General features: G+C 39.4%; 3 protein-coding genes across 3 annotated transcripts; all 3 read right to left on the bottom strand.

The window, feature by feature from the left end:
• Window positions 1–12,128: 12,128 nt before the first annotated feature.
• LOC145575301 (uncharacterized) lies at window positions 12,129–13,616 on the bottom strand. Its single transcript, XM_081633188.1, has one exon. The coding sequence runs from the start codon at window positions 13,614–13,616 to the stop codon at window positions 12,129–12,131; it is 1,488 nt and encodes a 495-aa protein (XP_081489314.1).
• Window positions 13,617–44,223: 30,607 nt separating this feature from the next.
• LOC145575293 (uncharacterized) lies at window positions 44,224–45,528 on the bottom strand. Its single transcript, XM_081633181.1, has 2 exons — window positions 45,026–45,528; window positions 44,224–44,938 (listed from the first exon to the last, which is right to left on the bottom strand). The coding sequence occupies exons 1-2, from the start codon at window positions 45,526–45,528 to the stop codon at window positions 44,224–44,226; spliced, it is 1,218 nt and encodes a 405-aa protein (XP_081489307.1).
• Window positions 45,529–46,707: 1,179 nt separating this feature from the next.
• LOC145575284 (uncharacterized) lies at window positions 46,708–47,142 on the bottom strand. Its single transcript, XM_081633175.1, has one exon. The coding sequence runs from the start codon at window positions 47,140–47,142 to the stop codon at window positions 46,708–46,710; it is 435 nt and encodes a 144-aa protein (XP_081489301.1).
• Window positions 47,143–72,089: the final 24,947 nt, after the last annotated feature.

Genomic DNA, 72,089 nt, shown 5'->3' with positions numbered 1-72,089 from the left:
CAACTTGAATAGTAAGTTTATGTGCCGAACATTTGCCACACACAAAATGCCATGGACCCGTTTCGTAGAGCGTAATAGCTGTTTGTCCTTCATCATCATATTCATCAGAATGATAGTAGGTATACGACCGGTCGGTTAGACCTTGGGCATAATATGATTCATACGGTACAATAACATTGTGCTCTTCGAGGTCATAGTCAAACACTGCAACGTCAAATTATATATCACATAAGTACCAAAGAATAAACCAAATTAAAAGCACCAAACTACAAAGATATACGGTACGAATGTACGATTAGTCGATTACGTTGTGCTCTTCTACATATTTATTAATGACATTAATTAAGCACCAAATAAGAAGCAAACATCTTAATTTGTGAAAGAACCAAATTAAAAGTAATAGTTATAGATCAATTAAGTGCAATAATTGAAAGTGTACGTATTTTTCATAAATTAAATCTAAATCAAACGCACCTTGATAAAATCAACTTTGAATGTTATCCCAAATTATACAAATGCAATTTATTGTACTCCCTCAGTTCCCGATTGATAGTCACTTATGTCATTTTTGGACACCTAAAATGTTAGTCACATTTGCTTTTTTCAAGTACCATTAATATTATTTTTTTACCAAAATTCTCTAACATTTGCAAAAATATTTGTGCAAATTTAACTTCTCAATGTAAAGTTTACTTTCCCATGTACTTAAATTACTTTCTCTCTTTACATTTCTGCATACCCAATGTAAATTACTTTTTCAATGTACATATTTTCTTTAATTCTCCTTAATTCCCGTGATTTTTCTTCAAAAATGACTATCAATCCGGGACGGAGGGAGTATTAAATTTGATTATGTTCTTTTCACCTTATCTAAATTTTATGACTATCAATCCGGGACGGAGGGAGTATTAAATTTGATTATGTTCTTTTCACCTTATCTAAATTTTTTCTGAACATTTTAAAACTTGTGTTTATGTTATGAGAGCAAAAAATAATTAGTTTGATCTTTTCAAATTATGTTTGATTATCTGAACTTATCTTAACTTATTGCAGACTCATTGTATATAATTAGATTCATAGCCAGTCCAATGGACATACATTACTATATTATTTTTATTAGTCTATGTCAACATGATATTGTTTAAATCATGATAAACGGCAAAATGATATTTGAGTGTTTGTTTTTAAGTAGTATAAATATTGCCAAAAGAAATAAAAAATAAATTACTGAGGGCTTGTTTGGCATCAATTTTGGTTTTCAGTTTTCTGTTTTTTTGAAAACCAAAAACACACTAGTGGAAAAAACCTCATCCGTAACGGGCAAAAAGGGGCCATCCGTAACGGGCAACGTCCGTTACGTATGCGGCCGTTACGGATGGCCATTGTTATTCGTAACGGGCACTGTCCGTTACGAATAATGAGTTATTCGTAACGGACATTTCAGATGTCCGTTACGAATAACTCATTATTCGTAACTGACATTTCAGATGTCCGTTACGAATAATGGGTTATTCGTAACGGACATTTCAGATGTTAGTTACGAATAAGGGGTTATTCGTAACGGACATCTGAAATGTCAGTTACGAATAAATTTTTTTTTGTATTAAAATAAGTCCTTATTCGTAACGAACATTTGAAACGCCCGTTACGAATAAGTGATTATTCGTAACTGACATCTTAAATGTCCGTTACGAATAGAGTTTTATTGTATATAATTTAACACTTATTTGTAACGTGCAACAAAAGTGCCCGTTACGAATAACTGGTTATTTGTAACTTACAATTTTGCTGCCCGTTACAAATAATTATTAAATTAAATTTTCATTTTATTTAATTTCGACAACATGTATTTATATATAATTAATATATATTAATTAAAACCTGTTATAATATACCTGTTCCGGTAAATAAGCAATTATACCGAACAATCTTTCGTAAAAATTAATACGACGTAATATAAAAACTGAAGTAGTAACACATTACAAATAAAAACTTGTATAAATTTATCCAGCATGTATTTATATATAATTAATATATATTAATTAAAACCGAACAATATTATGTTGTTCTACCTAAGCTAATAGTTATGCATTCAATAAATATTTACTTCTAAAGTATTGCGCCCATTGTTCTCGAACCACATTCAAGTCGTCAACATCATACGGGGCGTTCCTTGGACAAAAATCCTATTGAAAAAAAAACATATGAAAGAGGTTACAAAATAAAAACAATCCATAATAAAAACAATCATTAGAATAAATGTGATGAACCAAATTATAGAAATAAAACTCATAATATAGAAACAAAACACATAACATCCTTAATTGACTTATATTTTGATTTCTACGAGTTGAAATCAATAAAAAGTTAACATTTACTCACTTTTGGGAGCGTATAGAGCCAAAAAGGCTTCAAAATTGTGCTAAAGGACTTCTATCATTCCCATCTTTCAAGTATTGGTTCAAATTAACACAATGTAACACATAACATCCTTAATTATCTTTTTTTTTTGGTTTCTATGAATTGAAATCAATGAAAATTGACCACTATCTCACTCTTGGGAGCGTATAGAGCCAAAGACGCTTCAAAATTTCCTAAAGGCCTTCTACCTTTCCCATCTTTCAAGTATTTGTTCAAATTAACACAATATAATACTAAACATCCTTAATTACCTTATATTTTGGTTTCTATGAATTGAAATCAATGAAAAGTGACCATTTACTCACTTCTAGGAGCGTATAGAGCCAAAAAGGCTTCAAAATTGCCTAAGGGACTTCTACCTTTCCCATCTTTCATGTATTGGTTCAAATTAACACAATATAATCTAAACATCCTTAATTACCTTATATTTTGGTTTTTATGAATTGAAATCAATGAAAATTGACCATTATCTCACTCTTGGGAGCTTATAGAGCCAAAAACGCTTTAAAATTGTCTAAGGGACTTCTATCTTTCCCATCTTTCAAGTATTTGTTCAAATTAACACAATATAACACATAACATCCTTAATTACCTTATATTTTGGTTTTGATGAATTGAAATCAATGAAAATTGACCACTATCTCACTCTTGGGAGCGTATAGAGCCAAAAACGCTTCAAAATTGTCTAAGGGACTTCTACCTTTCCCATCTTTCAAGTATTTGTTCAAATTAATACAATATAATACTAAACATCCTTAATTACCTTATATTTTGGTTTCTATGAATTGAAATCAATGAAAATTGACCATTTACTCACTTTTGGGAGCGTATAGAGCCAAAAAGGCTTCAAAATTGTGCTAAAGGACTTCTATCATTCCCATCTTTCAAGTATTGGTTCAAATTAACACAATGTAACACATAACATCCTTAATTACCTTATATTTTGGTTTCTATGAATTGAAATCAATGAAAATTGACCATTATCTCACTCTTGGGAGCGTATAGAGCCAAAAACGCTTCAAAATTGTCTAAGGGACTTCTACCTTTCCCATCTTTCAAGTATTTGTTCAAATTAACACAATATAACACTAAACATCCTTAATTACCTTATATTTTGGTTTTATGAATTTAAATCAATAACAATTGACCATTATCTTACGCTTAGGAGCGTATAGAGCTAAAAAGGTTTCAAAATTTGCAAAAAAAAAAACTACTAACCTCTTCTAAGACACCTTTGCACTCCAAGTGAGAAGTAACAATCTCATACATGTATCTCATAATGTAGTAGCCACATTCAACGTCTCCTTGTTGTTGAGAACACTAGTATATATAACAAATAGTTAAAAATTTTGTTTTCAAAGTGAACAATGTATAACAATATGGGGTGAGTAGTGTATTTACCTCCATTTGTATGAATTTCAATTTTTGCCTTTGTGATTTCAATTCAATCCCTGTGAGATTCGCCCGATATACTTTATAAGCCATACAAAAATAATATATATTCTAACAATTAGAACAAAATAATCTACAACACCACATACAAAAATGATATAGAAACTAGGGCATAATTTCAAGGTTGTGGCTCACGTCATCATAATCTTGGCAATTTTCAATTTTCGTGGATTTTCTTTAGGTAGCTTCATAGAGTCAAACTCATAAGCTAAACCTAATTGTAGATCGACCACCACAAGAACCCAATGACCACTACATCATTTAAGAGAAAAACACAAGTTAGAGTATTGGAAAATTGGTGAAAAACATATCATTTATATGATTAAGTTTAGTGGCAATATAAAAAACATATTTCGAACCTTGCGACATATGGAGCCACGATGAATTTGCAATGTTTACCCGTCTTTCTTACTTCATGAAAAAATGTATTCTTCACATATGTATAAGTTTCAAGGTAATCATTCTCAATTGAAGATTCAGAAATGAGTTAAGGACAAAAGAATGTGATCTCAGTCCTGTTGAAATGGTCGATGAAGTTGTCTACTAAATACCTACATGATAAAGACATAGAAAACAAAAAATTCAGCATTATAGCATTAAAAATATTACTATAGTGAATATAAGAACCAAAGTAAAGGAAGATTAAGTAACCTACATGATATAAACATGAATCAATGAAACATTAGCCCACGATCCTCTTAGAAATTCACGTACATCGGTAGCGGTTACCCAAATCTGTTTGTCGCTATCAAAATTAAACATTGAGGCCTTTAAAAGTACCGATGTTGTATCATACTTTGCATCATCAGAATTCATTAACCAATACAACAACTCACACCCCTCGCCAAAAGTATCTACAATTTTATCTTCAAGTGGTAGGAATTTTGTGGGTTTGATGGTAGATTGCCTTGATTTCACACCACAACTATCATCCCCTTCTTTGCTTTGGCGAGATCTATGCTTCTTTTTGGGCGATGGTGAAACCTTTACAAATAGGTGAATATTAGTCTAGATAAAGTATACAAAAATGATGGGATTTAATGTTAATAGTAGGAGAATATACCTCTTCTTAAAAAAAAAACCATGTCTATAGGCCATAGTACAAAGGAAGACTTGGCTTTTCCCAACTTAGTCACACCATCGGGAGACGGTACCGGTATATCGAGGAGGACACATTCGGGATAAGGGTTGTCCACACTAACCCTGTAATGATCAGGTAACATCTTCAGGTTGTGCGTAACTTCACCGGTAACAAGATATACCGTTCCATCTGCCACAACCACTAAATTTTGATTGTACTCATCTTTCAATGCTAGGCGACATTTAGTGGCTACCTACATATTACAAAAAACTCGATCAATATTATACATGTTAACCATGTAAAGTCATATCTTTAGTATTAGTTAAAGACATATACCTCTATTACACGAGGGCTTTGTGTTGCCTCCATGTTCGTCATCACTTGCATTCCTTGAAATGCCTCCACTACAAAAATAAAAGCTTTTTAGCAACTAAGTTTGGCAACAAATTTTTAAATTGTTGCTAAATAGCAACGAATCTAAATTTTTTCATTGCCTAATTAAAAGCGACATTTTATGATTTAGTTTTTAATAAACAATGGCTACATATTTTTGATTTGTTGCTTTTTAAAACAAATTGTTTTATTAGTTGTTACTAGACGGCATCATATTTTTCTCTTGTTGCCAAATAGTAACAAACTATGACAACAAATATTTTATTTGTATTGATTTAGAAACAAACAAATACAATGAATTTTTGAATTGTTTCCATTAGAAACAAGTCTTCTAAATTATTGTTGCTAATTGATAACGCATTATTTTGTTTGTTGCCATTGGAAACGAGTTGTGTTACATATTGTTGTTAATTTATATGTAAGCAACTTTTTGCTATAATGTATAAAATTATTTGTTGCTAAAATGACATTAAATAGAGACGGATTTCAATTTCGTCTCTAATTTAGAGACGAATTTTTTATTTTGTCCCTAATTTGGAGACAAATTTTTCAATTTCGTCTCTAATATTTTGTTCACTTATTATAAATTATATGCATAGAAGTAAACAAATAGTACTTGGTATAGTTGGTAAGAGATTCACCATCTGACTTTGAGGTCGCAAGTTCGACTCCTACCAAATGCGATTCTTGAGACTGGGGATTCAAAGAGCCTTACATGCAAAGTCGAGCCGAGTTGATTTCAGATTGGTAAAGGCCGAGATCGGGTTGAACCGAATTGCTAATAGGGATTGGGTTTTTGTCTCGTAGTATTGATAGCAACAAATATTAATGATTTGTAGATATTTTTATGAACCAATTAACTTTAATAATTTGTTGCTATTTTTAGGAACCAACATTAATAATTTGTTGCTATTTTAGGAACTAACATTAATAATTTGTTGCTAATTTTAGCAACAACCAATGGTAATCTGTTGCCAAAGTTGGCAACGAATGCACCAAAAACAGCAACAATCATGGAAACTATATTTAAATTGATGCAATATTGCAACAAAATTGCTTTGCAACTGGTTTCCAAAATCCCATGGCAACAAGCCTTTTAGCAACAACAAATTTTTGTTTCCAACCCGTTGCTAAATAGAGTTGGCAACGGATTTTTGGTGAATAGCAACAAATTTTAGTTGATGCTATATTGATTTTTTTTTGTAGTGCTCCACGTCACCGGTCATCTGTGGTAGTAAATTGGCGAGATAAACTTTCACCTCCATTGCCACCCGTTGTTCCAACCTCTCTTCGATCCTCTCTTGAAGCTTCTCTTCAACCTTTTCTTCTAGCCTCGCCTCAAATTCTTGAGTTAGGGTAGCTTTCATTGATTCTAACTCTTCTAATGAGCATCCACCTTGGCCGGATGATTTACCCTTTTTGTATCCCTTCCCAAAAACTTGTGTGTGACTAACTCCAACCCCACACCTTCCTAGTGCTTTTACATGCCCGCGGTGATCCCTTTTTCCTAAAGCTTTGTCGAGGGCATCCATACCAATAACATCACTTGAATTGTTTCCTTCATCATTCTTTTGCAAGTTTTCCAACTATTAAAAAAAAACATATATAAGATATGGCAGAACAAGAACCTGAATTGAAAAAAATGATATCCATAAATAGATTTGTAGCCAACAACATATATAGCATAGAAGTGAACAGAACTGATCGGAACTGATCAGAACTGAAATTTCAGAACTGATCGGAACTGAAATTTCAGTGATCGGAACTGATCAGAACCGAAATTTAAGAACTGATCGAAAGTGATCGGAACTGAAATTTCAGAACTGATCGGAAGTGATCAGAACTGAAATTTCATAACTGATCGGAACTGAAATTTCAGAACTGATCAGGACTGAAATTTCAAAACTGATCGGAACTGAAATTTCAGAACTGATCGGAATTGATCGGAACTGAATTTCATAACTGATTGGAACTGAAATTTCAGAACTGATCGGAACTGAAATTTCAGAACTGATCGGAACTGAAATTTTAGAACTGATCGGAACTGAAATTTCAGAAGAGCTTATGACATGATTGCTGAACTTGATTATTTGCACAAAGACAGATACTTACCACTACTACGACATGGTGAGCCACATTCAGATTAGGGACAGAGGGGAACATAGGGAAAACAGAGAATATAGTAGAAGTAAATAATCAAATAAGGAGAAACAAAGAAGAAGAGTGCAAACAAGAGCCGGGACAGAAGTAGGGGATATAAATTATTATATAATAATCTCAATGTTCAGATCTCAATGTATAACACAAAATCCAATACATAAATTCAAACATGATTCATGAGCTAATGAATGCCTGTTTGTGCTGCAAATTGGATTGCAAGTAAAGTTGCCTGGTTGGCATGCCTTTATTAGAGTGTATGGCAGAGGCCTGATGTCAATATTGATCACTTATGGCATGAAACAAAGTAACTAATCTTCCAACATCAAGTGTTATCTCTAAAACATTAGCTGGGAACTACTTGAGATCTGAAAGACATTTCAAAATTTTATTGTCATTTTTAACTTTAAAGGATATGTATTTGATCTAAATCAAACTTATTCTTGTTCTATGCAGTATACTAATTACCGTCATGTATAACTAGTAAAGGAAGTTCATTTAAATCATTCTGTTGCATCAGCTGTTAATTAGTCTCATTGATGATATTTGTTGATGGTCATTAGTCTCATTACATTGCATGTTCTTAATTTTTTCTGTCACAGCTTCATGGTTATATAATGTCTCTATTCAATTCTTTTTGGCCTTGCACTTCTGAGTTACAAGACTAATTGTGCCTTCAGATACTGTATTGTGTGAATACTTCTTTCTAGATCAATTGGGTGAAACATTCTTTGTTTGAATTGTGTTTTGGAGCAAACTCATTATTCATTTTATTTGGAAGAAAGCTTGTCTGATTTGATTGTATCAACCTACTTTAGTCGATTCTTATGATTTCAATCACTATTCTAAGGCAACTTTGCGCTCAATCTTCTACTGCCAATAGCCCAGATGATAATTCATGCAAGTAAAGAAATTTAGATAATATGTACCCCCATTATGTTCAACAATTGGAAAATTGGTTGATAAGGCCTTCATCAACTAATTGAGATGGTGAAGGGGTCACAACGGTCACAACAACAACTAAGCAAGCAACAACAATCAAGGCTATCTTAATTGCATAAATTACTTAACCATGCATACAGAAAAAGGCAAGGACAAATTCTCTTAGCTATCTTTATTATTTAATATCATCAGGAGTTCAGCACAACACTTATGATGAAAAGAAAAATTTAAAACAGAGGTAAGCATCTAAATAACAGAACTAGCTCGCTCATTACCCTTACAGTCAGAAGTTCTTCATCATCACAACTCACCCTTCCAAATGACATACTAAGTATTAACACCATCACAAATCCACAGGTCCTTGCCTTTTTCTGTATGCATGGTTAACAACAACTAAGCAAGCAACAACTAATCAGAAGTGAAATTTCAGAACTGATCGGAACTGTTCAGAACTGATCATAACTGAAATTTCAGAACTGATCGGAACTGTTCAGAACTGATCATAAGTGAAATTTCAGAACTGATCAGAACAAAAATTTCAGAACTGATCGGAACTGATCAGAACAGAAATTTCAGAAATGACCGAAACTGAAATTTTAGAACTGATCGGAACTGATCAGAACTGAAATTTCAGAACTTACCGGAACGGATTAGAACTAATCGGAACTGATCAGAACTGTAATTTCAGAACTGATCGGAACTGATCAGAGCTGTAATTTCAGAACTGATCGGAACGGATCAGAACAGATCGGGACTGATTAGAACTGATCGGAAAAGGCCTCAATTTTAGCAAATCCCATTAAACAACACAGGAAGCAGGAAATGAGCAATAAATAGAAAAGGCCTCCCATTAAAAAATGCAGGAAATGAGCAATAAACAGAAAAGGCCTGATCACTGATCAACTCAAAAGTATAAACAAGTAACTAAAAAAAAAACTATACTTGGTTACTTAGACCAACACTTACAATAGCATTGGCTATTTGCTGGGTTTCGGCATTCTTTGGGTCTATAGCCCACGATCCATCTGCATTACGAGTTTGACGGGCCAAAATCCAATAAAGAGACCGATTTTTAAGCTTTTCACTCATTACACAGCTTGTTGTGGACTCTGTGGTGCTTGAGGTTGAAGATTCTGCTGGAATTCTATTGATCTTACTCCAATCAACTCGAGCCCTCTCATAACTCTTGGAGCCTAGATGGTGGCGATGCTTATTATTCTTTGCATTTTCCTTGCTTTTTTCACTCAGAGCCTATTACAAAATGGAAAGCTATTGTAAGTAGTATTGTAGTTGAAATAAAGTATATATGTGAAAAATACTTTTATAATATCTTACACACCTTAAATTCATCTGTATTGCAATATGTCTCAAACTCTTTCCATTGCTCTTCTGTGATGTAACCTTCATAAAGCTCCCAGGGCTTAATGTTTGCACTTGGTGAGTCAGGCGGAGGTGCAGTTTCCTTAGTAATGAATCGTGAAACTAACCAAGACTTGTGCTTCCTAAATCTAGCACCAACAGCTTCGTGGAACTTCTTCTCTTTACTATCCTTGGGATCATCAATGTGGAAATTCCGCTACAAAATTAGAGAATGTTAATATTCATAATTTATTATAAGTATCGTTAAATTTAGAGAAATAAACCATATTTATATCGTAATTACCTTACTCTCCTCCCACAAGTTTTGCTTTTGAACTTTATCATACTTCGGATATCCCTTCACATTAATGTTAACTCTTTGAGCACAATTACCAATTTGCTTCCCATAAGCAGATTCCCACTTTCCAATAGGCATGTCAAACTCATTAAATTTGAGGAACATGGGTGTAGTTGTTTGGACTGATCTGGACGGGCCTCGTCCCTTTTTTGTAGAAGATTTTACAAGGGAAGTGGAGGCATCCATGTCACCAGATTGTTCCTGTCCTCACGATCATACTCTACATCATCAACAATATCTTCCCCTTCTTGTAGAGGTTGCACTCCCATTGTTATATGCGGGATGTCATCGAATTGGTTATACTCTTCTTCATCCACAACATCTTCCACACCCACAATTTTTCTCTTGCCTTCAACTACAACACGCCATTGCGGATCTATATTATTCTTGATGTAGAATACTTGTTTCTATTGTGAGGCTAATACAAAAGGCTCTTCACCATCAGTATAACGACTAGAGTCAACCAAGGTGAATCCAAATAACTCATCGGTTTTCATACCACGACGGTTATCAGCCCATGTGCAACGAAATAAAGGAATTGTGAAATCAACATAATCCAACTCCCAGATTTCTTGAATGACACCGTAATATGCCTGTGTAGTTTCAACTGGCCTTGTATCCCTAGAACTTGAGTATTCAGTAGAAGATGCAACCACGACAACACCACTATTTTGTTGCACACTTTTTTCATCTTGACGACAAGTGGCAAAAGTAAATCCATTGATATCGTAACCCTCATAAGTATACACAAGTGGTTGTGGACCTCGTGAAAGCCACTTGATCGTTTCAGAAACATTCTCATCTCTACTCAATTCAAGCTTCACTTGTCCTTCAAACCACTCAACAAAGTGGCGATTATGCTCCTGCATCAACGCATAGAAGCTGATCCTGGGATTGTGAATTTTCAACTCATGAAGATGTTTTTCAGTATATGGATGAACTGCAGATAGGTTTTGTAGCACAAATCGGTGGGCTTTCTTATATCGATCAAGTGGAGGTTTAACCAATTTTCGACCTACTGTACCCTTTCCTTGAAGTCTTCCCTCGTGACGAGAAGTCGGAATCCCAATTTCTTTAGCCTTAGCTAAAAACACTGAACAATAGTTCCCTGCTTCCTCTGCTATGAACCCTTTCACGATGCTCCCTTCAGGATTTGCTCCGTTCTTTGCCTTATCTGCCAAAGTACCCATTTGCCTCTCATAAGGGTACATCCAACGCATAAATACAGGACCGCACTCCTTTACCTCACGAGGCAAGTGCATAACAAGGTGAGTCATTATGTCAAAAAAGGAAGGAGGAAAATACATCTCGAATTTGCATAATGTTTCAACAATATCATATTCCATATCGTCAAGTGTTTTTGGATCTATCACCTTACTGCAAATTGCATTGAAAAACAAGCAAAGCTTCACAATAGCATGCCTAACATGTTTTGGCAAAAGGCCTCGGAGTGCAATTGGCATGAACACTTGCATCATCACATGACAATCATGGGACTTCATACCAACAACTTTCTTATCAGTAGTAGAAACAAAACGCCTTATGTTCGACGAATACCCTGTCGGCACCTTGATTCCTTTCAAACACTCACAAAAGATCCTTTTTTCTTCTCTAGACAATGTATAACACGCATGGGGCAAAAATGCTTTTTTCGTTGCTTCATTTTCCTCAGCCCATAACTTAGGTCGAATTTTGGCTTCCTTCATGTCTCTATGCACATTAACACCATCCTTTGTCTTTCCTTTGATATTCAACAAAGTCCCAATTAGTGCCTCACAAACATTTTTTTCAATGTGCATAACATCAAGACAATGTCGAACCGACAAGTGCTTCCAATAAGGCAGATCCCACAACTTAGACACTTTTTTCCACAACACACCTTTCTTCGATATCTCTCTGTGCATCTTACCGAAGATTGTCTTAACATTTTTTATTTTCTCATACACTTCAATTCCTGTCAATGGCTCACGACTCACTCATTATCTCTCTGTCGAATTGTTGTCTCATCTTCCTGTATGGGTGATTTCGACGAAGTGATCGTCTGGTATGCATGTACACATTCTTCCCCCAATGCTTCAAGCGTGTAATTTGCATGTCATCCTCACAAATAGGGCATGGTTTTTGTCCTCTGACTTTGTACCCTGACAAATTTCCATATGCAGGAAAGTAGTTAATAGTATAAAACACCATGACTCTTAATCTGAAATTTGTACCCGAAAGAGCATCAAATGTCACAACACCTTCATCCCACAACAGTTTCAAATCATCAATAAGGGGCTCCAAATAAACATTTATCTCATGGCCAGGTTTTTTAGGACCTGGGATTAGAAGTGATAACATGATGTACTTGCGCTTCATGCACAACCAAGGAGGTAGGTTGTATATTGACAGAAGAACAAGCCATGTACTATGTTGACTACTAAGAGTGCTAAATGGATTCATCCCATCCGTACTTAATGCCAGTCTTATGTTCCTCGGCTCCTTCCCGAATTCTGGAAATGTCTTGTCAATGTGTTTCCATTGCAACGAAACAGCTAGGTGTCTGATCAACCCATCCTTCTTCCTCTCATTTTCATGCCAAACCAACTTCTTTGCTTCATCCTTAATTGAGAACAGGCGCTTCAACCTTGGTATTATAGGAAGATACCATACTACCTTAGCTGGTGGCCACTTCAAGGGATCCTTATTTAAGCCCTCTCGCTTGTATCGTGACACACCACACTTTGGGCAAGCATCTAATTTTGCATTCTCCTTTCGATATAGCACACAATCATTAGGACATGCATGGATCTTGGTGTACTCTAAACCCAATGGACACATCAACTTCTTCGCATAGTAAGTCGACTTAGGAATGTCATTTCCTTCTGGAAACATATCAGAGAGGGTTTCCAACAACAAAGTGAAACTAGTGTTGGTCCACCCGCTCTTCGCTTTCAAGTTATATAAAGTTAAAATCCCAGAAAGCTTGGAATACTTAGAACAACCAGGATACAACGGTGTCTCAACTTCTTTCGACACATTCTCATATATATGAGAATCTTCATTAACATGATCGCCTAACCCGTCTATCATCTCTTCTATCCTGTCTTCCTCAACATCATCATTAAAACCCACTTCATTATCATCAAAACCATTTGGCTCTCTCTCATCAGCTTCACTGTCGTTAATAGAAGAATTATCCGCGGGAGGAAATTTTTCACCATGCCAATACCAAATACTGTAGTCTGGCATAAACCCACGAATAATCAAATGGTCCTCTATTTTCTTAATGTCTTCCCACCTCTTCACATTGTTACAATCACGACAAGGGAAGAAAATAGGTCTTGCTTTGGTTAGCCTTTGTTCAACGAGTGTACTCCATTGGTGTTGCACTGCGATTCTACAAAACTCGTTGACCCCGGCTAAGTATTTAGGTGTGGTTCGAGAACCACTATACATCCAACGACGGTCCATTTCTAAAAATGATTGATTAAAACCCAAGAAACAAATTATATTCAACATCACATATCAACACATTCCAAATGCATGATTCCAAAGGTCCTTATCGCTCCAACCTAACCCATCCTTGGAAGTGTATTCTCACTAGCAAATGGTTGACCATTTTTCGGCCCTAAGGAAATTTCGGCAGCATTTCCCTATGGTTCTCAAAGTACACGATGTAATTAATTTCTTAATTACATATGTACCCCGAGAACACATTAGGGAATGCTAACACAAAATTACCTTTACTTCCAAAAAACAAGCAACCATTTACATCCTAAGTAAGAATACAATTCCAAGAATAGTCCCAAACGGGGACTATTCAAGATTTACTCCTAATGAGTAAATCTTGAACGGGTATCTAGGCATATGAAAATATAATGCATAATAAATATTAACACATTTGAATTGGCAGAAAATTGGAAGAAAATTAAACAAAAATCATAAGAAAGAAACTCTCAATGCAATGTACTAATTAAACAAAAAAAAAACAAGCTACAAAACAATTAATTACTCATACCAAATTGTCAGATTTAAGCCGCATCAAATCACCATCTTGAAATGAGGACGGAGCTGCTTTAATGGAGTTGAGGGAGCTAAGGACCGAGCTGCTCCTGAAACATCAGATTCAAGTCACTCCCATTTCCTAGCAAAATCAAAAAATTAAATTAAATAGAAGTAAGTTTCCATTTCTAAACAAATGGCCAGGAATATCACTGTAGTAAGACTAATACTGAATTTGGCTCCCTTTGTTTCTCTTCTTCTTAATAAATTGACCTGGAATATCTATTAAACCATCAGTCCCTTAAAAATTCCAAAAGAATTTCAACCAACAAAAAGCAAAGTACTATCCGATTAGGCATCAAGTTATTGACCCATTGATAAATTCTGCAAAATCATAAGGAAAGGTGGGGGAGAGAAAATATTACATTGTATTTAACAAAATAATGAGCATGGTGAATTTCTCATGACAGAATGTATAACAAATAAATTAACAAAATTAGTGATCTTTTACTCCATATAACAAGTACAAGTTCTAATCTTATTGAAGCAAACCTATTAGAACTATAGAGAGTTACAGAAGAACAGGCCACTCTGGTCTGTTTGTAGCTCACCAGTAACTAAAATTCATAGTTGCACGAAAAAAAATACCAGTACATTTCAACCTCACTTTAGACAATCCACCAAACAGTAAAAAATAATGCACGTAGAAGTTCCTAGTGCAGGGAGAAGTATTGCAGGTTAAGATTAAGGGGTGAAGATGAGTTGATGTAATTTGATTATACCGTAAATGCAGCATTTACAAAACGGAGTTTCTGAACTTCTCCACTAGCTGATTGATTTCTGAGTTCAGTGCCAAGTTTTCAGCATTGAGATATTCTACTATTCTGGGAAGTTCTACAGCCTGTTTCCTTATTAACTCAAAATCAAAATATAGTCCAGATTTCCTCTAATGGAAATTCATACTTAGCTCAAATTTCAAAGGCTTTTAAACTAAAACATAATAAAACCCAAAACAAATGGAAACATAGTAAAATCAATCAATTAATTTGGGGAAAAAAAATAAAACCTATAATTAAGTAATTGCAATTAAGCAAACTGAAACAAGGGTTACGAAATTGGGGGAGGAGAGAGAAAGTGTACGCTTTAATGGAGAACTAAGAGTGCGCTTCAATGGAGAACTCAGATAGCGCTTCAATGGAGAACTCAAAAAGCCCTTCAATGGAGAACTCAGAGTGCGCTTCAATAATGGAGAACTCAAAGTGCGCTTCAATGGAGGAGTAGAGTGAGAATGAGAGGAGCAAAAGATTTAACTGAGCTTGGAGCTCCTTCAATAGAGTTGAGGGAGGTGAGGACGACGACCTTGCGCGCAGGAGCTGCTTCAATATTGGAGAGAGAAAGAGGAAATTTTTTGACAGAGGGAGTGAGAAAGGGGAAAGTAAAAATTTAGGGCTTACTTTAAAATCTTATTCGTAACGGACACCCCATGTTAGTTACAAATAACAAGGTCAAAATTCTGTTGACTTTTCTATTTGTAACGGGCAATATTTGTTGGTTACGATTAGTTGGTTAATCGTAACGGGCAGAATAATGCCTGTTACAAATAACAACTTATTCGTAACGGGCACCAATCTGTCCGTTACGAATAACAACTTATTCGTAACGGGCACCAATCTGTCCGTTACGAATAACCCTTTTCCTGCCCAAGTCACAACTTTTTTGTAACGGACATTGAATTTGCCCGTTACGAATGACTTAATTGTAATGGAAAATCATATGTCCGTTACGAATAGCTTGTTACAAATAAGATTTTTTCCGCTAGTGACAGGAAACAAGAAAAAGGTGTTTCCACTTTTTTGTTGTCAGTTTTCAAAATTATCATAATTTTAATAAGTTTATATAATTTTTGATTCATTATGGGACACATATCATATACTTTTAGAAAATAAAAAACCAAAAAACAGAAAACCACAGCAATGCCAAACGAACCCTGAATTGTATGTGTAGCCTTTACCATCAATCAACACAAACAAACATCAACCAACAAACTAGCAGTACTTATTTCAAAAAAAAAATAAAAAAAAAAGCGGGAGAGAATGAGAATGGGAACGAACCAATTGTGTCACCGACGTAGAATTTGTGGGAAGAAGCCCACAAAGAGAGATTGGAAGTGAGATTCCATCCAATATTTGAATCTCCTACAAAATGAATCGTTGGAGACTCAGACCTCATTTTCTTCTCTTCTCTCATGTAAAGTACTCCTTCGATATATGTGAAGTATATCCTTCAAAATAAACAGTCAATGACAATATCCGATTAATGACTGGATTGCATAATTACCCTTTAAATTAACTCGGTGAGTAAGGATAAAAAAGGGGAAAAAAGACCCCTCTGTTCCCAAAATTTGACTTTTTTGGTCTAATTTTAATTCATTCTAAAATGATCGACTCATTTGCATTTAAATACCTTCCAATTTATAAAAATATTTGTGCAAAATTAGTTTTCTCATATAAAATTTTGTTTTTTTCATGTATTTTTAATATTTATCACTCCACTTTTTTACAAACCCCTAAATTTATCTTTCCAATATGTTTTTATTTCTTTTTATTTAAGTTTCTTAATAACCGTGAAATGAACCCAAAAGGTTCGAAATTTTAGGGACGTAAGGTGTATAATATATTTGGACTATACTTGACATACACGAAACTGCAATGCATACGCTTAATTCGGCCAAGGATTGTTTGTCGCCAAGGTGCAAGTTATATACCTATTTGTCGCGGTTGCTAACTTTTAGACCCAAATGGACAGAGGGTGTTAAGTTCTATAACTATTTGTTATTTGGCCAACCATATAGGTCTAGGATATGATATTCTCAAATCATGGGAAGAACGGAGTAGAATTTAATTTTAATTTGTAAAGGTATGACAGGGGAAGTTGGTTAATTATTGAAGAAGATCAAATAAAATTTAAGGAAAATTAAAGAAGATCAAAGAGTCGCGTATAACTTACAACAGCTCGTCTTGTGTGCTGCCGGCCACACCGTGTGACCACTTAAAGTACCCCTATAACTTTGATTAAGTAACCCTTGTAATACCAATCAAGTAACCTCTATAACATTGACCGAGTAACTCTATAACAATGATTAAGTAACTCCTTTAACACTGATCAAGTGACCCCCATTACACTAGCAAAGTAACCCCTATAGTGTCTGGCCAACCACATATAAGACTTTGTGAACTTCCAATATTTGTCAAGGCTCTTGATAAGATTAGCTAATTCTTTTGCTTAATTGGGTTTGTTTGATTTCTATGACTTGGTATCTTCATGAATTTCTAGTTTATAAAAGATATTGCAGATGAAGAAAAGCAGTTTTTGAATTCCCTCAAAGGCTCATCAATGCAATTGTCCATATTATTTATGGTATTTCACAAAGTACAGTTGATGGTATGTGTCCTACTGCATGTTATTTTATGCAACCAAACAAAACCTAATATTAAAATTCAAATGATTTTTTATTTCTCCCTATTGATTTGTGAAAACACCTTAGAAAAAGATTGATCACGTTACATTGTGTTTCTTTATAAGTAATTCTAACTCTTTCCTTCATTATTTTATTAATGGATTTTTTACCATATACCATTGAGTTTTAATTTAATTCACCATATATCACCAAAAACTTTCTAATTCACCATATACCATTAAGTTCGTATACAATACCACAAAATACCTTTTTTAGTAACTGTCGTTAGCCTGTCATTAGCCTGCCGTTAGCCTATCATTAGCCTGCCGTTTGGGATATTTTACTAATTCACCATATACCCATGTTTATAAAGTTATTTCACCATATACCATTAAATTAAAAGATATTTCACTATATATATAGAAATCTCTTCTCTCTGTTTTTGAAAACTTTATTTTAAGAAAACAGCAAATCCAGTTTGTTTGGTCCATGATATGGGTCCAATAGTAGTATAGTTGGATGGGGCTTGCAAAGACCTTTCCAACGATATATTATAAGCCCAATTCCGATGAATATTGAGGAAATTATGGCCAATTTACTAAACTGGGCCCGGTTTGAGCTTTATGTACGGCCCAATGATCTAGGGGAGGGCCTAATATGATTTATCATTCCTAATGCAATTAGGAATGGTTTTAGTCTTCTAGATTCTTCTAGAAGGTTCTTTTCATTCCTAATTCAATTAGCATTGATAAATTGACTTTGTTGACTTTTCAGAGTTTTAATCAAAATCAAATAGCATTTTCGAAGAAATTATATTATTTTATCTTCCAGTACGGTAAATCTATCAGATTTTCGAAAACGCGTTGAAATCCAGTTTGGCGTCCAACCCCAGGCATTGGCGCCTGGAACCAGGCTTGGCGCCAGACGCTAGCCATTGGCGCCTGGAGCTAGCCACTGGTGCCTGGCGCCAGCTAGCCAGGGTTGGCGCCAACCTTGTTTTGCGTGCGTCAGACTCTGTTTTGTTAAATTATCTTTTTTGGCTGATTTTCTCTATAAATATCGTATCAAAAACTCCGTTTTCATTCACCAATTCATCATCTACATTCCCCTACAACCAATTCTCCTCATTCACAAGTTTTCTTTAGCATTCTTTCTGAACTTTGCTTTTTCATACAAAATTCCGCATTCGAAAGATCTAGAAACACCTAGCCATATAAAAAGTTGCCTTCGCCCTAGACGTGAAAGGTTTTAATTTCTGAGGGTTTGGTCCCAAATCTCTCTTTCAATTATTTAATTTAATTGTTATTATTATTTTTTCTTGAAGTTACTAACGTGTGTATTTTGTTATTAGAAAGAGGTACGAGGCATCAAAGTAAGTACTTTATTGATTTATTGATATTATGATGTAGAAATCATGCTTATATTATTATGATGTTCCTAGTATCATGTCTAGGGAAGTTTTAATATTAGATATGATTGTTATGTTGCTTCCTATGCTCTTCCTAATATTTATGATTGTTAGTATCATGTTAGGGCTAAAGATTTGATTTTTATTGCTTAGTGACATGCTAGGGTTTGTTATTAATCTTGTTAGTATCATGTCTAGGATCTTGCTATTATTATACTTTAATATTAACATGAACATGATTATAATTGTTATTATTATTATTATTTTAATGATGATTATTTTATTTATGATTATTATTATTATTATGATTATTATTGTTGCTTGACGCTTATTTATTATTATTGCTTGATCACCTTTTATTGCATGCTTAAAGGGAATTGGTACTTGTAATCACGCTTAATAAGATACTTAATAATCTTGTTAGGTTTAATTGTGATTATAACTCAAGTGATCGCCAATAATAGTTTATTTGTGCATTAATATTCAACCAACATAGATAAACAGGTTTAGGGTTAATCCTATTGATTGCATGTTAATCAGAAAGCGCACATGAATACGATCAGAATAAAGTAGAGGCCTATTATTAGGGCAGGTTCAATCTCTTTTAGGTTGGATTTGTACCTTCATCCCCGAACCCTTATTTGGTTCTAGACCTTATGGAGTTGACGATCTCTTGGATCGTTAAGGGGTGTAACCTTCATTCTATGAACGGTTTACAAGTTCCTAAAACTTGTTGGCGACTCTTTTGCTCTATCTTCTTCCCTTTTGGACGCCATCGTACTTTAGTGCATGATCACAGTGGGGTTCAAGCTAGTGGGATTTTAAAGGCTTGAAATTATTCCTTACAGTTTTTGGCGACTCCACTGGGGAGGATTTCTATTTTAATTCCTGAATTTGTTTCGGCAATGATTTAGAATGAGTGGATGAGACTCGAAAAGTTCTAAGTATTTCATGTGCGTAATTTTGATTAACATTATTGTCATATGCATAAAAAGGTTCTCATTGGAAAGACCATCCGTAATGAGTAAAAACATAGGATTTTACACGTAGGAAATTTGAGAAATGTCTTTCACAACTAGGACTGAAATAACACCACGCGAAACTGGAAGATTTTATCGAGCACAGAAAGCTGCTGAAGCATGTGGGAAGTAGCGTCAAGGGCCAGAGCTTGGCACCACACTTTTAGCCGTAGCGCCAGACGCCAATATTGGCGCCAGGCGCTACAGGTAAAAGTTGGCGCCAGTCTCTGTTTGCTGGCGCTAATTTCCCCCAATACCGAGCCAGAAATATGCGTTCTAATTTCGACCGGTTTTTCGTATTGTTTGCTCGATCTTACTTCTTGATTGAATTTTTTCTCACCTTTGAAACCCATATGTGTTCTACATATGGACATAACCCTCTGGGAATTCATGCTCCATCTACCCGATTGAACGCTCCGTGCAACAAAGGGTACATCCGAGATGTTGAATTCACCAAACCATGGAAGCGAGTTTTTTCTAAAACTCGCGGTGTCCCATCCACTCGCGCCAACCCTTCACGGTTAGGCTTCCGCGCGGTGCATCCGGACAGTTAACCATAGACCCTCTATTGACTAAACCATATCCCGAACTTTAGAGAACAAGAGCCATGGTTAGGTTGCGAACGCATTGCATCATATTGTGCCTACTTGACTAATTGTGCATTATTTGTTGTGCATATATATTTTAAGTTTCTCTTAACCGTTTGTTGATTTGTGTTGAGAGAAAATAAATTAATGAATTAAGGAACTTTGCCTAATTAATTAATTAATTAATTTGAGTCAATAAAGTCTAATTTTTTTTCAATCGGAATTGACCTAGTACGACTTTAGGCTAACCCCAGTTGGCTAATAATGATGAAAACAGTCCCAGACCGAAGCTCCACTATTGGCGCCAAAGTCTGAGCTGTAGCGCCACACTATGGTGTGTAGCGCTAGACGTTAACTAAATTGTCTGGCGCCAACCACCACAGTGTGACGCCAGTCCTGTCGCTTGGCCGACAGTTCGGATTATTTGTCGAGTCATCATCTAAAGTCTAATTAATCAGTCTTCTGTTTAATTCGGTTAATTTTGCTGACAATAATGCTTAATTGAATCAATGATCGAGTTTAGGCACTAAGTCCCATGGTCTTACACAAGAGTCCAAACATGTCACTTACACTCAATGCACACACCAATACACATGTTTCGATCATGATTAAGAGAGTCTTGTGTGCGCGTTTTTCCGTCTTTTTTTTAGGGGGGTAAGTCGGATATTAATTCTCCATTATAAATAATAATACTTAGTTCCCTAAAAATATGTACATTATTGTTGCCAAAAATATGCATCCTTTTTTTTTCAAAAAATAAACCATAAAGTCAAGTTGATTCGAGTCAAGTAATTAAAACGCAAAATGGTTTAATTTACAGCGCGTGGTCAAGAAAGGAAGGGCGATTAATCAAAGATAACCTCTTCGTACAAGTCCAACTTTTCGACAAACCTATAGCCCGCAAGAGGAAAGCAAGAGTTATAATGGCAACTCAAGAAGAAGTCAATGATCTTAAGAACCAACTGGCTACTGTGACTGAGACACTGAAGCTTCTCGCACTTAGGATCGATGATCCCGTGAAACAACAACAAATGGACCTCATGCAAGAGAGCCTAAGCAAGTTGTCCAGCGACTACAAGTTTCAAGAACTCACATCCCAAGGGGTCTCGGTGGATAAAGATCTTCTTCCGCAGAAGTTCAACGCCAACGACATCCCAAAATTCAGAGCAATTGACAACCCTTACTTCCACTTAAGAGCATTTGAAACAATAATGAGTATCAAGGGTATTGATAAGAAGGTCTTCCCTTCTCTGTTCTCACTATCTCTCGAGACCGTTTGCCAACAATGGTTCTTTTCTCTCGAGAAAGAAAAAACCTCTACCTGGGAGTCTATAGCAAACGCTTTCGTTGATAGGTACAAATGCAACATTCAAGTCGAAACTGACCATAGAGAACTTGAAATCCTCAAACAGAGAGAGAATGAAGGCTTCACTTCTTTCTTTAACAAGTGGAGAGAAAGCTCAGCTAAAATGATCGAGGTACCAAGTGAAAAAGAGTCCATGAGACTGTTCATCAAAAATCTCCAAGAAAATTATTCCAAACATCTTAAATATCAAAATAACCTCCATACCTTTAAGGCTGTTTATGATATTGGGATCAATATTGAAGATGACTTGGTTAAGTCTAAAGCTGCTAACAATAACTCCAACAGTGGCTGGAAAGGAAAGAAGAACGAAAATCCTTCTTCTTCCAAAACCGCCCACTCAAATAACGTTAGCACCTTTAATCTAGGAGAAGTCCTCGCTATGAACAACCAAGGACAAAGGAAACCATTTAGGAGGAACTTCACTCCTATTGGCATGAGTTATGACACCGCATATGATCGATTAAATGCAAAAGGTCTTATAACTCACATCGGACCATTTGGGGATCCACCAGTTGAGAAGAGGTCGGTTAACTAGAACCCCAACGCACATTGCAAATATCACCAAGGTAGGGGCCATTCTACTGAAAGCTGTTGGAAGCTTAAGGAAGCTATCCAAGACCTGATTGACAATAACAAACTGCCGTTGCCCCCTGCCAGTAAGAAGCCAAGCATTGACAATGCACCTCTAGCTCATACCTTGGCTATCTCCGATGAAGAAAACGAGGCTGACCCCTCATCTCTCATTAAGCCTGTCAAAGAAATCGATGTCGAAGAAAAAGGAGAAGAGATCTTTTTCGATGTCAGAGATAACCTTCCAGAACCAGCAAATAAGGAAGACATACAATTGCTCACACTGTCCATGAAGGAGGCATCGCAACTATTACGTGAAGCTCTCAAAGTTATGAACGAACTTCACAAGAAATATGATGAGCTTCCATGTCCAAAGGAGGAACCTAAAAGAGAATTCACACCAGTGAGAACGACTTATGAGGCAAAGTATTTTCCCTTACAAGTCACCGAAAAACCCAAGAGGAGCAATAAAGTTTACACTCCAATTGGGATCCCATATGCACAAATGTTCGAAATGCTCTCCGAGAGTGGCAAGGTCAAATCTCTCGAACCGAGACCATTTGAGTCATTAAAAAGGACATATAGATATTACTGTCAGTACCATCAATCAGGGGGGCACACCATAGAAAACTGTTTCAAATTCAAGGATTTGGTGCAGAAAATGATTGATGAAAAGGAAATAATCCAAGTTCAACAAGAAGAGGACATAACCGTTAATGGAGTGTGGGACAGTGACGAAGAAGATGTCTACCTAAAGGACATAGTAGGACCTTCACCTTCTGCATCATACACCACTGACGACATTTGGGCTGAAAAAGATTCATCAATAGACGTCCTCACAAGATCCGGGAGGATGCAACCTCCCGTTTCAACACAACCTATGCCTACCGTATAACAAGTTCCCATACCTATCATCGAAGACAACGACATCGTTAAACAGTTTAAGAAGACAAAAGTTGAGATGAATGTGTGGAAGCTCCTGGCAACATCTCGAGAACATAGGTTGGCTGTAATGAATGCCTTGGATAAAATCGGGGTAGATTCTGACACCACTCCTGAGGGACTATCTAACTTCCTCACAAGTGACCTTCCTAGTCCGATTAATCTAATCACCTTCTCTGACAATGATTTACCCCCAGAAGATGACAAACACTATAAGGCATTAAACCTCACGGTAGTCTACAAAAGGATGAACCATGACTCTTGTAGACAATGGATCGGCTATCAATGTCTGTCCACTTAGAACTGCGAGGATGCTCGGCATAAGGGATGAGGATTTAACTCCGTCCACACAAGGAATAAGAGCTTACGATAATACTCGCCGTCAAGCTCTTGGCAAAATAACCCTAAATGTGACGGCAGGAGAAATAGAACATGCTACTACTTTTCAAGTAGTAGATATCAAAGCCTCATTCAATTTGTTTTTAGGACGCCCTTGGCTCCATGATCTAAAGGCCGTCCCTTCATCTCTCCACCAACAAGTGAAAGCCATAGTTGGAGGAATTCCAATCACTATTGAAGCTTTGCCGATGAGAATCAAATCCATAGAAAATCCAATCATCAATGTGGAGCACGACGAAGATGATGAAGACCTATGGGGCTTTAACGAAGAAGTCTCCTTAATCCAAGAGGATGAAAGGACATCTCTTTTCCACGACCCCCATTCCAACATGATTGTCAACACCATGCTGAAGAAACAAGGACACTTCCCTGGGATGACCCTAGGAAAGAAGAAGGGGATAGCAAAATCGGTGGAGTCACCTGGCCTCCCTAAGCTAGATACTTTCGGACTTGGTTTCGAACCGACTCGGAAAGATCTCAAGCGAGCCCAGGACAAGTTGAAAACACGTAGAGACGCTCGCATTCAAAAGAAAGCAATTCCAATGGATCAGTACCCTCTTACGCTTAATGGTCAGTTTATAAAAGAAGCAGAGGATTATCCATGTCACGAATTTCCCGAGCCATTTGTTGTAAATGGCATACGACAACCAGGATTCGAGTTTTTCTTGGATTGCTACTTCACTGACGAAATCCCAACTCCTATCCATAAGGAGAAAGCACCCCCATGCTTTGACTTTAACGTCATGGGATTACTGTTTGGGCGAGAAAAGAATGAGCCAGCTTATGAAGAAGATAATTCCTCACTCATTCAAACGGTCCTACAAAGCGAAAACTTCGACCCCTCGAAGCTAATTACTCCAGCCGAAGGATCAATACAAGGGTGGCGCAAGACTATCAAAGTGACTACTCCAAGTGGAAGGAAGATATCAATCACGACAGGGCAAGGGTCGATGTTCGAAGAGTCGTCGGAGTTAGAGTCCGAGTCAAAGTCTTTCCTTTTAGAGTCTTCTAAGTCTTTAGCAATAACACCTCCCCTTCCTTTTTCTTCTCCTAGGATAGTTAGTGATCCAGTCCGTGAGGACATATCACTCTTTGATGTAATGATCTCAGAGTATAATAATATTTCTCATTCTCCTTACTTCTTGTGTTCTTCCCTAACCCAAGATGACGAGCATTGCTTAGCTAACGATGAAAAAGACAAAGAAATTGTTAAAGCAACGGAAACACTCGAAAAGAAAACACCAATAATTGAAGAGACTGAAACAGTTGACATCTCGAATGATTCAACTCATAAAAGAGAAGTTAAAATCGGACTAACATTGAATAAAAAAGAAAGAACCGATTTAATTAACTTACTTAAAGAATTTATTGGCGTATTTGCTTGGTCATATGAAGATATGCCAGGCATTAACAGAGAAATAGCTCAACACACTATACCACTAATCCCAGGAATGAAACCTGTAAATCAAAAGTTGCGTCGAATGAAACCCGACGTAGCACTTAAAATAAAAGAAGAAGTTCAAAAACAAATCACTGCAGGTTTCATCAAGGTATCCAAATACCCCGAATGGGTCGCCAACGTCTTCCTAGTTCCAAAGAAAGACGGAAGGGTAAGGATGTGTGTCGACTATCGAGATCTAAATAAGGCAAGTCCAAAGGACGACTTCCCTTTGCCACACATCGATATTCTGGTAGACAACACGACAAATCACGCGCTTCTCTCATTCATGGACGGATACGCAGGGTACAATCAGATTCTCATGGCAGAAGAAGACATGGAGAAAACGACCTTCATTACACCATGGGGCACTTACTGCTACACGGTAATTCCATTTGGGTTGAAAAACGCAGGTGCTACTTACCAACGTGCAGCAACTGCCTTACTCCATGACATGATGCATAAAGAAGTCGAAGTATATGTCGACGACATGATTGTGAAATCAAAGGACCATCCAGGCTATCAAGTAACCTTAAGGAAATTTTTCGAAAATATAATATGAGGTTGAATCCATCAAAATGTGCTTTTGGAGTCACCTCGGGCAAGCTCTTGTGATACGTCATAAGCTCTAGAGGAATAGAGGTAGATCCAACCAAGATTAAAGCAATCATGTCGATGCCACCGCCCAAGACCGAGAAACAGATTCGAGGGTTTATTGGCCGGTTGCAATACATAAGTAGGTTCATATCAAAACTGACAACGATATGTGAACCAATCTTCAAAAAGCTCAAGAAGAATGTACCAGTAATATTAGATGATGAGTGTCAAAAAGCCTTTGACAAGATCAAAGCCTATCTCACAAATCCTCCCGTATTAGCGCCAGCACTTCCCGGAATACCTCTTAGGTTATACTTGACGGTTACCAAAGAGACAATGGGAGCCATGCTAGCACAAGAGGTAGAAAGCAAAGAGAATGCAATCTATTACCTAAGTAAGAAGATGCTCGAATACGAAACACGCTATACACCGCTCGAGAAATTGTGCCTCGCTTTGGTGTGGGCCACAACTAAGTTGAGACATTACATGTTGGTACATACCGTTTTCGTAGTCTCCCGATTGGATCCACTCAAGTATTTGTTCGAGAAATCAACACTCAATGGACGTATTTCAAGATGGATAGTCAACTTAGCCCAGTTTGATGTACGGTTTATGCCACAAAAAGCTATTAAAGGATTTGTGGTGTCAGATTTTCTGGCAGACTTTCCAATAGAAGACTCGACACCAATACAGGACAATGAATTTCCGGATGAAGATTTGATGGTCACCGAAGATGATACTTGGACCTTGTATTTCGACGGAGCCTCAAACCAAAAGGGATGTGGCGTCAGGGTGCTACTAGTATCACCTAAAGAAGAACACGTTCCAATCTCAATAAAGCTTGATTTCGATGTTACCAACAACGCTGCTGAATATGAAGCATGCGTGGTAGGCCTTGAAACAGCCCTTACATTGGGAGTAAAGAAGTTAAGGATATTCGGAGACTCTTTTTTGATTATCAATCAGATATCCAAAAGGTGGAAAGTAAGGAGCGAAAGCCTAGCCCCTTACCAAACTTATCTGGAAACTCTTATCGATCAGTTAGAGAAGGTAGAATACACATATCTACCTAGAGAAGAAAACCAATTTGCTGATGCCTTGGCAAGATTAGCCTCAATGGTTAGGATTCCCACGGAAATCGAGCAAATGCCTCTAACTATCAAAAAAAGGCATAAACCGGCATATATACAGGCTATAGAAGACGACGACTCAGTCCAAGACAAAGAAGAAGAATAAGAAGAAGAACCATGGTACACAGACATACTCAACTATCACTAGTAGAAAATATCAAAAAGGCACCCCCTAATTGGCACCGGTTCAGTCCAAACCGGTGCCAAAAATGGCCTACAAAATTGGTGGGAAGGTAAACCAGAGTAAAAGGCACTGGTTCACTTCAAACCGATGCCAAAATCACAAAGGCCACCGGTTTGAACCGGTGCCTTTGTGAACCGGACCTTTTATTATTTAAAAAAAAAAAACCGGCCTTATCTCTCCTTAAAACCCTAAAACTTAGCTTGCTCCTTCTCTCTTCTCTCAGTCCGCCTCTTTCATCACTCTCTCCTCTCCCTTCTCTCTCCTCTGCTCTCCCTTCTTGCTCTATCTCCTCTGCCTTCTTGCTCATCTCTTCTCTTTCTCTTCGAACCTCTTCTCTTCTCTTCGAACACCACCGCAACAACACCTACTCGATCTCTCCTCTACTCTCCCTTAAACTGCAACAACAACAACATGCAATAATAAACCGCAACAACAACAACATGCAACAACAACACCGCAAAGCCGCCGCCACCATCGTAACATCAAGTTGATTTGGGTTTGTTCGAAGTTGATTTTGGGTTTAATTGATTTGATGAGTGTCTTCGAAATTTTTTATGGGTTTCTTTAAAAAAAAAAATTGTTTAATCCACCACGAATTAAATTTGTTTTATTGATTTATTTTTTATTTTAATCGATTTAAATTTGTTTTTTTAAAATGATTTTCGATTTTCTAGTTTGGTTAATCAATTTTTTAACTTATTTTAATTCGATTTTTTTTTTAATTTCTGGGTTTTTTTGTCGAATTTTTTTTTTATTTTCTGGGTTTTAATTGATGTTCTGGGTTTTAATTGATTTTCTGGGTTGTAATTGATGTTATGCGTTTTTGAACTGATTTTGTTTATTTTTCTTTTTTTTTTTTCTGATTTTCTGGGTTTTTTTTTGGATTTTTGAATTGTTTTTTTTTTTTCGATTTTTTGGGGTTTTTTTTTTTTTTTTTTCCGATTCATTTTCTTTTTTGAACTTATTTTCATTTTCATTTTCTAGGTTATTCTTTTCTTTTTTTCGATTTTCTTTTTTTTTTTCGATTTTCTAGGTTTTTGAATTGATTCATGTTAATCGATTCATTTTGGTTGTTTTAATTGGTGCAGGTATATGGATTTAGTTCTTAAATTGAAGAATCAACATGCAAGTATATTGATCTTAAATCGAAGAATCAACTGATTTTTTTTTTGATTTATATTGTAATTTTTTTTTTATTTATATGTGTAATTTTTTTATTTTGATTTAGCTGTTGTAATTTATTTTGCCCTATACTGTAATTTTTTTTGATTATATATATATTGAACAGATTTGATTATATTAATATTTTGGCACTTTTGGTTATTATTAAGATTTGATTATACTGTAATTTTTTTTTTATTATGTATATTAATATTATAATGAACAGATTGGATAATATTAATATTAATACAGATCTAATTTTTAAGTAAAAAAAAAAAAATTATTATGTTGGCACTTTTGGCACCGGTTAACCGGTGCCAAAAAAGGAATCATAAAATTTTTTGGTACTTTTTGGCACCGGTTAACCGGTGCCAATTTCAACTTTTGGCACCGGTTTGAACCGGTGCCTTTTTAAACCCCTTTTTGGCACCCCCCACATTGGCACCGGTTCAAACCGGTGCCTTAGGCCGGGTTTGAACTGGTGCCAAATTCGTTTTTTCACGTAGTGTATGTCACCAATGGAGAATACCCTCCTCATGCTGACAAAAGAGCAAAGCGAGCATTGAGACTTTTGGCTTCTCAATATGTACTCATAGACAACGAGCTACATAAAAGGGTACCTAAAGGTCGAGCTCTCCTATGTGTAGGAAAGGTGGATGCACAAAGAATAATGAGAATAGTTCACGAAGGAATCTGTGGAACTCATGTAAATGGCAAAATGTTAGTCCAGAAAATAATGCGAGAAGGGTATTATTGGACTACAATGAATAGGGATTGCCATCAATACGTGAAAAGATGCCCTAAGTGTCAAATTTATGCCAATTTACAACATGTCCCTCCATCTTTGCTCTACACCTACACATCGCCATGACCATTCTCTACATGGGGAATTGATATAATTGGCAAAATCACTCCCCCAGGGACAGGAGGCCACGAATTTATTCTAGTAGCAATTGATTACTTTACAAAGTGGGTCGAAGCGCAATCATACGCTAATCTCACTGCAAAACATGTAGCACTCTTTATCGAGAGAAATATTATTTGTCGATATGGAGTCCCACGTGAAATGATAAGTGACAATGAAACTCACTTTCAAGCCGAATGTGAAGAATTGCTACATAAATATGGTATCCAACATCATCATTCGTCCCCTTATAGACCTCAAGAAAACGGAGCAGTCGAGGCAGCTAATAAGAATCTAAAAACTATCATCGAGAAAATGACAGAAAATTATAAGGATTGGCCTGACAAGCTCCACTTCGCACTGTGGGGTTATCGCACGTCAATCCGTACATCAACCGGAAATACACCATTTTCTTTGGTATACGGAATGGATGCTGTACAACCTGTCGAACTAGAAATACCATCTCTACGCATTGCGCTAGAGAGTAAACTTGATGAAGTTGAATGGACTAGGGCAAGATATGAAGAATTGATCCTACTCGACGAAAAACGACTAGAAGCTCTACATCACACTCAGTGTTATCAAACTCGTATGGCTAGACATTTTAATAAGAAGGTCAAGACAAGAAATATCAAAGTAGGAGATTTGGTATTAAAAGCACTAAGGAAAAATGTTTTAGACCCACGGGGAAAATTTAGACCTAACTGGTCTGACCCCTACATTGTCAAAACAATCCTGTCAGGTGGTGCAGCAAAACTAACTGATATGGATGGCAATGAATTCTCAAACATGACCAATCTTGACCAACTTAAAAAATACTACCCATAAATACTTGAGTAGGATACTCAAGAGAGCTACGTTCGGCCTGATTCCTTAGGAAAGGATACGTAGGCAACCCTTTACGGGTGCGGCCACTTTATTTTTCGACATCTTCGCGTTCCAGAATCAACTAAAAAGTCACCACAAAGTCGGCAAATTGTTGGCGTCGTAGAGCAGAGCCTGGCGCCAGTTATAAGTCATCAGCGCCAGCCGATGGAATTGGTGCCTGGCGCCAGACTTCAATGGCAAGCGCCAAATGCCAATGATTGGCGGCAATTCAGGAATAAAATCTGGGCGAATTTCGGTGTTTTTTTTTTGAAAAATTTTCGACTTCTGTACTCGAAGAATTTCTGGAAAATTAATTTTTATTTTTTTTATTTTCATTGCTTTAATAAAATAAATTTAAAGTAAATAATTTAATTGAAAGCTAAAATTTCATTAATAAAATAAAATTACATTGTTAATGGAATTTAAATAAGGCTGAAATAAATTAACTTTAAATAAAAGTAACAATCTAATAAATCTAAAGCTAAGCAATGTTTTTAATCTTTCTTTTCCTTTTTGGCTCTTTTCCAATTCTTTTTTGCTTCCTCCTCTTCATCCATAACTTTAGCTAGTAGGCATCCTTTAGAGGACCTACATTCAATTTTAGAATAGATTGTCTCCCCTTCAGCTAGCACCCCATGCTTCTTTTCCACCCAAGCCTTTTTGTCTGTGGTGTTAGCTTTCCTTTTTCCTTTGTCTCTAGTAGTATTTTTCTTCCTAGGTATTGTAGGTGTTTTAAATTCAATTCTTGCACCTAAGCGTTCTTTGGCAGGTGTCACCCTGTCACCTAGACGATTCTTCACATCGGTTCTACCCTGATCAATTGAAGATTTCTTCAGCAACCACTTCTTTACATCATTAGGTAAAGAAGGGGGAACTTTTTGGGTAATCACTTCCCATAAAGGTCTAGCGTTCCAGTAAGCGTCGAATCTGTCTACTTCTGGAGATACGGGGTACTCATAGGGAGGACGAAGATCCCCGGAAGGAATATTTTGAAGTAAGTCGTATTGCCTCTTTACCCGGCAAGGATAATAATATGTTACGCGAGACAAGCTTGGAAGACGGCAAAAAGGTTGCTTGTTAACACCAACCATCCTTTCTATTTTCCACCACGGGATTACCCACTTGATAGCAAAATCACGTGATTCAAATACTTTTCTCCACCCATGACGCCCAATCTTAGGGATGCGCTTCTTTATTCTCACAAAGCAATTGGGAGTATATTTTTCGATGTCATCCGGAGGGCTAATTAACCCTAGGCTCTCCATTAGCCACATCTGTAAAAAAAAAAAAATAAAAAAAATAAAAAATTGCAATGCAAACAAAATTATTATTACAATACAAAAATATATTTTTTGATTTCTGTAATTAAAAATGTTATTTTTCTACCTGTAATAAAATTGGAGAACCGCGAAAAGGCACCTTTGGGTCCCTTTTCAATTCATCGAGACTAATCATGGTCTCTCCAACTATTAATGACATTGGATTCCTCCCTGATTCAATTTGTTCTAGTACAGTGGTGATAATTGATTGACCCTCATTATTTTTACCACTACTAAGAAAAAATTGGTTAAGCATGCAAAATAAAAACGCCCTTCTTCTATATATATGAAAGGATTCAGAAAGAGGTTTATAAAAATAATAGCGTGCGAATTCTTTCAAATTAACTATATTTCCATCTACTATTTTTTATAAATCCCTTTCCTTTAAATTAAAGAAGCGTTCGAAATCCTTATAGTAATATGCATCTACTCTGGGGATTACTACTAGGTCTATTGCAGGGAAGCCTAAGATAGCACCAAATTCCTCTGGCAAATGGCTAATTTAATCATACCCTATTCTGAAACAATGCGTATCAATATTCCAAAATTCTAAAGCGGTATGTATGAAGTCTAGGTCTAGATCTACCCCTTTGATGCCATAAATTCCCCCCAAGTGAAATAAATCTAATTCTTTTCTTTCTCTAGCATTAAGAGATCGACACCATTCATGAGTATATTGGGTGAAGGTTTTAGTGGCTAAAGACATGATTATTATTTTTTCTGAGGAAGAGAATAAATTTTTTCGCTGGAATTATGAGAAGAATCGGCTGAGCAGGGGGCTATTTATGCACAAATTGCAAAGAATTTTAATCTGAATGAAATACGGAGTCAGCGTCAATTGGCGTCAAAGCCCCGACATTGGCGCCACCCTCTAGAGCTTGGCGCCATGCGCTAAGTGTAGCGCCGGGCGCCACGCGCCATAGTGTGACGCCAGCTGGCGCCAAGTCACCATGGCAGCCGCGCGTGCTCAGTTTGCGTTTTTGATATTAAACTTGAGTCGGTTAATGACTTTATGGCCCCGTTTAATTTTCCTAAATATCTTTTCTATCTTTTTTCTTAATTAATTAAATATAGCAATTATTTTTAATTTATTTTATTTCCTTTTTTTTTTGGATTGTATTTTAATTTTCAAAAAACCGGCATTTTTCCGTTTTCTTTTTCTTTTCCTTTTTATTTTTTCTATTTGGGGGAGAGAGTCGGATAATATCCTCCATTAATAATAAAAATGACGGAATTTTTGCGCTATTGTTAACATAATAATAAGCAATCGAATAAATTTACGATAACATAAAAATACAAATGCGTCTAAATAATAAGTCAAAGGCAAAGTTCTATAAAAGTCAAAATAAAATATATGTACAGAAACAGACTACGGCGCCGGAGGACGTAGGCCCATCATGCCAAAAAACTGCGCCGTACGAGGAGTCACCTTTCCACCAGCTCCGGCCTCAGCACCAGCTCCAGTCTCCGTAGGAGGAGGAAGACTCAAGATAGGACCGCTCTAGCCAAGATCAACCTGAGGGTGAGACTGCGGAGGCTGCTGCGATGACGAGCCAACCTCGTACATCCCACCACCTTTGTAAGCCGAGGTAGTCTCTCCTACCGGTGCAGCAGGAGCACCCTCAGAAGAAGATCCCGAGCCCTTAACAACGTCGGCTCGAGCAGCCTCAGAGCGACCGCCTCTACCTCCTGACGAAGTACGGCGACGTCTCGAGCTAGACCTCGCCGGATCTCTCCGCCCCTCAGGTCTCGTACGGGTGTGAGAAGCGATAGGTTGGCCCTGCAAAAAGAATTAAATCAGAAACAAAGTAAAACTGAAGCCATAATGCAGAAATAATGAGTAAAAAAAGGTTACTTCTCGGACAACGTCGTCCCGACGACAGGTGGCCGCGTTCCTCATCCGGACGAGCTGGCTTCGGAAGGCTTCTATGCATCGTGCCATAGCCGAAACCACCTCGCGTGAGAACTGTCAGAAAAATAAGTCAGTGAAAATACATGATAAAGGAACACAAAATTCTGAACTTAAACTAGGCTTACACTAGTCTGGTGGCGAGGAATCGACCGCTCCACGAAGCGCTCGCCCTCGGGAGCCGGAGAAATCGTCTCCTCGATCGGCCCGTATATCCCCTGGTAGTGAATGGACATACGGGGCGGCACAAACTCAGCAGGACCATCCTGATAAAACAGAAGAAATCAGTAAGGTATTACTTGGGGGCTACTTAGCGGAAAATAAAAAAAGCTAAAGATCTTACCCTCACATCCTCAGTCGGCACGGGGGCTGGAGCTAATAAAGGTAGAAGCTCCTCAGCATAACACCGCTCGAGGATCACATGGGACCGCCAGAGGGAACCAGCTCCCTCAGCCATGCTCGATAACCGTCCCTCGTCGAACATGTGACGTGGCGGAGGAGCAGGAACAACGAAGACATCAGAAGAGTGCTGTCTAGCAACTCTCTCTCCTAAATACGCGACCGCTCCGTAGATCCCCAGAAAATAGCGACGCTCAGCAGAGTACTGTGCGGCTAGTACAGGGACTGTCCAACCGCCCCACGGTCGGTATACCACCTCAGGTCCCTACAAAAAGCACCAATCAGGCAAGAATATATCTAAAGCACCGCGGAAGAGCAAGATAAACACTAAAAGTCATACCGAGATGATCTAGCTCCGGACACGTGCAGTAGACATGTCCACATGGTGGCCTCCCCAAGAGGCGCTCACCGTATATCCCCTCGGCGATGGTCTCGCCGGCGCAACATAAGGAAAGTACTCGTAGAACCAGATCTACAAAGAGTTAAAAGTGTGAGTAAATGCTAACTGATATGTAGGGCTAAACTTTATAGGGAATAATGTTTACCTCTACGACCTTCCAGAAAGCAGACAAAGCGACGTTCGTCCTAAAGAACCGGTGACGACACGAGTCCCTCAGCGCACAAACGAAATCAGCGTAGGCTAAGCTGGCCCAGTCATAAGTCCTGATCTGCTGGAGATCACGGACAGTAGGGAGGTAGTAAAGCAATTCCCTACTACCCTTGTCAGGAGAGAATGTCCCTGACAACAACATCAGCACAAAGATGCGCAACCGCTTCTCTCGGGTGGTCGCATCATCATCAAAAGCCGCTACCAGCGTCGAGCGGCGAATCCCTCTAGCACTGAACTGAGTCGTCTCGACCTCAGCTCGGGCCCGAATAGCAATCGGCCCCAACAACTCCTCGACCTCTGAAGAAAAGACGTCGATCCCACCGTCGAACGGCAGTGGCATAGAAATGAACTCCAGTCCTGTGATGAGACTGAAGTCTGTAGGGGTGACCATCATCTCGCCCCAGGGAAAATGGAAGGTGTTGGTGGTGTCCCAGAAGAACTCCACCAAAGCGCGCACTACGTGATGACCCCCGCTGGAGGCGACCATAGCCTCGGAGGTCTCGAATAGAGTAACTAGCCTGCAGGACTCCCATAGGAGTCACGTCTCGAGGTCCCTGGCGATATGCATCCTGTACAGATCGCCTAGACTGTCACAGCCAAAGCCGTGATGCCGTGTCCTCCCGGGCTCGGTTCCCCGTCTCACCCTCTCAGAAATGTAGTGGACAGGGGCAAAGAACAGAGTCTGCTCGTCCCACTCCGGCGTGGCGTCGTCCTCCACGGGCTCATGCTCCCGTCTAGTGTTTCGGGATCGTGAACCTGAGCCTCTTTGTCTAGCCATGCTACATTGTGCAGAATCATCATAAATTAAGGTTCTATAGTATCTAAGGTTCGCCTAGCCGCATGATACTATGTTCGCAAAAACAGAGTACGTAGTACTAAAATAGAGCACAAATTCAAATTGAGCATGACAACATTTTTCAAGCAATCAAACAATTTCTTGCAACACCATAGTGATTATTGTGACAAATTGAACAAGAATTGCTAGCGAAAACATTAATAACAAACCACATTGTTCTTCACGACCTTAAGAGGTCCAACAATGGCAGATTGCTCATTTCTTCACCAAATTGATTCAAATAAGTCTCAAATTACTCCCAAGGCAATATATAAACATAAAAAAGCAATTTCATGGCATAAAACTTGACAAACAAAGCAAATTGAGCATCATAGAATTCGAATTTTCATCAAATTCGTGAATATTCATACCAAGAATTCGTAAAAACCGGTGTGAGTTTGAGGAAAACTTACATAGATTGGGAAAATAGATGAGAAGAGCTTTGATTTTCAACAAATTTGAGCGAATTCGGTTGAGAAACGAGCAAGCAATAAGCAATTGAAGCTTTCGGTTTCCTCGAGCAGTTTTCACGACAAACAGAGCAGCAAATGAAGAAGAAACGGGGATTTAAAGAAAATCTCGTGCTGGCGCCAGTCCCTAGGCATTGGCGTCACCATCTGGGCTTGGCGCCTGGCGCCAACATCAGCGTATGGCGCTAACGCCAAATGGCTGGCGCTGATGGTTTTTCAGCGACGCCAAAGCACCCAGCCACTTGTTGAGGTTGTGCTAGCCTTCTGCAACATATTTTTTGGGTTCCTTGGTACGCCAGTTAGCCCCTCTAAGCAATTTGACATGATTAAGTAATCGGCTTGATTACATAAAGTGATCGACCTGATAAGAGATCGTCTCACTTAGCTTAAAGCGCCTAAGCATTGGCTCATTAGCAACAGGCACCGACATATAGGTTCAAGAGCAAAAGGCACCGACATATAGGTTAAAGAGCAAAAGGCACCGACATATAGGTTCATTAGCAAAAGGCACCGACATACAGGTTCAAAGCAAAAGAACGCCGACGTACAGGCATAGCGGAGGCAAAGTTTAGTCGAACTTTTTAAAAGATCGACAGGCGTGGATCTTCTGTAATTTCCTTTGGAAAATTATCGTATCAAATGAGGATGAATTCAAGAGAAGATATCTTCGACATCATTCCCTAGCTTGCAGAGAGTTGTCATGAACAACGGAGGATTATTTCAAGAGAAATAATTTTCGATAGTGTTCCCTAGGATGTGGAATATTATCAATGCGGATGAGGATTGTTTCAAGAGAAATAATCTTCGATAATGTTCCCTAGGATGTGGAATATTATCAATGCGGAGGAGGATAGTTTCAAGGCGAAGCAATCTTCTAATTTGGAAGCAGTTACAGGCGTAGCGGTTTTCAAGCGGGATGGCATTCTCTAACTTGCAGGAGGTCATCAAAAAACTTGGTTACTTTCAGAGACGTGTGCTCGACGGTGCAAGATACGCGTTTCTTAACTCTTCTATCTGTTTAACTAATGCTAGTTTTGCAGGTATCGGCGTTACAAGATTGGTTTAGGATCGCAGAACGTTCTGAATCATTCTCCGTCCCTATCAATACTTTGACTTTTGTTTTCGAAACTTGCGTTTCTCCAAACTCAGTCAAAGTGGGGGCTTCTGTAGACACCCATTTGTGTCTCCCCAAAACCAAACCCAGCGATGAGTACCTTTCACGTCGAATCATAATCGAATGAAACAAAAGAGTGGAAAGGTCTAGTGTTGCGGAAAGTTTTTATTTCTTTTCTCTTCTCTCTGTTTTTGAAAAATTTATTTTAAGAAAACATCCAATCCAGTTTGGTTGGTCCATGATATGGGTCCAATAGTAGTGTAGTCTGATGGGGCTTGCAAAGACCTTTCCAACGATATATTATAAGCCCAATTCCGATGAATATTGAGGAAATTATGGCCAATTTACTAAACTGGGCCCGGTTTGAGCTTTATGTACGGCCCAATGATCTAGGGGAGGGCCTAATATGATTTATCATTCCTAATGCAATTAGGAATGGTTTTAGTCTTCTAGATTCTTCTAGAAGGTTCTTTTCATTCCTAATTCAATTAGCATTGATAAGTTGACTTTGTTGACTTTTCAGAGTTTTAATCAAAATCAAATAGCATTTTCGAAGAAATTATATTATTTTATCTTCCAGTACGGTAAATCTATCATATTTTTGAAAACGCGTTGAAATCCAGTTTGGCGTCCAACCCCAGGCATTGGCGCCTGGAACCAGGCTTGGCGCCAGACGCTAGCCATTGGCGCCTGGAGCTAGCTACTGGTGCCTGGCGCCAGCTAGCCAGGGTTGGCGCCAACCTTGTTTTGCGTGCGTCAGACTCTGTTTTGTTAAATTATCTTTTTTGGCTGATTTTCTCTATAAATATCGTATCAAAAACTCCGTTTTCATTCACCAATTCATCATCTACATTCCCCTACAACCAATTCTCCTCATTCACAAGTTTTCTTTAGCATTCTTTCTGAACTTTGCTTTTTCATACAAAATTCCGCATTCGCAAGATCTAGAAACACCTAGCCATATAAAAAGTTGCCTTCGCCCTAGACGTGAAAGGTTTTAATTTCTGAGGGTTTGGTCCCAAATCTCTCTTTCAATTATTTAATTTAATTGTTATTATTATTTTTTCTTGAAGTTACTAGCGTGTGTATTTTGTTATTAGAAAGAGGTACGAGGCATCAAAGTAAGTACTTTATTGATTTATTGATATTATGATGTAGAAATCATGCTTATATTATTATGATGTTCCTAGTATCATGTCTAGGGAAGTTTTAATATTAGATATGATTGTTATGTTGCTTCCTATGCTCTTCCTAATATTTATGATTGTTAGTATCATGTTAGGGCTAAAGATTTGATTTTTATTGCTTAGTGACATGCTAGGGTTTGTTATTAATCTTGTTAGTATCATGCCTAGGATCTTGCTATTATTATACTTTAATATTAACATGAACATGATTATAATTGTTATTATTATTATTTTAATGATGATTATTTTATTTATGATTATTATTATTATTATGATTATTATTGTTGCTTGACGCTTATTTATTATTATTGCTTGATCACCTTTTATTGCATGCTTAAAGGGAATTGGTACTTGTAATCACGCTTAATAAGATACTTAATAATCTTGTTAGGTTTAATTGTGATTATAACTCAAGTGATCGCCAATAATAGTTTATTTGTGCATTAATATTCAACCAACATAGATAAACAGGTTTAGGGTTAATCCTATTGATTGCATGTTAATCAGAAAACGCACATGAATGCGATCAGAATAAAGTAGAGGCCTATTATTAGGGCAGGTTCAATCTCTTTTAGGTTGGATTTGTACCTTCATTCGCGAACCCTTATTTGGTTCTAGACCTTATGGAGTTGACGATCTCTTGGATCGTTAAGGGGTGTAACCTTCATCCTATGAACGGTTTACAAGTTCCTAAAACTTGTTGGCGACTCTTTTGCTCTATCTTCTTTCCTTTTGGACGCCACCGTACTTTAGTGTATGATCATAGTGGGGTTCAAGCTAGTGGGATTTTAAAGGCTTGAAATTATTCCCTACAGTATGCCGGAGGGGTATGTCGGCTGCCGAAAGGGTATGATTCAAAGGGGTGAGTTTTAGAGTGAGGGAGTGCCGAGAGAGGTGCCGATTGCCGAGAGAGTGTGAGAGCAGGCCGAGGGCCTTGACGCTCTAGCCGAGGAAGTTTCAGCGTGCGAGAGAGAGAATGCTGAAGGCTGAGAGGGTGCCTGATGCGCGGACTGGGTTACTCGCGCTACCTGGCAATGCCGAAGGGGTTACTCGCGCTGGCCGAGGGCCTTGGATGCTTAGGCCGTGGGCCTTTAGTTAAGCCCAAGGGGTTGTCACGCCTCGATGAGGGCTTGACCTGTCTCGCTGAAGGGATTGAGTATGATGGGATGGTGTCAGCTAAGCTAGGTGTAGGTACCTAGCTAGTCCCTTAGATATTTATATGGGGTTTTCGGGTTTGTGTTCAAAGTTTTTCTGAATTTTTTGGTTTAGTTTATTTGTATTTTGGGGAGGTAAGGGAAGTGAACTTGGGTTTTGAGAATTTTTAGCCTAGGAATATATTTGAAATTCAAGTTTTGGAGGTAGCAATGAGGGAATAACCTGAATCCCCTGAGAAAGATAAGGCAATGGCCGAGGGGGGTGAAGAGTGCCGAGATGGTTGAAGTGTTATGCCAAGGGTTTAAGATGTTACCCCTAGCTCCCGGCCTTAAACCCCTAGGGCAATTTTTCAGATTTTTATTTTATTTTATTTTATTTTATTTTTTAATCTCCACTAGGCTTGATGCTCTTGAGATTTTTCTAACTCTTGAATTTTTGTTGACATTTCAGGAGTATTTCTCTCTAGGGTGCTTGATTAGCATCAAGATAAATCTTTTTGGCCTCTTTGAGCACTTGGTGAGTCTTCTATACTTAGTTTTTTGAGCTCTAAGTATCATGTCTCCATGCTTAGTAATTGTTTGCTATTTTTCTTTGTATGCTTGATTGTTACTCGGCCGCGCTTGTGATGATGTTAGGCTAAGAGGTACACTTGTTGTATTTTTGTATGTACACTAAGAATTCTTCGGGGTAATCTTGATTTGAGCTATGCATGTATTATGAATGACCAAGAGACTCAAGATTACCTAGACTCTCTCCCCGGCCCTTCATCTTATGACTTGTCTAAGAAAATTTGATCGGGGGGAGTTCTTGTAACAAATGTAATTGGTAGTAGTGTTGATTATTCTGTTCCTTTAGGTGTGCCTTTTCCTTGTGTGCCATCCCCACCCCCCGAGCATGATTTAGGCTCTGATTATTATTTGCCTCCTTCCCCTTGGGAAGTTTCTTTTGCACGTGAACCGACTTCTAGGGGTTCTTTGAACAGATTGCTTATTGACGGAGTGGTGACAATGTCAAGTGAGGATGATACTTCTACTTCTCTTGGGGCGCCGGTGACCTTTAAACCACCTGTTAGGAGAGTTAGCCCTTCTATGTGTCACCCCACTCCAACTTGGCTTAGATCTTTATCTGAGGGTACTAGACATTTGCAGACTAAGTACCATATTAGGGAGCCTTTTCTCATTTCCCCTCATGGGGGTGATAGCACCGTAGATAACCCCCCCGGGTGTATAGTTGTATATAGGCAATGCTTGGATAATGGGTTGAGATTTCCGCTACACCCTTTTGTTGAGGAGTTGTTGATTGAGTATAACCTTAGTGTAACCCAGCTTGATCCTAACTCCTGGTTGACAATAAACGCGTACATAGCCACTTGTAGTTTACTTGGAGCCCCTTGCACCATAACTGCCTTTAGGAACACACATAGGCTCCAGGAGGTCCCAGGTAACGTAGATAGCCATGGGTGGTATGCTTTTCACGATAGGGAGTTCTATCTTACCATAAACACTAAACCCACGAGTCAGAAGGGTTTTCGCCACACCTTTTTTTTCATTTACCATGCTGGGGGTTGGAGGGTTCCTTGAGATCATAGCGGTGTGCCTAGGATTGGCTTGAACTATAATGTTCCTTCCATGGAAGCCGATGAAGCCGTGACGGCTGTTTGGTTGCAATCGTTTAAGGAAAGAGGGTCCAAGGAGAAGCTTCCTACCATGTGGATTTTGAAGGATAGGCACTTCCAGAAAGAGCGGTTTTTGAGTGTTGTGGGCCTGAGCCACACCTATGATAGTGGTAGGATTTACTTTTTGTTTAAGTTTAATGTTTTTGTGATTTCTCCTGGTCCTTCCTGTTCATTAACAAACTTGTGCAAATGATTATTTCAGGTGTTGCTTTCAAGCAGTTAACAAAGAAATTTCAAAGGAAGATGTCCGAGGTGAACTTTTGAGCTGGAAAATTCAAGGCCTCCTTGAGGAAGGGAAGCATGAGCATTCCTCCTCCTCCCCAGGTATGCCTACTTCTCTAAGGTTGGTTTTCATGAAATGTTGCTTTTTTGCTAACTTCACTTGTGATTTGTTTTTTCAGAACCCGAATAACTCAAAGTTGAGAAGGAAAACAGCCGAGAGGGGAGAAGGATCCTCCCAAGCCAAAAACATGGAGATAGACGATTCGGGGTCCCAGCTTGTCTCCCCGACCGGCTCCACCCACATCGAGCTCCTGGAGGCTGAGGGCTTCGAGGATAAAGGAAAGCAGCCTTGGGTGGAGGAGAGTGAGGAAGAAGGGGAGGAAGATTGCGAGGATATGACTCCTTAATTTCCCGACTCTCTCCTCGGCATCACAAAGAGGGGCCGAAAGAAGATGATAAAGCAAACGATGGTCCGCTTCCCTTCAGCGAAGGATGTTGAGGTGGCGAAGAAAGATCCCACCAAGGCTATTTCTTCGGCCTTCGATGGCGTCTTGAAGGTATATTTTGCTATATGACATACAATTTCTCTATCTTTAGTTTTGTTGTATTTAACCATCATCTTCGTGTCTTTTTGGAATGTAGGGTGGCATGACTCTGAGTGTGCTCGCCGAGGAGTACCAGAGGGGGGCTATGAAGGATGTTGAGGGCCTCCGTACTAAGATTTCAAAGGCTAGGACCGAGATCCACAATCTCAAGGAAGAGCTTAACTCGGCCCGAGAGACGGTTAAGACGACCAAGAAGGATCTTGCTGATGCTCAGGAGGCCGGGACATCCCGTATTCAGGCCCTTGAGATTCAACTCAAGGAGGCTAAGGAGGGGAAGGAGCTAATTGCTAACGAGCTAAAGGAGAAAAAGGACGAGCTGGCCCAGATGAAGAGTGATCTTGCTGAGGCCTAGAGGAAGGTGGAGCAAAGCCAGGAGGAGGTGATTACTGAGTGGAAGAAGTCTCCGGCTTGCGCTGATTTCCAGTCTGAGGTTGGATATGTGGCTTTTGAGGCAGGGATAGAGGATGCCCTGAATCATATGCAGGTTGCCTTCACCTTTTGGACTCCAGGATTCGTACCCCAAGGTACGAGGTAAGATTAAGGACCTTGTTCGCGAGGCCGAGGAGGAGGAGCAGAGGAAGGTGCTTGCTGAGGAGGGCGAGGCCAATGAGTAGCTTCTCCGGCCCCTTGCTTCGTCTTGATTAATCTATGTAGGATGTTTTTTCTTTGATATGAGACTTGTGATATTTTTGTTTGAACTTTGAATCTCTAACTTGGCTTGTATATTTGCACATTCGAATTTTACTTTTGTTTCTCTATTGATATGAATTTCATGTGCTCTTACTCCGTCTTGTTTTATTGTTTAACATTTGCTTATTACTTGTTCATTCACCCCTAGGGGCCAAAAAGAAGCCCCTAGTGCTTAACGAGCACCTTTAACATGATATTGTTGTTTGATGTGGGCTAAACGAGCCTTATGTTATTTGTTTGCAAGGACGTGATTTGTGTGAACATCCGGGGGCTAAACGAGCCCTAAGTCATAATTTTACCAAGTAAATAGACCAGGGGCTAAACGAGCCCCGATTTACGAGTTATATGAGAGATGGGCTATCCCGGCTTATTATTAGCAAAGTAAAACGATTTAGGGGCTAACATAAGCCCCAAGTTGTAAATATCATGAGAGTTAGGCTTTTCCCACCTTTTAAATTAGGCTGGGGGCTAAATGAGCCCCAAGTTATGAGTGATCTTTCGGCAAGGACTCTATCTCAAATGCTTGAGTATAGGCTAGCATCTTGCCTCAAACATTGGAATAAACTTTAGTGTCAGCGAACCAAAATGCCTTATGCCCGACATGTGGTGCTACTATATGGAAGTCGGCTATGCTAATAAGCGATATAAAAAATTTCAAAAAATAAACTAAGTAAAAAAAGAATAACAAGTGCAAAAATGAATGGAGCAAACATCCCATCCGGGGGTTTTTCATTATATTAACAAAAATATGAAAGTCATTACAATGATGCGCTATATTGAAGTTGATCTCCTAGTATCAGCTCTTATTGCCCCTAGGGCATCATTGTGATGAAGATGTTTTAAACATAAAACCTCCGAAGGTTGTCAGCATTCCATGACTGAGGGAGGTCCTTGCCATCAGGGGTTTGTAAGCGAAAGGTTCCCGGGCGGACTACCTCTTTAATCTTGTAAGGCCCTTCCCAATTAGGGCTTAGCTTACCCAATGCCGGGGGCTTGCCAGCAGCCTCACACTTCCGGAGCATTTAATCACCTTCTACCAGGGGCCTTGCCTTGACTTTTTTGTTGAAATAACAAGTTATCCTTTGCTTGTATGCTATAGAGCGAAGCAAAGCATCTCCCCTTATCTCTAGGAATAAGTCTAAGGCCAAGGGCTTCAGCTAATCATTTCGGTCGGGGTCATAGAAAGTAACCCTTGGGGATGGGATCCCAACTTCCACAGGGAGTACTGCATCACTCCCATACACTAAGGCAAAAGGGGTTTGCCCCGTATCCTCCTTGGTTGTGGTACGAATGGACCACAAGATCCCGGGCAAGTCATCCAGCCAAGACCCCTTCGTGCCTTCCAGCATTGTCTTCAACCCTTTCAATATTGTTTTGTTTTCCGCCTCTGCTTGGCCATTTGTTTGAGGTCGACACATAGTCGAAAACCTTGTCTTGATCCCAAAACGCCCGCAATACTCTATGGTTGGCCGACTGTTGAATTGTCGGCCATTATATGAGATTAAGATGCGGGTACCCCAAAGCGGGTGATGATATTCCTCCAGATGAACTTCTGGACTTGTTTGTCAGTTATTGTTGCCACCAGCTCAGCCTCAACCCACTTGGTGAAATAATCCACCGCTACTATCAAGAATTTCCTTTGTCCCGAGGCTACGGGGAATGGCCTTACGATTTCCATGCCCCAACGGTCCAAGGGTAGGACTGACTGAATACTTGTGAGGGCGTTGGCCAAAACATGGGGCATGTCAGCGAACCTTTGGCATTTTCACACTTCTTGACGATTTTGGCAGCATCATTCCTCAGGGTTGGCCAATAGAATCCGGCCCTCAGCGCTTTTTCAGCTATAGTCCTTCCACCCTAATGGCGACCGCATGCCCCTTCATGAATTTCTCTAAGTACGTAATTTCCCTCCTCCGGAGTAATGCACTTTAGCAATGGATGAGCAAAGGATTTTTTGTAGAGGATCCCATCATGAAGTAAAAACCACTCGCTCCGCTTTTTGATCATTTTGAAGTCGGGGGTGTCCTCGGGCATCTCCCGCTTTAAGCATTGAATGATTCGGTTCATCCAAGTTTCCCCTCTATCAATGTCCATGACAGCAGGCCTTTGGGTACTTGGTTTCTCTAACACTTCCCACATGATATTCCGGGGGGCTATTTCCTCAGCCGAGCTTGCTAATCCAGCAAGAGCATCAGCTTGTTGATTCTCCGAGCGGGGGATGTGCCTGATCTCAAAGTTGTCAAACGATCTTGTCAAGCTTTCAGCCTTTTCAAAATAGGCTTTCATGTTTTCCTCCTTCACTTCAAATTCTTTTGTCATTTGCCCCACTATGAGCTGTGAGTCTGAGCACACTTGAACGGATTTTATCTTCATGAATTGGCACAAGTTTAGCCCAAAGATAAGAGCCTCATGCTCAGCTTCATTATTTGATGCATGGAAGGCAAACTTGACTGCATATTTAAACTTCTCTCCCTCCGGGGAGATGATGACTAGCCCAGCTCCACTCCCGGCCTTACTAGACGACCCATCCACATAAAGAGCCCAAGGGGCGGAGGTGTCTATTGGAGTAGGCCTATGAGCGCATTCAGCTATAAAGTCGGCAAAGGCTTAGGCCTTGATGGCCTTTCGAGGTTCAAACTCAATTCCAAAATCTGCTAACTGATCCGACCAATTGGTCATACGGGATGAGTGATTTTTGCTCTCCAACACCTTCTTGATTGGCTGGCTGGTGAGTACCTTGATTGAATGTGCTTGAAAGTATGGCTTCAACATCCTACTTGCCATCACTAGAGCGTACACCACTTTCTCGATGAGAGTATATCGGGTTTCAGCCCCCCTTAGGGCATGACTGACAAAATAAACCGGTACTTGGCCTTCTTCTCTTTCCTCAACAAGAACCGCACTTAGGGCATAATCTGATATGGCCAAGTACACAAATAATGTTTCCCCGGGGAGGGGGCTGACAAGCTTTAGAGTGTTCATAAGATGTTTCTTCAATTGCTGGAAAGCCTTTTCAGCCTCTTCATCCCACAGGAACTTAGGCCTCTTGAGGGCTTTGAAGAGAGACAAACTCTTATCAGCTGATCGGGATAGGAACCTCCCTAATGCGGCTAGGCAGCCTGTAAGGCGTTGCACTTCCTTCACATTTCGGGGGGATTCCATGTCAAGAATAGCCTAAATTTTATCGGGGTTGGCATCAATGCCCCGTTGATCAACCATGAAACCCAGACACTTTCCACCTTGCACCCCGAAGACACACTTGCTGGGGTTAAGCTTCATTTTATATTTCCTAAGGGTGGTGAATGTTTCCCTTAGATCTTCTATGTGATCTGAGCTTTCTTTGCTTTTCACAATCATGTCATCAACATAGGCGTTAACATTCCGGCCTAGTTGCCTTTCAAAGATTTTATTCATCAGGCGCTGGTAGCTAGCCCTGGCGTTTTTCAGGCCGAAGGGCATCACATTATAGCAATATACCCCTTGGCTAGTGATAAAGGCTGTGTGGGCTTGATCCTTCTCTGACATGGGTATCTGATGATACCCCGCATTGGCATCCATGAAGCTTAGGAGGGCGTGACCAGCGGTCAAATCCACCAACCTATCAATCTTAGGCAAAGGATGATCATCCTTCGGTCATGCCTTGTTCAAATCTGTAAAATCCACACACATACGCCAAGAACCATTGGGCTTCCTAACCAGCACAACATTGGATAACCACTCGGTGTATTGGCATTCTCGAATGAAAGCCGCTTCGAGAAGCTTTTTAACCTCAGTGGCTGCGGCTTTATTTCTCTCCGGCCCAGCATGTCGGAGTTTTTTCTTGACGGGCTTGTAGTCCTCCTTGATGTTCAGCTCGTGAGTCATCACCTCAGGGTCTATGCCCGGCATTTCATCTGCTGTAAAAGCGAAGATGTCTTTGTATTCTCTAAGTACTTGAATAATTTCTTCCTTGAGCTGGGGGTCCAAGTTCTTTCCCACCCTCACAGTCCGAGCGGGGTCATCCCCTAAGGGTATGCTCTCATCCTCTTCAATAGGTCTAGGCCTACTGTGCTGCTTTGGATTCTCGGCCATGTAGATGCTCATGACCGGGTGCTGGGGTTCATCAATATCCATCGCTTTCCTCTTGGCCCCTTTGTCTTCCTGATTGACAGAGCTCTCAGGTGACTTCAAGCTATCTACATAGCATTTTCTTCCCTCGAACTGATCTCCAAATATCTTGCCCACCGATCCGTCATCGGTCTCAAATTGGAGGAGCAAGCGATAGGTTGATATGGCAGCTTTGGCCCTATTGAGAAGGGGTCGACCAAGAATCATGTTGTATGGTAGAGGGGTATTCACAACTTAGAACGTGTGAACCAAACTTCTCCCCTTCTCCTTTTCCCCCAAACGAACAGGAAGCTTGATCGTTCTTAAGGGGTACACATGATGCCCCCCAAATCCTACTAAGGGTTTCTCTAGGGGTGTAAGGTCACCTCTGCCAAAACGCATTTGCTCGATGCATTTCCATGTGATGATGTCTGCTGAACTTCCACTATCAACTAAGATCTTCTTCACCTTAGCATTGGCCACCTTCATATGAATCACCAGGGGGTCATCATGAGGCCTTTGAATCTTTTTTACTTTATCATCCCCGAATACCATGAGGGGGTCCTTTGGGGTGGATGAGGGAGTGCCGATATCATAGATGGGCTCTTCGAGCGACCGCAAGTGACTTTTGCGTGTCCTGTTAGACAAACCCCCGGAGGCAAACCCTCCGGCTATGACATTGATGCTCATATTAGTATCAGCTGAACTGTGGGCTTCTTGCACTTCCTTGGAAGATTTGCTTCTTTGCTTATCCTTCGGGGGGGGGGGACTTGAGATATCTGTTAAGCTTTCCTTCTTCAGCTAGCTTGTCAAGGGCTCTCTTAAGCTCTCTGCAGTTCCGGGTGGTATGACCACACTCCTTGTTGTATTCTCACCAAAGCTTCTTGTTCCTCTGCTCTATCGGCGTGTTCATGGGGTTAGGCTTAGGAAGAATAGCCTTGTGCTTTATGTCTAAATAGATCTCACGCTTATCAGCATTGTATTTGAGTCCTTCATCATCACTCTCAGCCCTCCTCGGCCTTTTATTCCTGTTGTCATGGTAGTTATCTTCTTGCTTCCTCTTTCCTTTGTTGTTTGCTACGGGCGCCTTGCACACCTCACTAGCTTCAATGATCCTTTCAGCTCTTTCCATGGCTTCAGAGAAGGTGCTCACCTTGTCATGGACAAGTTCAAACTTCAGCTTGTTGGACTTGAGCCCAAAGAGAAGGGTAGTGAAAGAAACATTATCTTGGAGGTCGGGGATGAGCTGAGACTCGGTGTTAAACCTCTTGATGTAGTCCTTAAGACTTTCATTCTCCCCCTGCTTCACTGTCATTAAATGAACGCTATTCTTTGTTTGCCTACTCCCAGCGATGAAGTGCTTTTTGAATTGAGTAGCTAACATGTCAAACGTTCTTATGCTCCCGGGGGTAAGGTTGTTGAACCATGTCTGAGCTATGCCTTGCTGTCCGAGACCTAGGCCTGAAAAAGAGAAAGAAGGTTAACTGCCCCGGGGGTGTGACCCAGGAAAGCCCCTCCGAGAGCTACGTGGTCGTGGGTTCGATCCCCACAGACGGTGCCACCTGTTTCTGGAAACAGAATGCTCCTAAGAGTCTTAGGGAAGTAAGGTATCAAGATGTCCTATAGCTATGTCCAATGAATGTCCGAATTTCCCTCCGCTATGCCTTTGAGAGTAGTAGGGAAGAACCTGCACCATGAGGCTTCATACCCGGTTTGGACTCCCATCTGTGCTTTGTAAGCGTTCAGATGGTCCGTTGGGTCCGTCTTCCCATCATAAGGGTCCAATGTAGGGATCTCGACCTTAGGAGGAATAGGGGTATTCATTATCTCCTAGCTGAAGGGGGTGATGTTCTTGAAAATCCCGAGCCTCCCTGGCGTAGGGGAGGAAGGACGCTCGGGGCTTTTGCTTGCTAAATGAGCGAGCTGAATGGGTCTCCTTCTTGGTCTGGAGGTAGCTGAGTGAATCATGCTATCTCGGTACCTTGTTGACCCATGCCGAGAGTGAACTCTAGTTCGATCTCTCTGGGGGGGGTTATTATCTTCCTTGGAGTTCTCCCTCCTGGAGTTGATTATCTCGCGGGCATCTAGAGTGTCATCCCTTAACCTTCGGTCATTGATGATCTCTCTAGCATCTCTTGGCCTGCTTGGTTGCCTTGTCTCCCGCTGGGGGTTAGGGGACTGATTGGGCTGAGAGCGACGAGATGTCTGATGCTGAGGCCGAGAGGAGGCTTGATGGAGATGGGACACATGAGGCGGAGGGATAGGCTGTGGAGCGCTCCCCTGCCTGCCTTGCCCCACCCTCTGGTTGACAAGTGCCCTGAGGCTTTCCTCCAAGTTTTTGTTGATCTGGGCTGCCAGCTAATCCAAGTCTCGGCGAGTGATCACCTGGGGGTTGTTCACTTCTCTCTCGAGTTCACTACGAGCCCGGGGTGTTATCTCCTCGACTATGTGAGCATTCCTAGCCGAGAGAGTTGGAGCTTGCGTAGTAGCATCTTGATGAGTGCTGCGGGGACGGCTAATGTTCACCATGACTTCTTGTTAGTAATCCCCACAGACGGCGCTACCTGTTTCTGGAAACAGAATGCTCCTGGGAGTCTTAGGGAAGTAAGGTATCAAGATGTCCTAAAGCTATGTCCAATGAATGTCCGAATTTCCCTCCGCTATGCCTTGCTGTCCTAGAGCTAGGCCTCCAAAAGAGAAAGAAGGTTAACTGCCCCAGGGGTGTGACCCGGGAAAGTCCCTCCGATGCTTAAGTCAGCGAATGTACTTTCTAGAGAGAGAAAGTAGAGAGAGAAAGAGTACTTTAGAGAGAGAAAGTAGAGAGAGAAGGTTAGAGAATTAGGAAAAAGTTACCATCATTAATGATTGGAGGGCTATTTATAGATGTACTTTCAGGTGGCAGAAGTTGTACTTAATTGGACAGATCAGAGGTAAATCTGTACTTTACTTTGACTAATGATGGGCTGGATCATGGAGGGGTATTTTCGTAATTTCAGGTCAATGGGCTTAGAACAATGGACTAGGCCCAAACAAGTTGGAGTTGGTATACATGGGAAAAGGGAAACGCCATTTAAACTCGGGTTAGAGAGCGCCTAGATCGGCTCATTGGGTCTAGCTTGCACGTGGCTGAATTCATATAAGCATGCCGTAGTTGAACACCTAGTTCGCTACAAATCAGATCACACCGCTTTCTTACTTAAACAGAACGAGGGGAACAAGAACTAAAAAAAGAAAAAGAAGTGTTTCAGGTTTTAAATAGGCTGGCTCTTAGATGATTCTTGCGAAAGTGCTTTGAAGGAGGCTTAGGAGGCATGTTTAGGAATTACTATAAAACATTAAACTATAAAACATTAAACTATAAACCATAATTTTTAATAACCATAATTAAACTATAATTTTTTTTTTTTAAGAATTACTAGAACATGTTTAACAGTAATAGAATTAATATTAAATAAAACAGTAATTCAACTAGAAACATTCTTGAAAATCTATACTTGACGGTAAATATGAATTTAGATCGAATAATTAACCTTTGTATAATCAAATTAAAATATAAAATTGATTTATGGTTTATAAACATGAAGTAATTAAAATATAATAAGCGAGACATTTAGGGATTACCGATTGCACAGCTAGGCGACTGTGGGGCACCGGTGGAGGGTGCGTGTTTTTGAGGAGAGAGATTTTTACTGTTAGAGATTTCACAAAAGAGAAAAATAGTAAGCTTAATTGAGTATTTAAAGGATTAATTAGTTAGGAAATTTTAGACTTGAAGCCTAAGAAAAAGCTTAGCATTTTACGTAAAATCTCATCCTAAATATTTTATCAAATTCTATTTTTAAAATTATACTTTGTAATCATACTATATTGTAGCTGTGCAATTATTTACTGATAAGTACTGGGGTGAGCAAACCGCGTACCCGGTCAAAATATTAGGACTCGGACTTGGAATTGGTTGGAACCGAATCCTAAAATTCGGATCCGGAATTGGAATTGGTTCAACCGGGTTCTAAAATTTAGGAATTGATATTGGAACCACCGAGTACCGGTTCCGGTTCCGGGTACCCACTTATGTATGTAATTGTTAAAATATAATACAAATTATAATTATTATTTTAGTTAGGTTCATTTTTAGCGTTTAATACTTATATTTATATATGCATTAAGCTATTTGTATTTATGTTAGGTATTAATAATACTTTTTTAAGTTACAAATCAGATACATTCAACATATTTTTATTATTTAAAATTTATTTAGTTTAACATATATTAGATAATCGGGTACCCAACCGGTTCCGTTTCCAAAAAGTTGAGAATTGGAATTGGAATTGGTTATAACCGGGTCATTAATTTATTACCCGGAATTGGAACCACCGGGTCCAATTCCGATTCTGGATCCGCCGGTTCCTAACCGGTTCCGGTTCCAATTCCGGGTACCCGGATTTTTTATAGCAACTAGATTAGTGAAATTTTTATAATAAAATAATTGTCAAACATTTAATATAATGGAAGAAATAATTCATAATATTTAGATAAAAAAACATAAGATAATAAATTGAATTAATTTAATTAATACTCCCTCCGTCCCCGATTGATAGTCACTTTTGCCATTTTTGGTGACTCAAAATGTTAGTCACATTTGCTTTTTTCAAGTACCATTAATATTATTTTTTTAATCAAAAATCTCTAACGTTTGCAAAAATATTTGTGCAAATTTAACTTTCCCATGTAAATTATACTTTTTCATGTACTTTAATTACTTTCTCTCTCTACTTTTTTGCATACCCAATGTAAATTTACATTTTTAATGTACTTTCTTTAATTCTTCTTAATTCCCGTGATTTTTCTTCAAAAGTGGCTATCAATCGGGGACGGAGAGAGTATATTATGTTCTATAGTAATATCCATACCTTAAGAAACTCTTATGAACATCGTGAAGACTATTATACCCCTAAAAGTGTTTATTTACGTATTTACCCTCAAATAAAATTTAGACACATTTGACCCTTCCTTTCTTTCTCCTCTCCGTGGCTCTGTTTGGTACTCTGATTCTTCATATTCTGCATTTTAATATCAGTTACGTTTATTTGTTTCTCTTCCCCTCTATAGTTATCTAATACCCAACTCCTCCGTGGCATATCCTCTAAATCTTTCATTATCTTCACCTAGTTATTTTCTATTCTCGGAAGATTATGTTTTTCAAAGGTTTTACTTAATTAAGGAAAATACCTTTTTCAAAGGTAATACTAAATCTTTTTTTTTCAATTGCAATTATTTCTCTAGGGTTTTGATCCATTGAGAAAATTTTATATTATGGGTGTTATTCCTTTTTATGATTATGTTTGATGGTTTTGCTCTGTTAAAACAAGGATCTTAGCTCTTTCAACAGCTACTATGAACAACATAAGGTCTGTGAAGTTGTTCATACAGACTCCTAAAAGTTATTGTTGATGTTTTATAGAGTTTTATTATCATTATACTTCTCATATTTCATATATACAAATTAATCATAATTTTAATAAATATCCTATAATTCAGTTTTCTTTCTATCATAAAACTCGTTTCAAAAAGTAAAAAATAATAGAGAATCAGTAAAAATAATTTTGGTTTGGTAAAACACTTTCATTCTAGTAAAAAGTAACAATATCTTCAAGTCAATTATGACGTAGATATTATTTACAACAAAACTACAAAAATTACACCATTCTATTAAAACAAACATTTTAAAAAATCGGATGTATAATAAAATATTGTACAACCGCTACAAAGTTATCTTAAAATGATCAAAAGTTACCTTTAAATGAAGAAAATTTACCCAATATATATAAGTTACCCTGATATAGATAAAATTTATACATGCTGTATTGATAAAGTTACCCAAAAAGTTTAAAAATTACCCTTAATTAAATAAAACTTACCTCGATGTATTACTTTTGCGGTACGTGTTATACTACTAAGCAATAAAACAGAAATTACTTATCTCTTGATGCATGAACCAAAGTGACAATAGCCGCGTCGTGGAGAACCACTAACCTAAAAGACGATTTCGCGCTACCTCCCGGTGCAGTAGACTAGAAGCGGTCGCCCTCCAGGATAAGCACGGCGCCGGAGTTTATGTGCACTCACAAACCCGACTGGAACTCAGAATACTTGCCCAGAAAACAGAACAGAAAGAACTCGTGTTTAGATAATTTTAGAGAAGAGAGATGACTGATTGAGTTGTGTTTTTTGACTGGGAAAAACAACGAATATATATAGGCAGTGGAAGGGAGACATGAAACATAAAACGAGGGATGAATCTGGCTAAGAAAACGACCAGATTCATTCAGCCAGTCAACAACGGAAGCAAGAAACAAGGAATTAATCAGTCAGCTACAATCAAGGGATTAATGACTGACTTAATTCCGTAATCCCAACAGTCAGAAAAGAATATTCCCAACAGACAAAAAAGAATATTTTGTTTAACAAAGAAAAGGAAATAAAATTTCTCCAAAAAGATAACAAGGACCTACGCCCGCGCATCGCATTCCCCAAGACCCAAGTCCCGACGCCCGAGCCCGACCCGACCCGGCTCGGTGCGCGCGTGTGTGTGGAGTAACACTTAACTCCCACTCACTCAACCAAGTAGTGTTAAAACACTACAATATAAAAACAAGGAAAAACCTTTCCCCCCAACCAATGTGGGATTTTCCCCTTTCATTTGTTTTTCTCTCTTGTTTTTTTCCCCAACTCTCTTATTTTATATCAAGAACTTCCAACAATTCCCCACAGGTTTGAAGATATGAAAAAGAAAGGAAGGAAAGACGAATTCTGGGCAAAACAAAACAATTGCATAAGTGTCAATGTCTCGCGACTTGAATTAACACATAGTGGACATCAAGCTATGATCCCTCACCTACCAAGTGACTTTCGTCTTGAACTTAATAGGGAGTTAGGGACCCGTCACTTTGAGCCACACAACTGAACATGTATAATATTCTGAAATTCCGCGAATAAAGATGACGCATTATACTGGCCATACGTCCAGCCTGGATGCTCATAGGTGCTCTAGAGTATAAGCCCACGAAATACTAATAGGAAGCGGCCACACTTCCACACCTAAGTAGGTGAACTCCATCAAGTGTGAGCTACAACACACCTCCAAAAATATGGATATGGGTTCATTAAAAGTCATATGCTCAACCTCCTTCTCATTTGTAGCTAAGCACAACAAACATCTAGAGATGGTCCAATAAAAATAAAAATGTGCTTCCGAATTATTATATAATGTTCCCCTTTGAACTCATGGTGAGTAGGAGTTCACTATTTCACAGTTCATACAACGGGCTTTAGCCCCATCTTTTCCGATGTTTCCAAAACTAGTTTTTTACATAGGCCTTTAGTTAACGGATCCGCAATGTTCTTTTCGGACTTAACATAGTCCAGTGATATCACCCCTTCAGACAACAAATTTCTGACGACTTTATGCCTTAGACGGATGTGTCTCTTCTTCCCATTATAGGCATGGTTGTGTGCAACAGCAATAGCAGCTTGCGAATCACAATGAAGTGCAACTGAAGGAGCTGGCTTCCCCCACAGTGGAATATCTGCAAGCATGTTCCTCAACCATTCTGCCTCATGACCTGCCAATTCAAGAGCAATAAACTCATATTCCATAGTAGATATAACAGTACAAGATTGCTTACAAGATTTCCAGGATACAGCTCCACCACCAAGGGTGAAGACATAGCCACTAGTGGAGTTAACTTCATCATTATCGGATACCCAGTTGGCATCACAAAAACGTTCCAAAACTCCAGGAAATTTGGAGTAGTGCAAACCCCAATCCGCAGTACCCTTAAGGTACCTAAGCAACCTCCTAAGAGCAATCCAATTATCATTGCTTGGGTTATGAGTGTACCTGCTCAACCTACTAACAGAATAAGCAATGTCAGGTCTAGTGTAGTTCATTAGAAACATAACACTACCAATAATTGTAGCATACTCAGACTGATTAACTGGATCACCATTATTTTTGTTTAGGTGAAAACTTGGGTCATATGGAGTCTTGACTAGATCGACATTAAATGAGTCAAATTTTTTAAGAAGCTTTTCAACATAGTGTGACTGATTAAGATAGATACCTTTTGGAGTCCTTTTGATTTTTACTCCCAAAATCACATCTGCCTCACCCATGTCTTTCATTTCAAAATTTGAACTCAAAAACTGTTTTGTCTCATTTACTCGATCCAAGCCAGTCCCAAAAATCAACATATCATCCACATAAAGACAAATAATTACATAACCATGACTATCATGCTTAAAATAAACACAAGAGTCACCTTCATTAACATGAAAACCATTACCAGTCATAGTCTTATCAAATTTGTCATGCCATTGCTTTGGAGCTTGCTTAAGCCCATACAATGACTTGACTAACTTACAAACCTTGTTCTCTTGACCTGGAACAACAAACCCTTCAGGTTGGACCATATAAATCTCCTCATCAAAGGCACCATTCAAAAACGCAATTTTGACATCCATTTGATGAACAACAAGATCAAAAATGCAAGCAAGAGCAATTAAAGTCCTAATGGTTGCAATTTTAGTAACAGGGGAGTAAGTATCAAAATAATCAATGCCAAACTTTTGAGTAAAACCCCTCACTACTATTCTTGCCTTATACTTGTCTATGGATCCATCGGCCTTTAAATTTTTCCGAAAGATCCATTTACAAGTAATGGGATTACAACCTCTAGGAAGTTCAACCAATTCCCAAGTGTTATTATTGAGAATTGATTGTAATTCACTATCAATTGCTTCTTTCCAAAAAACAGCGTCAACTGACCTCATTGCCTCATCATAGGTTCTTGGATCATCTTCCAAAATAAATATATGCACAAAATCATCATCAATTAAGGAAGATTCAGATAAATAGGAAGTAATAAAATCAGGACCAAAACTATTTTCCTTTCTTGCCCTCCTGCTTCTCCTTGGCTCCAAAACAGAATCACCGTTAGTAATAGGAGCATTAGCAATAGGTAAACTAACAGAACTGCTAGCATGTAATCCACTATCATTAGTGTAGACACCCATTTGTGTCTCCCCAAAACCAAACCCAGTGATGAGTACCTTTCACGTTTAATCATAATCGAATGAAACGAAAGTGTGGAAAAGTCTAGTGTTGCGGAAAGTTTTTGTTTCTTTTCTCTTCTTTCTGTTTTTGAAAACTTTATTTTAAGAAAACAGCCAATCCAGTTTGGTTGGTCCATGATATGGGTCCAATAGTGGTGTAGTTGGATGGGGTTTGCAAAGACCTTTCCAATGATATATTATAAGCCCAATTCCGATGAATATTGAGGAAGTTATGGTCAATTTACTAAACTGGGCCCGGTTTGAGCTTTATGTACAGCCCAATGATCTTGGGGAGGGCCTAATATGATTTATCATTCCTAATGCTATTAGGAATGGTTTTAGTCTTCTAGATTCTTCTAGAAGGTTCTTTTCATTCCTAATTCAATTAGCATTGATAAGTTGACTTTGTTGACTTTTCAGAGTTTTAATCAAAATCAAATAGCATTTTCGAAGAAATTATATTATTTTATCCTCCAGTACGGTAAACTTATCGGATTTTCGAAAACGCGTTAAAATCAAGACTGGCGTCCAACCCCAGGCCTTGGCACCTGGAACCAGGCTTGGCGCCATGCGCTAGCCATTGGCGCCTGGCGCTTGCCACTGGTGCCTGGCGCCAGCTAGCCAGGGTTGGCGCCAACCTTGTTTCCTGAGCGTCAGACTCTGTTTTGTTAAATTATCTTTTTTGGCTGATTTTCTCTGTAAATATCGTATCAAAAACTCCGTTTTCATTCACGAATTCTCATTAACAATTAGTTTTAATTAGCTTTCATCAACAATCATTAATTCTTTAGCATTCTTTCATTCATCTCTTTCTTACCTTGTTTTTCATACAAAATTCCGCATTCACAAGATCAAGACACACCTAGCCATATTCGAAGTTGCCTTCGCCTTAGACGTGAAAGGTTTTCATTTCTGAGGGTTTGGTCCCAAATCTCTATTTCAATTATTCAATTTAATTGTTTTGATTATTATTTTCCTTGAAGTTACTAACGTGTGTATTTTGTTATTAGAAAGAGGTACGAAGCATCAAAGTAAGTACTTTAATTGGTTTTTATTGATATTATGATGTAGAAATCATGTTTATATTGTTATTATGATATTCCTAGTATCATGTCTAGGTTAATTTTAATGTTAAATATGATCGTTACGATACTTCCTATATTCTTCCTAATATTTATGATTGTTAGTATCATGTTAGGGTTAAAAGATTTGATTTTTATTGCTTAGTGACATGCTAGGGTTTGTTATTAATCTTGTTAGTATCATGCCTAGGATCTTGCTATTTTTATTATGCTTTGATATTAACATGAACATGGTTATGATTATAATTGTTATAATTTATGATGATTATGAATATTATGGATGTTATTTTATTTATGATGACTATTTTATTATAATTATTATTCATGATATCGGTTCATTATTATGTTGCTTGATTTTATTCTTTATTGCTTGATCACCTTTATTGCATGTTTAAAGGGAATTTATACTTGTAATCACGCTTAATAAGATAATTAATAATCTTGTTAGGGTTAATATGATTATAATTCAAGTGATCGCCAATAATAGTTTGTTCGTGCATTAATATTCAACCAACATAGATAAACAGGTTTAGGGTTAAATTTATTGCTTGCATGTTAATCAGAAAGCGCACATGAATACGATCAGAATAAAGTAGAGGCCTATTATTAGGGCAGATTCAATCTCTTTTAGGTTGGATTTGTACCTTCATCCCCGAACCCTTTTTTGGTTCTATACCTTATGGAGTTGACGATCTCTTGGATCGTTAAGGGGTGTAACCTTCATCCTATGAACGGTTTACAAGTTCCTTAAAAAACTTGTTGGCGACTCTTTTGCTCTATCTTCTTCCCTTTTGGACGCCACCGTACTTTAGTGTATGATCACAGTGGGGTTCAGGCTAGTGGGATTAAGGCTTGAAATTATTCCCTACAGTTTTTGGCGACTCCACTGGGGAGGATTTCTATTTTAATTCCTGAATTTGTTTCGGCAATGATTTAGAATGAGTGGATGAGACTCGAAAAGTTCTAAGTATTTCATGTGCGTAATATTGATTAACATTATTGTCATATGCATAAAAAGGTTCTCATTGGAAAGACCATCCGTAATGAGTAAAAAACATAGGATTTTACATGTAGGAAATTTGAGAAATATCTTTCACAACTAAGACTGAAATAACACCGCGCGAAACTGGAAGATTTTATCAAGCACAGAAAGCTGCTGAGGCATGTGGGAAGTAGCGTCAGGGGCCAGAGCTTGGCGCCAGACTTTTAGCCGTAGCGCCAGACGCCAGCATTGGCGTCAGGCGCTTCAGTTAAAATCTGGCGCCAGTCTCTGTTTGCTGGCGCCAATTTCCCCCAATACCGAGCCAGAAATATGCGTTCTAATTTCGACTGGTTTTTCGTATTGTTTGCTCGATCCTACTTCCTGATTGAATTTTTTCTTACTTTTCTGAAACCCATATGTGTTCTACATATGGACATAACCCTCTGGGAATTCATGCTCCATCTACCCGATTGAACGCTCCGTGCAACAAAGGGTACATCCGAGATGTTGAATTCACCAAACCATGGAAGCGAGTTTTCCTAAAACTCGCGGTGTCCCATCCACTCGCGCCAACCCTTCACGGTTAGGCTTCCGCGCGGTGCATCCGGAGAATTAACCATGGACCCTCTTTGACTAAACCATATCCCGAACTTTAGAGAACTAGAGCCATGGTTAGGTTGCAAACTCATTGCATCATATTGTGCCTACTTGACTAATTGTGTATTATTTGTTGTGCATATATATTCTATGTTTCTCTTAACCGTTTGATGATTTGTGTTGAGAATAAATAAATTAATGACTTAAAGAACTTTGCCTAATTAATTAATTAATTGATTAATTTGAGTCAATAAAGTCTAATTTTTCAATCGGAATTGACCTAGTACGACTTTAGGCAAACCCCAGTTGACTAATAATACCGAAAACAGTCCCAGACCGAAGCTCCACTATTGGCGCCAAAGTCTGAGCTGTAGCGCCACACTATGGTGTGTAGCGCCAAACGACAACTAAATTGTCTGGCGCCAACCACCACATTGTGAGGCCAGTCCTGTCGCTTGGCCGATAGTTCGAATTATTTGTCGAGTCGTCACCTAAAGTCTAATTAATCAGTCTTCTGTTTAATTCGGTTAATTTTGCTGACAATAATGCTTAATTGAATCAATGATCGAGTTTAGGCACTAAGTCCCATGGTCTTACACAAGAGTCCAAGCATGTCACTTACACTCAATGCACACACCAATACACATGCTTTGACCATGATTAAGAGAGTCTTGTGTGCGCGTTTTTTTCCGTCATTTTTTTTAGGGGGTAAGTCGGATATTAATCCTCCAATATAAATAATAATACTTAATTATCTAAAAATATGTACATCAATGTTGCCAAAAATATGCACCCTTTTTAAAATAAACCATAAAGTCAAGTTGACTCGAGTCAAGTAATTAAAACGCAAAATGGTTTAATTTACAGCGCGTGGTCAAGAAAGGAAGGACAATTAATCAAATATAACCTCTTCGTACAAGTCCAACTTTTCGACAAACCTATAGCCCGGAAAAGGAAAGCAAGAGTTATAATGGCAACTCAAGAAAAAGTCAATGATCTTAAGAACCAACTGGCTACTGTGACCGAGACACTGAAGCTTCTCGCACTTAGGATCGATGATCCCGTGAAACAACAACAAATGGACCTCATGCAAGAGAGCCTAAGCAAGTTGTCCGGCGACTACAAGTTTCAAGAACTCACATTCCAAGGGGTCTCGGTAGATAAAGATCTTCTTCCGCAGAAGTTCAACGCCAACGACATCCCAAAATTCAGAGCAATTGACAACCCTTACTTCCACTTAAGAGCATTTGAAACAATAATGAGTATCAAGGGTATTGATAAGAAGGTCTTCCCTTCTCTGTTCTCACTATCTCTCGAGACCGTTTGCCAACAATGGTTCTTTTCTCTCCAGAAAGAAAAGACCTCTACCTGGGAATCTATAGCAAACGCTTTCGTTGATAGGTAAAAATGCAACATTCAAGTCGAGACTGACCATAGAGAACTTGAAATCCTCAAACAGAAAGAGAATGAAGGCTTCACTTCTTTCTTTAACAAGTGGAGAGAAACCTCAGCTAAAATGATCGAGGTACCAAGTGAAAAAGAGTCTGTGAGACTGTTTATCAAGAATCTCCAAGAAAAATATTCCAAACATCTTAAATATCAAAATAACCTCCATATTTTTAAGGCTGTTTATGATATTGGGATCAATATTGAAGATGACTTGGCTAAGTCAAAAGCTGCCAACAATAACTCCAACAGTGGCTGGAAAGGAAAGAAGAACGACAATCCTTCTTCTTCCAAAACTGCCCACTCAAATAACGTTAGCGCCTTTAATCTAGGAGAAGTTCTCGCCATGAACAACCAAGGACAAAGGAAACCATTTAGGAGGAACTTCACTCCTATTGGCATGAGTTATGACACCGCATTTGATCGATTAAATGCAAAAGGTCTTATAACTCCCATTGGACCATTTGGGGATCCACCAGTTGAGAAGAGGTCGGTTAACTAGAACCCCAACGCACATTGCAAGTATCACCAAGGTAGGGGCCATTCTACTGAAAGCTGTTGGAAGCTTAAGGAAGCTATCCAAGACCTAATCGACAATAACAAACTGCCGTTGCCCCCTGCCAGTAAGAAGCCAAGCATTGACAATGTACCTCTAGCTCTTACTTTGGCTATCTCCGATGAAGAAAACGAGGTTGACCCCTCATCTCTCATTAAGCCCATCGAAGAAAAAGAAGATGAGATCTTTTTTGATGTCAAAGATAACCTTCCAGAACCGGCAAATAAGGAAGACATACAATTGCTCACATTATCTATGAAGGAGGCATCGCAACTACTACGTGAAGCTCTCAAAGTTATGAACGAACTTCACAAGAAATACGATGAGCTTCCATGTCCAAAAGAAGAACCTAAAAGAGAATTCACACCAGTGAGAACGACTTATGAGGCAAAGTATTTTCCCTTACAAGTCACCGAAAAACCCAAGAAAAGCAATAAGATTTACACTCCAATTGGGATCCCATATGCGCAAATGTTCGAAATGCTCTCCGAGAGTGGCGAGGTCAAACCTCTCGAACCGAGACCATTTGAGTCATTAAAAAGGACAGATAGATATTACTGTCAGTACCATCAATCAGGGGGGCACACCATAGAAAACTGTTTCAAATTCAAGGATTTGGTGCAGAAAATGATTGATGAAAAGGAATTAATCCAAGTTCAACAAGAAGAGGACATAACCGTTAATGGAGTGTGGGACAGTGACGAAGAAGATGTCTACCTAAAGGACATAGTAGGACCTTCACCTTCTGTATCATACACCACAGACGACATTTGGGCTGAAGAAGATTCATCAATAGACGTCCTCACAAGATCCGGGAGGATGCAACCTCCCGTTTCAACACAACCTATGCCTACCGTACAACAAGTTCCCATACCTATCATCGAAGACAACGACATTGTTAAACAGTTTAAGAAGACAAAAGTTGAGATGAATGTGTGGAAGCTCCTGGCAACATCTCGAGAACATAGGTTGGCTGTAATGAATGCCTTGGATAAAATCGGGATAGATTCTGACACTACTCCTGAGGGACTAGCTAACTTCCTCACAAGTGACCTTCCTAGTCTGATTAATCTAATCACCTTCTCTGACAAAGATTTACCCCCGGAAGGGGACAAACACTACAAAGCATTAAACCTCACAGTAGTCTGCAAAAGGATGAATGTTCCCATGACTCTTGTAGACAATGGATCAGCTATCAATGTTTGTCCACTTAGAACTGCGAGGATGCTCGGCATAAGGGACGAGGATTTAACTCCGTCCACACAAGGAATAAGAGCTTACGATAATACTCGCCGTCAAGCTCTTGGCAAAATAACCCTAAATGTGACGGCAGGAGCAATAGAACATGCCACTACTTTTCAAGTAGTAGACATCAAAGCCTCATTCAATTTGTTGTTGGGACGCCCTTGGCTTCATGATCTAAAAGCCGTCCCTTCATCTCTCCACCAACAAGTGAAAGCCATAGTTGGAGGAATTCCAATCACTATTGATGCTTCGCCGATGAGGATCAAATCCATAGAAAATCCAATCATCAATGTGGAGCACGACGAAGATGATGAAGACATATGGGGCTTTAACGAAGAAGTCTCCTTAATCCAGGAGGATGAAAGGACATCTCTTTGCCATGACCCCCACTCCAACATGATTGTCAACACCATGCTGAAGAAACAAGGACACTTCCCTGGGATGACCCTAGGAAAGAAGAAGGGGATAGCAAAATCGCTGGAGTCACCTGGCCTCCCTAAGTTAGATACTTTCGGACTTGGTTTCGAAACGACTCGGAAAGATCTCAAGCGAGCCCAGGACAAGTTAAAAGCACGTAGGGACGCTCGCATTCAAAAGAAAGCAATTCCAATGGATCAGTACCCTCTTACGCTTAATGGTCAGTTCATAAAAGAAGGAGAGGATTATCCATGTCACGAATTTCCCGAGCAATTTGTTGTAAATGGCATACGACAACCAGGATTCGAGATTTTCTTGGATTGCTACTTCACTGACGAAATCCCAACTCCTGTCCATAAGGAGAAAGCACCCCCATGCTTTGACTTTAACGTCATGGGATTACTGTTTGGGCGAGAAAATAATGAGCCAGCTTATGAAGAAGATAATTCCTCGCTCATTCAAACAGTCCTACAAAGCAAAAACTTCGACCCCTCGAAGCTAATTACTCCAGCCGGAGGAACACTACAAGGGTGGCGCAAGACTATCAAAGTGACTACTCCAAGTGGAAGGAATATATCAATCACGACAGGGCAAGGGCCGATGTTCGAAGAGTCGTCTGAGTCAAAGTCTGAGTCAGAGTCAGAGTCTTTCCCTTTAGAGTCTTCTAAGTCTTTAGCAATAACACCTCCCCTTCCTATTTCTTCTCCTAGGATAGTTAGTGATCCAGTCCCTGAGGACATATCACTCTTTGATGTAATGATCTCAGAGTATAATAATATTTCTCATTCTCCTTACCTCTTGTGTTCTTCCCTAACCCAAGATGACGAGCATTTCTTAGCTAACGATGAAAAAGACAAAGAAATTATTAAAGCAATGGAAACACTCGAAAAGAAAACACCAGTAATTGAAGAAACTGAAACAGTTGACATCTCGAATAATTCAACTCATAAAAAAGAAGTTAAAATCGGACTAACATTGAATAAACAAGAAAGAACCGATTTAATTAACTTGGTTAAAGAATTTATCGATGTATTTGCTTGGTCATATGAAGATATGTCAGGCATTAATAGAGAAATTGCTCAACACACTATACCACTAATCCTAGGAATGAAACCTGTAAAACAAAAGTTGCGTCGAATGAAACCTGACGTAGCACTTAAAATAAAAGAAGAAGTTCAAAAGCAAATAACTGCAGGTTTCATCAAGGTATCCAAATACCCCGAATGGGTCGCCAACGTCGTCCTAGTTCCAAAGAAAGACGGAAGGGTAAGGATGTGTGTCGACTATCGAGATATAAATAAGGCAAGTCCAAAGGACGACTTCCCTTTGCCACACATTGATATTCTGGTAGACAACACGGCAAATCACGCGCTTCTCTCATTCATGGATGGATACGCAGGGTACAATCAGATTCTCATGGTAGAAGAAGACATGGAGAAAACGACCTTTATCACACCATGGGGCACCTACTGCTACACGGTAATGCCATTTGGGTTGAAAAACGCAGGTGCTACTTACCAACGTGCAACAACTGCCTTACTCCATGATATGATGCATAAAGAAGTCAAAGTATATGTCGACGACATGATTGTGAAATCAAAGGACCGTCCAGGCCATCAAGTAGCCTTAAGGAAATTTTTCGAAAGGCTAAGAAAATATAATATGAGGTTGAATCCATCAAAATGTGCTTTTAGAGTCACCTCGGGCAAGCTTTTGGGATACGTCATAAGCTCTAGAGGAATAGAGGTAGATCCAACCAAGATTAAAGCAATCATGTCAATGCCACCGCCTAAGACCGAGAAACAGATTCGAGGATTTATTGGCCGGTTGCAATACATAAGTAGGTTCATATCAAAACTGACAACAATATGTGAACCAATCTTCAAGAAGCTCAAGAAGAATGTACCAGTAATATGGGATGATGAGTGTCAAAAATCCTTTGACAAGATCAAAGCCTATCTCGCAAATCCTCCTGTATTAGCGCCAGCACTTCCCGGAATACCTCTTAGGTTATACTTGACGGTTACCAAAGAGACAATGGGAGCCATGCTAGCACAAGAGGTAGAAGGCAAAGAGAACGCAATCTATTACCTAAGTAAAAAGATGCTCGAATACGAAACATGCTATACACTGCTCGAGAAATTGTGCCTTGCTTTGGTATGGGCCACAACTAAGTTGAGACATTACATGTTGGTACATACCGTTTTCGTAGTCTCCCGATTGGATCCACTCAAATATCTGTTCGAGAAATCAACACTCAATGGACGTATTTCAAGATGGATAGTCAATCTAGCCCAGTTTGATGTACGGTTTATGCCACAAAAAGCTATTAAAGGATCCGTGGTATCAGACTTTCTGGCAGACTTTCCAATAGAAGACTCGACACCAATACAGGACAATGAATTTCCAGATGAAGATTTGATGGTCACCGAAGATGATACTTGGACCTTGTATTTCGACGGAGCCTCAAACCAAAAGGGATGTGGCGTCGGAGTGCTACTAGTATCACCTAAAGAAGAACACGTTCCAATCTCAATAAAGCTTTATTTCGACGTTACCAACAACGCTGCTGAATATGAAGCATGCGTGGTAGGCCTTGAAACAACCCTGGCATTAGGAGTAAAGAAGTTAAGGATATTCGGAGACTCTTCTTTGATCATCAATCAGATATCTAAAAGGTGGAAAGTAAGGAGTGAAAGCCTAGCCCCTTACCAAACCTATCTGGAAACTCTTACCGATCAGTTAGAGAAGGTAGAATACACATATCTACCTAGAGAAGAAAACCAATTTGCTGATGCCTTGGCGAGATTAGCCTCAATGGTTAGGATTCCCACGGAAATCGAGCAAATGCCTCTAACTATCGAAAAAAGGCATAAACCAGCGTATATCCAGGCTATAGAAGACGACGACTTAGTCCAAGACAAAGAAGAAGAACAAGAAGAAGAACCATGGTACACAGACATACTCAACTATGTCACCAATGGAGAATACCCTCCTCATGCTGACAAAAGAGAAAAGTGAGCACTGAGACTTTTGGCTTCTCAATATGTACTCATAGACAACGAGCTACATAAAAGGGTACCTAAAGGTCGAGCTCTCCTATGTGTAGGAAAGGTGGATGCACAAAGAATAATGAGAATAGTTCATGAAGGAATCTGTAGAACTCATATAAATGGCAAAATGTTAGTCCAGAAAATAATGCGAGAAGGATATTATTGGACTACAATGAATAGGGATTGCCATAAATACGTAAAAAGATGCCCTAAGTGCCAAATTTATGCCAATTTACAACATGTCCCCCCCATCTTTGCTCTACACCTACACATCGCCATGGCCATTCTCTACATGGGGAATTGACATAATTGGCAAAATCACTCCCCCAGGAACAGGAGGCCACGAATTTATTCTAGTAGCAATCGATTACTTTACAAAGTGGGTCGAAGCACAATCATACGCTAAACTCACTGCAAAACATGTAGCACTCTTTATCGAGAGAAATATTATTTATCGATTTGGAGTCCCACATGAAATGATAAGTGACAATGGAACTCACTTTCAGGCCGAATGTGAAGAATTGCTACAAAAATACGGCATTCAACATCATCATTCTTCCACTTATAGACCTCAAGCAAACGGAGCAGTCGAGGCAGCTAATAAGAATCTAAAGACTATCATCGAGAAAATGACAGAAAATTATAAGGATTGGCCTGACAAGCTTCACTTCGCATTGTGGGGTTATCGCACGTCAATCCGTACATCAACATGAAATACGCCATTTTCCTTGGTATATGGAATGGATGCCGTACAACCTGTCGAACTAGAAATACCATCTCTACGCATTGCGCTAGAGAGTAAACTCGATGAAGTTGAATGGACTAGGGTAAGATATGAAGAATTGATTCTACTCGATGAAAAACGACTAGAAGCTCTACATCACACTCAGTCGTATGGCTAGACATTTTAATAAGAAGGTCAAGACAAGAAATATCAAAGAAGGGGATTTGGTATTAAAAGCACTAAGGAAAAATGTTTTAGACCCAAGGGGAAAATTTAGACCTAACTGGTCTGGCCCCTACATTGTCAAAACAATCCTGTTAGGTGGTGCGGCAAAACTACCTGATATGGATGGCAATAAATTCTCAAACATGACCAATCTTGACCAACTGAAAAAATACTACCCATAATTACTTGAGTAGGATACTCAAGAGAGCTACGTTCGGCCTAATTCCTTAAGAAAGGATACGTAGGCAACCCTTTACGGGTGCGGCCACTTTATTTTTCGACATCTCCGCATTCCAGAATCAATTAAAAAATCAACAGAAAATCGGCAAATTATTGGCGTCGCAAAACAGAGCCTGGCGCCAGCCAGAAGTCATCAGCGCCAGCCGATGGTGTTGGCGCCTAGCGCCAGACCTCAATAGCTGGCGCCAAACCCCAATTACTGGCGCCAATTTGGAAATAAAACCTTGGTAAATTTCGGTGTTTTTCGGAAAATTTTCGACTTCCGTACTCGAAGAACTTCTGGAAAATTAATTTTTTTTTCGATTTGCATTGCTTTAATAAAATAAATTTAAAGTAAACAACTTAATTGAAAGCTGAAATTTCATTAATAAAACAAAATTACATTATTGATGGAATTTAAATAAGGCTGAAATAAATTAACTTTAAATAACAATCTAAGTCTAATAAATCTAAAGCTAAGAAATGTTTTTAATCTTTCTTTTCCTTTTTAGCTCTTTTCCAATTCTTTTCTGCTTCCTCCTCTTCATCCATTACTTTAGCTAGTAGGCATCCTTTAGAGGACCTACATTCAATTTTGGAATAGATTGTCTCCCCTTCAGCTAGCACTCCATGCTTCTTTTCCACCCAAGCCTTTTTGTCTGTGATGTTAGCTTTCCTTTTTCCTTTGTCTCTAGTAGTATTTTTCTTCCTATGCATTGTAGATGTTTTGAATTCAATTCTTGCACCTAAGCGTTCTTTAGCAGGTGTCACCCTGTCACCTAGACGATGCTTCACATCGGTTCTACCCTGATCAATCGAAGATTTCTTCAGCAACCACTTCTTTACATCATTAGGTAAAGGAGGGGGAACCTTAAGGGGAAGTGGTAATCACTTCCCATAAAGGTCTAGCGCTCCAGTAAGCGTCGAATCTATCTACTTCTTGAGATATAGGGTACTCATAGGGAGGACGAAGATCCCCGGAGGGAATATTTTGAAGTAAGCCGTATTGTCTCTTTACCCTGCAAGGATAATAATATGTTACGCGAGACAAGCTTGGAAGACGGCAGAAAGGTTGCTTGTTAACACCAACCATCCTTTCTATTTTCCACCATGGGATGACCCGCTTGATAGCAAAATCACGTGATTCAAATACTTTTCTCCACCCATGGCGCCCAATCTTAGGGATGCGCTTCTTTCTTCTCACGAAGCAATTGGGAGTATATTTTTCAATGTCATCTGGAGGGCTAATTAATCCTAGCCTCTCCATTCGCCACATCTGTAAAAAAATTGCAATGTAAACAAAATTATTATTACAATACAAAAATATTTTTTTTGATTTCTGTAATTAAAAATATTATTTTTCTACCTGTAATAAAATTGGAGAACCGCGAAAAGGCGCTTTTGGGTCCCTTTTCAATTCATCGAGACTAATCATGGTCTCTCCAACTATTAATGGCATTGGATTCCTCCCTGATTCAATTTGTTCTAGTACAGTGGTGATAATTGATTGACCCTCATTATTTTTACCACTACTAAGAAAAAATTGATTGAGCATGCAAAATAAAAACGCCCTTCTTCTAAATATATGAAAGGATTCAGAAAGAGGTTTATCAAAATAATAGCGTGCGAATTCTTTCAAATTAACTATATTGCCATCTACTATCTTTGATAAATCCCTTTCCTTTAAATTAAAGAAGCGTTCGAAATCCTTATAGTAATATGCATCTACTCTAGGGATTACTACCAGGTCTATCGCAGGGAAGCCTAAGATAGCACCAAATTCCTCTGGCAAAGGGCTAATCTCATCATACCCTATTTTGAAACAATGCGTATCAATATTCCAAAATTCTAAAGCAGCATGTATGAAGTCTAGGTCTAGATCTACCCCTTTGATGCCATAAATTCCTCCCAAGTAAAATAAATCTAATTATTTTATGTCTCTAACATTAAGAGATCGACACCATTCATGAGTGTATTGGGTGAAGGTTTTAGTGGCTAAAGACATGATTATTATTTTTTTCTAAAGAAGAGAATAATTTTATTCGCTGGAATTATGAGAAGAATCGGCTGAGCAGGGGGCTATTTATGCACAAATTGCAAAGAATTTTAATCTGAATGAAATACGGAGTCAGCGCCAACTGGCGTCAAAGCCCCGACATTGGCGCCACCCCCTAGAGCTTGGCGCCACACGCTAAGTGTAGCGCCTGGAGCCACGCGCCATAATGTGGCGCCAGTTGGCGCCAAGTCACCATGACAGCCACGCGTGCTCAGTTTGCGTTTTTGATATTAAACTTGAGTCGGTTAATGACTTTATGGCCCCGTTTAATTTTCTTAAATATCTTTTCTATCTTTTTCTTAAATTAATTAAATATAGCAATTATTTTTAATTTATCTCATTCTTTTTTTGGATTTTATTTTAATTTTCAAAAAACCGGCATTTTTCCGTTTTCTTTTCCTTTTTATTTTTTCTTTTTGGGGGAGAAAGTCGGATAATATCCTCCATCAATAATAAAAATGACGGAATTTTTGCGCAAAAAATTGTTATCACACTTCTTTTGCACACACTAACATACACTAACATAATAATAAGCAATCAAATAAATTTACGATAACATAAAAATACAAAATGCGTCTAAATAATGAGTCAAAGGCAAAGTTCTTTAAAAAGTCAAAATAAAATATACATACAGAAACAGACTACGACGCTGGAGGACGTAGGCCCATCATGCCATAAAACTGCGTCGTGCGAGGAGTCACCTCTCCACCAGCTCCAGCCTCAACACCAGCTCCAGTCTCCGTAAGAGGAGGGAGACTCAAGATGGGACCACTCCAACCAGGATCAACCTGAGGATGAGGCCGCGGAGGCTGCTGCGATGACGAGCCAACCTCGTACATCCCACCACCTCTGAAAGCCGAGGTAGCCTCTCCTACCGGTGCAGCAGGAGCACCCTCAGAGGAAGATCCCGAGCCCTCAGCAACATCGGCTCGAGCAGCCTCAGAACGACCGCCTCTACCCCCTGACGAAGTACGACGACGTCTCGAGCTAGACCTCGCCACATCTCTCCGCCCCTCAGGTCTCGTACGGGTGTGAGAAGCGATAGGCTGGCCCTGCAAAAAGAATTAAATCAGAAACAAGGTAAAATTGAAGCCATAATGCAGACATAATGAGTGAAGAAAGGTTACCTCTCGGACAACGTCATCCCGACGACAGGTGACCGCGTTCCTCATCCGAACGAGCTGGCTCCGGAAGGCATCTATGCATCGTGCCATAACCGAAACCACCTCGCGTGAAAACTGTCAGAAAAATAAGTCAGTGCAAATACATGATAAACAAACACAAAAAAGTTCTGAATTTAAACTAGGCTTACACTAGTCTGGTGGCGAGGAATCGACCGCTCCACGAAGCGCTCGCCCTCGGGAGCCAGAGAAATCATCTCCTCGATCGGCCCGTATATCCCCTGGTAGTGAATGGACATACGGGGCGACACAAACTCAGCAGGACCATCCTGATAAAAAAAAATAAAAATTAAAGTATTACTTGGGGGCTACTTAGCGAAAAATAAAAAGCTAAGAATCTTACCCTCACATCCTCAGCCGGTACAGGGGCTGGAGCTAATAAAGGTAGTAGCTCCTCAACGTAACACCGCCCGAGGATCACATGGGACCGCCAGAGGGAACCAGCTCCCTCAGCCATGCTCGATAACCGTGCCTCGTTTAACATGTGACGTGGCGGGGGAGCAGGAACGACGAAGACATCAGAAGAGTGTTGTCTAGCGACCCTCTCCCCTAAGTACGCGACCGCTCCATAGGTCCCCAAAAAATAGCGACGCTTAGCAGAGTACTGTCCGGCTAATCCAGGGACTGTCCAACCGCCCTACGGTCAGTATACCACCTCAAGTCCCTATAAAAAGCACCAATCAGGCAAGAATATATCTAAAACACCGCGGAAAAGCAAGATAAACATTAAAAGTCATACCGAGATGATCCAGCTCCGGACACGTGCAGTAGACATGTCCACGTGGTGGCCGCCCCAAGAGGCGCTCACCGGAAATCCCCTCGGCGATGGTCTCGCCGGCGCAACAGAAGGAAAGTGCTCGTAGAACCAGATCTACAAAGAGTTAGAAGTGTGAATAAATGCTAACTAATATGTAGGGCTAAACTTTATAGGGAATAATGTTTATCTCTACGACCTTCCAAAAAGCAGATAAAGCAACGTTCGTCCTAATGGACCGATGACGACACGAGTCCCTCAGTGCACGAACGAAATCAGCATAGGCCAAGCTGGCCCAGTCATAAGTCCCGATCCGCTGGAGATCACGGACAGCAGGGAGGTAGTAAAGCAATGCCCTACTACCCTTGTCAGGGGAGAAGGTCACTGACAACAACATAAGTACAAAGATGCGCACCCGCTGCTCTCGGGTGGTCGCATCGTCATCAAGAGCCACTGCCAGCGTCGAGCGGCGAATCCCTCTAGCACTAAACTGAGTCGTCTCGACCTCAGCTCAGGCCCGAATAGCAATCGGCCCCAACAACTCCTCGACCTCTGAAGAAAAGACATCGATCCCGCCGTCGAACGGCAGTGGCACAGAAGTGAACTCCAGTCCTGTGATGAGACTGAAGTCTGAGGGGGTGACCATCATCTCGCCCCAGGGAAAATGGAAGGTGTTGGTGGTGTCCTAGAAGAACTCCACCAAAGCGCGCACTACGTGATGACCCCCGCTGGAGGCGACCATAGCCTCGGAGGTCTCAAACAGAGTAACTAGCCCGCAGGACTCCCATAGGAGTCTCGTCTCGAGGTCCCTAGCGATGTGCATCCTGTACAAATCGCCTAGACCGTCACAGCCAAAGCCGTGATGCCGTGTCCTCTCGGGCTCGGTTCCCCGTCTCACCCTCTCAGAAATGTGGTGGACAGGGGCAAAGAACAGGGTCTGCTCGTCCCACTCTGGAAGCCGACCAAGCGAAGTGGACGGCGTGGTGTCGTCCTCCACGGGCTCATGCTCCCGTCTAGTGTTTGGGGACCGTGAACCCGAGCCTCGTTGTCTAGCCATGCTACATTGTGCAAAATCATCATAAATTAAGGTTCTATAGTATTTAAGGTTTGCCTAGCCGCATGATACTATGTTCGCAAAAACAGAGTACGTAGTACTAAAACAGAGCACAAATTCAAATTGAGCATGACAGCATTTTTCAAGCAATCAAACAATTTCTTGCAACACTATAGTGATTATTATGACAAATTGAACAAGAATTGCTAGCAAAAATGTCAAGAACGAGCCACATTGTTCTTCACGACCTTAAGAAGTCCAACAATGGTAGATTGCTCATTTCTTCACCAAATTGAGTCAAACAAGTCTCAAATTACTCCCAAGGCAATATATAAACATAAACAAGCAATTTCATGGCATAAAACTTGACAAACAAAGCAAATTGAGCATCATAGAATTCGATGAAATTCGTGAATAAGAATTCATAAAAAAATCGGTGTCAGTTTGAAGAAAACTTACATAGATCGGGAAAATGGACGAAAAGAGCTTTGATTTGCAACGAATTTGAGCGAATTCGGTTGAGAAACGAGCGAGCAATGAGCAATTGAAGTTTCGGACTTCTTTCGAGCAATTTCGCGACGAACAGAGCAGCAAATGAAGAAGAAACGGGCATTTAAAAGAAAATCCCGTGCTGACGCCAGTCCCTAGGCATTGGCGTCACAATCTGGGCTTGGCGTCTGGTGCCAACATCAGCGCCTGGCGCTAACACCAAATGGTTGGCGCTGATAGTTTTCCAGCGACGCCAAAGCACTCAGTCACCTGTTTAGGTTGTGCTAGCCTTCCCCTACATATTTTGGGTTCCTTGGTACGCCAGTTAGCCCTTCTAAGCAATTTGACATGATTAAGTAATCGGCTTGATTACATAAAGTGATCGATCTGATAAGAGATCGTCTCACTTAGCTTAAAGCGCCTAAGCATTGGCTCATTAGCAA

This window comes from Chenopodium album, chromosome 2 (assembly GCF_948465745.1).
Source record: "Chenopodium album chromosome 2, dcCheAlbu1.1, whole genome shotgun sequence".
In the NCBI taxonomy this organism is placed as follows: Eukaryota; Viridiplantae; Streptophyta; class Magnoliopsida; order Caryophyllales; family Amaranthaceae; genus Chenopodium; species Chenopodium album.
The sequence above is the reverse complement of the archived record's forward strand: the minus strand, read 5'-3'. Positions and strand labels throughout refer to the sequence as shown.

Bases quoted from the DNA above. Each gene is read 5' to 3' on its own strand.
- LOC145575293 (XM_081633181.1), bottom strand. From the start codon at position 45,528: ATGGAATCCCCCCGAAATGTGAAGGAAGTGCAACGCCTTACAGGCTGC. The intron at 44,939-45,025 runs GTTAGCAGATTT...ATGCGCTCATAG, and splicing joins ATGACCAATTGGTCGGATCA to GCCTACTCCAATAGACACCT.
- LOC145575284 (XM_081633175.1), bottom strand. From the start codon at position 47,142: ATGAGCATCAATGTCATAGCCGGAGGGTTTGCCTCCGGGGGTTTGTCT.
- LOC145575301 (XM_081633188.1), bottom strand. From the start codon at position 13,616: ATGGACCGTCGTTGGATGTATAGTGGTTCTCGAACCACACCTAAATAC.